General features: G+C 41.1%; 1 protein-coding gene across 1 annotated transcript; it reads right to left on the bottom strand.

Moving 5' to 3' along the window:
• Nucleotides 1–19,417: 19,417 nt before the first annotated feature.
• SRD5A2 (steroid 5 alpha-reductase 2) lies at nucleotides 19,418–67,322 on the bottom strand. The gene is made up of 5 exons (XM_005893013.2): nucleotides 67,042–67,322; nucleotides 37,014–37,177; nucleotides 26,935–27,036; nucleotides 25,281–25,431; nucleotides 19,418–19,484 (listed from the first exon to the last, which is right to left on the bottom strand). Exons 1-5 carry the CDS (start codon nucleotides 67,320–67,322, stop codon nucleotides 19,418–19,420), a joined length of 765 nt encoding a protein of 254 aa, XP_005893075.1.
• Between the last annotated feature and the right edge of the window lie 4,767 nt (nucleotides 67,323–72,089).

The following is a 72,089-nucleotide window of genomic DNA, read 5'->3' as shown; positions in this document are numbered from 1 at the left end:
TAATGTATGATATAAATAAATATATGATATGTAAACACTTTCTTTGAGATTTTTGTATCTATACTTAGGTACAATTTATAATTTTGATAGCAAGGTTACTCTAGCCTCATAAAATGAGATGTATAGCTTTCCATTTGATACAACTTTATGAGATAGAAATAATCTGCAATTTTTTTAAAAGAAAGAGAAAAAAAGAATTCACCTATCCCTTCAAAGTTCAAAAACCTGATTGTTAATCTCTCTGGGTACATTTTGGGTATGGCAATGTTCAACGTGGTCCGTGTGATCAGATTGGCTAGTTGTCTGTGATTGTGGTTTCAGTCTGTCTGCCCTCTGATGCCCTCTCTCAGTGCCTACCATCTTACTTGGGTTTCTCTTACCTCGGACGTGGGGTATCTCTTCACAGCCACTCCAGCAAAGCGCAGCTGCTGCTTCTTACCCTGGACGTGGGGTAACTCCTCTCGGCCGCTGCCCTGATCTTGGACCTGGGGTAGATCCTCTTGGCCGTGCTTGTGCACCATCGCAGCCATGAAAAAGTTGGCTTAAAGCTCAACATTCAGAAAACGAAGATCATGGCATTCGGTCTCATCACTTCATGGGAAATAGATGGGGAAACAGTGAAACAGTGGCTGACTTTATTTTTCTGGGCTCCAAAATCACTGTGGATGGTGATTGCAGCCATGAAATTAAAAGACTCTTGCTCCTTGGAAGGAAAGTTATGGCCAACCTAGACAGCATATTAAAAAGCAGAAACATTATTTCGCCAACAAAGGTCCGTCTAGTCAAGGCTATGATTTTTCCAGTAGTCATGTATGGATGTGAGAGTTGGACTGTGAAGAAAGCTGAGTGCCGAAGAATTGATGCTTTTGAGCTGTGGTGTTGGAGAAGACTCTTGAGAGTCCCTTGGACTGCAAGGAGATCCAACTAGTCCATCCTAAAGGAGATCAGTCCTGGGTGTTCATTGGAAGGACTGATGTTGAAGCTGAAACTCCAATACTTTGGCCACCTGATACAGAGAGGTGACTCATTTGAAAAGACCCTGATGTTGGGAAAGATCGAGGACAGGAGGAGAAGGGGACAACAGAGGATGAGATGGTTGGATGGCATCACCAACACAATGGACATGGGTTTGGGTGGACTCCGGGAGTTGGTGATGGACAGGGAGGCCTGGCATGCTGTAGTTTATGGGGTCGCAAAGAGTCAGACACGGCTGAGAGACTGACCTGAACTGAATGTTCAACTAATAGTTCATTTTTATAATGGTCACTGCTAGTATGTAGACCCTGTATTTCAAGCAATACACCTTCTTAATCACTGAGTTTCAGTTTTATCATCTGTACCTTCTTCTGAAGTTTATTATTCATTTATTCAATCTTCCTTCCTCTTGAGACAATTCAAGTTTATAAAATTTTTAGAAAAAATAAATTATCATACTTTCAGCATATAGACTTATTATCATTTGTTTCATTGATTTTCTATCTGTAATCATGTCCTTCTTGAACTGAATATGAATTGAATTGAATATGCCTTCTTTTATTCCTCACAATCAGTCTTGCTTAAAATTTGTCTAGATTTTCTCTTCAAAGAACTGATTTTAGTATTTTGAACCTATCTAAATTTTGTTTTCAGAATTCATTATTTTTTTATCTTTATTTCCTTGCATCTATGTCTACAGAAGGACTTGTACAAAAATAATAGCATCAGCTTTATATGTAGCAGCCAAAATCTGGAAACAATCCAAATGCCCATCAACAAGGGAAGTGCATTCATTCAATAAAATATTACTCAGTTAAGAGAAAATTCTTGCTACTCACAGCAGCATGGCTATAACCCAAGAGCATCATGCTGACTGAAAAAAGAGTAAATACTTTATGGTTATATTCATATGAAATCTTAGAAAAGACTAAACAATAGTGACAAAAACGCTTCAGTGATCATCAGAAGTTGAGATAAGAGAGGGATCATTATTGACTGGAAAGGGGTATAAGAGTAATGGGAACTATTTTATACACACACACACACACACACATAATATATCTTGGTGGTTGTGGTGATAGTTACATAGATGCATAAATTTTCAAAATTCACAGACTATATACTTAAAACTATATTTTATCATATAGTATATTGTAAATATGTTAAGTTTTTTTTAATACTATGAGATACCACTTCTAACCCACTGGAATGGTTAACATTAAAAAGATTTGCAATAGAAATGTTGTGAGGACATGGAGCAACTACAACTTTTATTAAATTAATAAAAAATTAAAACTCATTTTTGGTGAGTATAAAATGGTCCACTCACTTTGGAAAACTCTCTGGTAGTTTCTAATAAAGATAAACATACACTCACCTTATCCAGACATTCTACTTTTATGTATAGAACTAGCAGAAATGCAAGCATGTCCACAAAAGGTCTTTTCCCAATAGCAGCTTTTTTCACAATAGTCAAAAAATGAGAATAATCCCCATGTCCATCAATAAGTGAAACAAGATAGGTAAAGCAGTATATTCATATGATCAAATAATAACCATTTAAAAAATAATTACTGATACACACAAGAGTATAGGTGAACCTGTATATGTACTTGTATCCCATGTAAATCTGGGTCAGCAAGGTGCAAATGGTCGGTAAGATGCTCGGCAGCCTTGGATATCCCTCTTCTTACCCATCTCTCCTGGGCTTCAGTATTCATTGCCTTGTGAATGATTTTGGCTGGCTTGTAAGATCACTCTGCTGTTTCTTCTTGTTTAGTAATTCCTTAGTCTATCCTCTGAACAGCTGAGAAGTTTGGACACCAAGTAAAAAGGCACAAAGTAACTGACTTGGGTGACCTTTGAAACAGACCTTAGCAGGAAATCCCCTTCCTCCTTTAATCGTTAGTGGACTTCTGCTTGACTTCACTTTTCTTAACCCCTCCTCACTTGGGAAACTGAGAATGGGGAGTAGCCCAGGATGAGGGATTAAAAACCTCCTTACCTGCTTTTGATGTCACCATTAACCAACTGTTTGAGGGGGAAACTGCAATCCTACAGTGTTTTGCCTGGAGTTTTCTTCTCTGCATGGCTCCCTGGAGAGCCTGATCACAGCTAATCTTGGGGGATCCTGGGAGCTGGGAGAAGATCAGTACAGCTGAACAAACAGCTACATAGGAATTAATTCTCATTCCCCAAACTCATGTTCACTTTTACAATGATACAAGCACCATGAGGACAAAGAAGCATGTCAAACATCTGAGTACAATTCAATCTTTTTTCCCAAAGCACTTTCTCTCTTTTGCGCATCCCAGGAGACATCAGCTTAGGCATCGTTTTGCCATTCAGAAGACCCTGAATTGACCCTTTAGAAGAGGATCAATTAGCAAACCAGCATTAAACTATTCTCTTTTATTTCTGGCTGTGCTACACTTTATTCCAGTGTAAGACACTCATTAATAAAATAGAGTTGCATTTAATATCCATCAATAAAATGGATAGAATAAAAGAAAAGACCCAGAGAATAAATTAGCTGTCATATTGATTATTATTATTTTTTGCACAAATTGTAGCCTCTGTTTCTAATAATGAAGACTAACTTAATAGAAAAAAAGGCTGAGATGGATTGCATCAGATTTCCCTTTATTATCTCTCTTGGTTTCAGAAAGCTTTGCTTTCTATCTAAGCTTCAGATGTTTGAAGAAAACCTGTTTACTGGAGAAAACCATCAGTGAGTCACAAAGAGTCCTTTAAACATCAGTTCCCTCCTGGTTACAGTGTTCTAAGCAGACAAAGCAGGTAAGTTACTTGGCACAGAGATAAACTTAAGGGGCAGGAGGTCCAGAAAAATTTTAGGCTCTCCTTGAAGGAGATGAAACAACTGATAGTTTATAGAATAGAGACAGCATGTTAAGAGAACACACACCACCTTACCCACTACTCTATCAGCTACATTCTTGGTCAGATATCTACATTTATAAAGAAGGAAAAGATCTGCTATTTACACTGGTGGGAGGCAGATTGTGACCTGGTCTATAACAGATAACCCTGAGGATTGTTTGCAAGAAAATGTTCATGAACTTGAAAATCCTTGGAGGGAACGCCTCCAAATTCCCAAGAACACAGCAAATCTACAACTTCGTGTGGAATAATCCTTTCAGGATTATACCTGAAAATTGATTGAACAGATCCTCACAAGAAAGGATGAAAAGATATTTTTGAAATGGGTAGGAGATGTAGAGATATGGTCTTGCCAACGTCCTTGGCACATATTTGTATTGTCTAAAGCAACCTACAGATTCAGTGGCATCCCTAACAAAATTCCAATGGCAGATTTCACAGAACTAGAACAAATAATTCTAAAAATTAATGGAATTACAAAAGACCACAAAGAGCCAAAACGACCTTGAGAAAGAAGAAAAAATATGGAGGTATCATTCCCTTGTATCAAACTATATTACAAGCTTATAGAAGACTTCAACAGTATGTGAACAGTAGGCTTCAACGATAGGTGAACTGAGAACTTCCAGATGTTCAAGCTGGATTTGGAGAAGACAGAGGAACCAGAGATCAAATTGCCAACATCCCTTGGATCATAGAAAAAGCAAGAGAGTTCCAGAAAAACATCTATTTCTGCTTTATTGACTATGCCAAAGCCATTGACTGTGTGGATCACAACAAACTGTGGAAAATTCTGAAAGAGATGGGAATACCAGACCACCAGACCTGCCTCCTAAGAAATCTGTAGGCAGGTCAGGAAGCAACAGTTAGAACTGGACATGGAACAACAGAGTGGTTCCAAATTGGGAAAGGAGTACATCAAGGCTATATATTGTCACCCTGCTTGTTTAACTTATATGCAGAGTACATCATGCAAAATGCCGGGCTGGATGAAGCACAAGCCGGAATCAAGATTGCAGGGAGAAATAACCTCAGATATGCAGATCATATTACCCTAATTGCAGAAAGCAAAGAGGAACTGAGGAGCCTCTTGATGAAAGTGAAAAAGGAGAGGGAAAAAGTTGGCTTAAGACTCAACATTCAGGCATTGAAATACGTATAATATCATATATGGAACAAGTTGCCAGTCCAGGTTTGATGCACGATACTGGATGCTTGGGGCTGGTGCACTAGGATGACCCAGAGGGATGATATGGGGGGGGGAGGAGGGTTCAGGATGGGAACACATGTATACCTGTGGTGGATTCATTTCGATACTTGGCAAAACCAATACAATATTGTAAAGTTTAAAAATAAAATAAAATTAAAATAAAAAAAACCCTCAACATTCAAAAAACTAAGATCATAGCATCCAGTCCCATTACTTCATGGCAAATAGATGGGAAAACAATGCAAACAGTGAGAGACTATTTTCTTGGGCTCCAAAATCACTGCAGATGGTGACTGCAGCCATGAAATTAAAAGACACTTGCTCCTTGGAAGAAAAGCTATGACCAACCTAGACAGCATATTAAAAAACAGAGACATTCCTTTGCCAACAAAGGTTTGTCTAGTCAAAGCTATGGTTTTTCCAGTAGTCATGTATCGATATGAGAGTCAGACCATAAAGAAATCTGAGCAGTGAAGAATGGATGCTTTTGAACTGTGGTGTTGGAGAAGACTCTTGAGAGTCCCTGGGACTGCAAGGAGATCAAACCTGTCAATCCTAAAGGAAATCAGTCCTGAATATTCATTGGAAGGACTGATGCGGAAGCTGAAACTCCAATACTTTGGCCACCTGATGCAAAGATCTGACTCATTGGAAAAGACCCTGATGCTGGGAAAGATTGAAGGCAGGAGGAGAAGGGGACAACAGAGGATGAGATGGTTGGATGGTATCACCGACTCAATGGACATGAGTTTGAGCAAGTTCCGGGAGTTGGTGATGGACAAGGAGGCCTGGCATGCTACAATCCATGGGGTTTCAAAGAGTCGCACATGACTAAGTGACTGAACTGAGCTGATGGCACTGATACAAAAACAGACACACTGATCAGTAGGACAGAATTGAGAGCCCTAAATAAACCCATACCTATATAAAATTAATATACGACAAAGAGCAAAGAACATTTAATAAGGAAAGAATAGTCTCTTCAATAAATGGTGTTGAGAAAAACAGACAGCCACATGCAAAAGAATGAAAGAAGGCAGCTATATTACACTCTACACAAGAATCAATTCAAAATGAATACTTAAGCTAAGAGCTGAAACTACAGATGTTTGAAAACTATGTTTTCAAAAGAAAACATAAGCATAGACATCCATCTCTGTGGTATTTTTGACTCCAAAGGCAAGGAAAACAAAAGCACAAATAAACGGAATTATATCAAACTAGAAATTTCTGCACAGAGAAGGAAACCATTGTCAAAAAAAGAAAAGTTAACTTACTGAATGGGAGAAGATATTTGCAAATCATATATCCAATAAGGAGTTCCTATCAAAACATATAAAGAACTCAACTCATATAACTCAACACAAAAACAAACAACCAGATTAAAAAAATGAGTAGAGGATCTAAATAGACATTTCTCCAAAGAAGACATACGTATGGCCAACAGGTATATGAAAAGATGTTCAACATCACTAATTATTAGAAAAATACAAATCAAGACCACAATGATATGTGGCCTCCCACCTGTCAGAGTAGCTATTAGTATTATTGAAAAAACAAGAAATAACAAATGTTGGATAGGATATGGAGACAAGAGAACCCTCATCAACTGCTGTTTGTTCTGTAAATTGTTGTAGCCACTATGGAAAATAGTGTGGAGGCTCCTCAAAAAGTCAAGAAGAGAGCTACCAGCGATTCCACTTCTGAAGAACAGAAATAAATATGTATTTATCTGAAGAACATGAAAACAGTAATTCAAAAAGATACAGGCATACTTACGTCCATTGCTGCATTATTTACAATAGCCACGATATAGATACAACATAGGTGTCCATCAGCAGATGAACGGATAAAGAAAATATGGTATGCATATACAGTGGACTGCTACTCAGTCATAAAAGAAGAATGAAATTCTACCATTTGCAAGAACATGAATGGACCCTTGAAGATACAATGTTTAGAGAAATAAGTCAAACAGAGAAAGACATGTACTTTATGACTTCGTGCATATATGGAATCTAAAACAAACAAATGAATAAACAAAATAAATAAAAACTAAGATAGATAAAGTGAACAGATTCATAGTTACTAGAAGACAAGGGGGGTTAGAGGGGCAAAATGAGTGAAGGGGGTTAACTGTATGGTGACAGATGGTAACTAGATTTGTGGTGGTGATCACTCTGTAGCGTACCCAGATATCAAATTATAATCCTTTTTACCTGAAACTCAGAAAAAGAAAAAGATCAGAGAGTTAAGAGAAGCAGAGTGCATTGAGGGGATTCTGAAGCAGTCTATCACCATAGCAGTTACTGAGACCTGTACAGCTTCACATAGTGCTTTGTGCTAAAAGGATCCTGAAGTGTGAGACACAGGCTCTGGACCTCACAGGGGACAAGACTTGCATCTATTAGACTTGCATCCAATAGACCATCCTAGACAAGACAGAAATCATGACCAAGTTGTGTGGGACCACTGGGGAATGCATGAACAAAAGGCATCAAAGGGAGTGAGTCTGGAGAACTTGAAAGAAGGGAGTGAGACTGGAGCAGGATTTGGAAGAAGAGTTGGGTTAGCTGAGGAGTAGAAACACAGTGGGGGAGGTATTCTTAGTTTGGATGGGAAAGAAATGAAAAGGAACAAAAACTCAAAGAGGTAATTGAGTGCTGAATGTCCATGTGACAAGAGGAGGTAAAGTACAGAAAAAGAGGATAAGGGGTTCATAAGATAAGCTGTTAGAAAATCTTGTAAACTGAGAAGTCTGTTTGATTCCACATTTGGGGAAATACAAAGCCTTGTTAGTAAATAGAAATCTATCAATTCAGCTGCTATTGGTGCTGGGACTGCTGCTGCTGCTGCTGCTAAGTCGCTTCAGTCATGTCCGACTCTGTGCGACCCCATAGACGGCAGCCCACCAGGCTCCCCAGGCCCTGGGATTCTCCAGGCAAAAACATTGGAGTGGGTTGCCATTTCCTTCTCCAATGCATGAAAGTGAAAATTGAAAGTGAAGTCGCTCAGTCGTGTTCGACTCTTTGTGACCCCATGGACTGCAGCCTACCAGGCTCCTCCATCCATGGGATTTCTTAGCAAGAGTACTGGAGTGGGGTGCCATTGGCACTGGGACCAGAGTGAGGCAAATGAAACAGGCACTTGCTTTTCTTTGCAAAATTTAAGAGGGCACGAAAAAACTCAGTAATCAATATAAATGATATGCTAAGGCAGCATTTAAAGAACAAAGCAATGTACAAAACTTTATTGTGAACAAAATATCAAGGTTTTAAACAAAGGCAGAATCAGTGATAGTGGCACACTAAGCCATATTAAAGCTTGAGACAAAAGCAGAAATAAGTAATATCTTGTCCTCTTTTTGAAAACACAGAATATGTATTAACATATTAAAGGCTTTGAAAAATACTGCAGGAAAGAACTCTATTCAACTTTGTTTAATCCTACAGATTCCACATATATTTAACCACACAAACTTTTTGCAAGGAACATCTCTTTTCTCTGTAGAATATTTTTCAGGGCAGACCAGTATAGTCTGACTTTTTAAAAAACTGATAATGAAGCCAAGGCATTGAGAGTCAGCAAGACCTGCCTAGTTAAGTAGGAGTAAAATCAGTCAACATGATTTGAGTTCTTTGAAATTTGAGTTCTTGAAAATGTGTGAGTTCTTTTCTTCATTAACAAGTGTGATATAAGGAATAGTTTTTAATCTTTAACTGTTTTTACAGACCTTAGGTCATTATTATTATTATTAGTTCATTGAGAGCCATCTGTGAAAATGATTGTATAAATTGTGAGTGGTTGGGTTAAACCCATGCTAACTTCAAGGTAAAATACTACCTCTAGTTTCTGCTTACTGTATTGGGAAATGACCTGGAAACCTGCACTTGCTGAAACAAGAGTTGTAAAGTCTGGACAAAATATAAAAACAACCACCTGAGACTCTAGAGATGTAACAAAAGCAGGCAGTTTTTGGAGGAGAGTTGAAATCTGCTGCAAGGAACGCAATGGAAAACAGTAACATCCCCTTTTTTGTGACTTTCTTCTGAAGGCTGTAATTTAAAGATGGATCAATAGAAAGTATACAATCTAAACAACAGGAAAAAATCAACACAGCCTCTTGGATATATGGAACAATTTCAAGAGGTCGATATATGTGTAAATGTAGTAAAGACAAAGAAGGGAGAGAAAAGGGAGCAGAAAAAAGTATTTGAAGAAATAACAATCCAAACTTCCAAAATTTAGTTAATAATTTAAATTCAAAAATTCCGTAGTTTCATGAACCCCAAACAGGATAAAGTTGAAGAGAACCACACCTAGATACATCATTTCTCAAACAGTTGAAAACCAAAGATAAAGAGAAAATCGGGAAGTATGATCTCTGAAAAAAATGACACATAAACACAGCATTCAACAATTATTTGAATGATCACAACTTCTCATCAGGAGAGGTCAATATACAGGGAAAAACATCTTTACAGCACTGAGAGTTTTAAAAAAAAAAAAAACTGCTTACTAAGAATTCTATATACCACAAAAATGCTTTGCAAGAATGAAGATGAAATGAAGATGCTTCCAAATAGTGGAATGGTCCTCATCTCTGCGGATCCGCACAAGCAAATGGTTGAGTCTCGTGACTGCCTTGTGATGCCCAGTGAAGAAACCAACACAGAATGGAGTACATCCTGTATGATTCCATTTAGATAAAATGCAAACGATGAAGAGGTGGACGCAACTCAGCACAGGCAGTCTCAGAAGGATGGGCTCCTTTGCTGTCATCCAACCAGTCTGGTGACTCCAACAGTAAAGAATCTGTCTGCCTGCAAAGCAGGAGACCCGGGTTTGATCCCTAGGTTGGAAAGATACCCAGGAGAAGGAATTGGCAACCCCCTCCAGCGTTCCTGCCTGGAGAATCCCATGGGGAGCCCTCGGAGCTACAGTCTGTGGGGCTACAGAGTTGGACACGACTTAGCGACTAAAGAACAAAATTATGGTGAAGAAAATCACTTTGGTGGTTGTCTGTGACTAGGGTTGGAGGGAAGAGTGGACTACATAGTGGCATAAGGAATCTTTAGGATGAGGAGACATTCTGTATCGTGATTGGAGTTGTAGTTTCACTGAAGTATAGCAAACTCATCATACGTATACTCAAAACAGAGGCAGTTTTTTTGTAAATAAATGATTCTTTATCGAGTTGATAAGGAAAAGACATCTCTAATACCATTTTGCTTTCTTACGATCTTCTTTCTCCTAAAAATGTATGAAAAAGAAAAATTTGTCTAATAAAGTGATTAACATAATCAAGTCACCCATATTTTTCTTAGAGTTGCTTCTCCTCTATCACAGTTTCTCCATCTTCTTTTCTCCACTAGTTCCTTTAAATTCAAGTAGTGCAAGTGTTTGGGAGCACTAACCTCACTTCTGTAGGCAGAACTTCTGTAGCTGTTGCCCAGAATCTGGTGCTCCAGAGATAAGGCTCTCCCTGGAATTGAGGTAAACTGCTTGAGCCCTGCATTTTCCCATCCGCTCACATCCAGGTGTTAGACTCAAAGCCCAGTGCAACTGAATTATTGATGCCTTGAGAGCTACTAGGTGGGACTAGATTGATTTCTTATGGTACCAGTTGGAACCTTAGGCTAGGCTAGCCCAGCAAAATTTGTCAACCAGGAATTTTGTCTTCAATGCCTAGCACTTCAGAGAAGGCAATGGCAACCCACTCCAGTACTGGAAAATCCCATGGGTGGAGGACCCTGGTAGGATACAGTCCATAGGTCGCTAAGAGTCGGACACAACTGAGCTACTTCATTTTTACTTTTCATTTTCATGCCTTGGAGAAGGAAATGGTGACCCACTCCAGTGTTCTTTCCTGGAGAATCCCAGGGATGGGGAGCCTGGTGGGCTGCCGTCTATGGGGTTGCATGGAGTCGGACACGACTGAAGCGACTTAGCAGCAGCAGCAGCAGCAGCAGCAGCCTAGCACTTAGAGTCGTAAACTTTGAAGAGGGCTTAGAGAACATTAGCTGAAACCCTAGCTTCAATTCAACATCAGTTCAGTTCAGTTCAGTCGCTCAGTTGTGTCCGACTCTTTGCGACTCCATGAATCGCAGCACACCAGGCATCCCTGTCCATCGCCAACTCCCAGAGTTCACTCAGACTCATGTCCATTGAGTCAGTGATGCCATCCAGTCATCTCATCCTCTGTTGTCCCCTTCTCCTCCTGCCCCCAATCCCTCCCAGCATCAGTCTTTTCCAATGAGTCAACTCTTTGCATGAGATGGCCAAAGTACTGGAATTTCAGCTTCAGCATCATTCCCTCCAAAGAAATCCCAGGACTGATCTCCTTTAGGATGGACTGGTTGGATCTCCTTGCAGTCCAAGGGACTCTCAAGAGTCTTCTCCAACACCACACTTCAAAAGCATCAATTTTTCGGTGCTCAGCTTTCTTCACAATCCAACTCTCACATCCATACATGACCACTGGAAAAACCATAGCCTTGACTAGATGGACCTTAATTGGCAAAGTAATGTCTCTGCTTTGTAATATGCTATCTAGGTTGGTCATAACTTTTCTTCCAAGGAATAAGCGTCTTTTAATTTCATGGCTGCAGTCACCATCTGCAGTGATTTTGGAGCCCCCCCCCCAAATAAAGTCAGCCACTGTTTCCACTGTTTCCCCATCTATTTCCCATGAAGTGATGGGACCAGATGCCATGATCTTGTTTTCAATTCAACCTGACCTTCCCCAAATTATCTTCCATTCTCCTGTTGAACACTCCAGCGATGGGGAACTCACAGCCAGGTTCTTTGTCTTCCTATAGCTAGTCAAATCTCTCTCCCTTAAGATTTACCCCTTGCTTTTTTTCTGGCCTCTCTCCCCAGTCCATGGGGTGCCCTAATTCTCATCCCAGTCCCCAGGTGCCCACAGCACCTACTGCACTTCTAAACAGTACCCACCAGAGGGCACTCCAGACACTGCTGAGTCTTTCCTCTCTTCGGGTTCCTCCTCTACAACCTTGTGTAAAGGATTCAGTCAAACTAATTCTTGCCAAGAGGTATTTAATCAGTTGTCTTTGCGGGTTACTTGCTGCTTTAACCCAACTAAAAGAAGGTAAATACCTAAGAGTAGAATTACTGACTTATTGGGTAACCTATCTTTAACATTTTCAGGAACATTTCAGGAACCACCGAACTGTTTTCCAAAGACGCTGCACCATTTTATCTTCCCACCAGCAAATGTTTAAGGGCTCTGATTTCTTCACATCCTCATCAACCCTCGTTATTACCTTTTTTATTATCATCGTTTTAGTGGGTGTGAAAAGCATCTAATTGTGATTGTGATTGCATTTCCCTAATGACTAATAATGTTGAGCTTCTCTTTATGTCCTTTTTGGGCATTTGTATATCTTTTCTAAAGAAATGTCTTTTGAAATCCTTGTCCATTTTTAACTGGGTTATCTGTCCTTTTATTATTGAATTGTAAGAGGTTTTTATATTCTGGATATAAGCACGTTATCAGATACACGACTGACAAATATTTTCCCCCAGTCTGTGGGTTGCCTTTTTACTTTTTGGTGGTGTTCTTTGAAAGAAAAGCTGAGTGCCAAAGAATTGATGCTTTTGAACTGTGGTGTTGGAGAAGACTCTTGAGAGTCCCTTAGACAGCAAGGAGATCCAACCAGTCCATCCTAAAGGAAATCAGTCCTGAATATTCATTGGAAGGAGTGATGCTGAAGCTGAAACTCCAATACTTTGGCCACCTGATGCGAAGAACTGACTCATTGGAAAAGACCCTGATGCTGGGAATGATTGAAGGCAGGAGGAGAAGGGGACAACAGAGGATGAGATGGTTGGATGGCATCACTGACTCAATGGACGTGAGCTTGAGTAAGCTCCGAGAGTTGGTGATGGACAGGGAGGCCTGGCATGCTGCAGTCTATGGGGTCCCAAAGAGTCAGACACGACTGAGTGACTGAATTGAACTTTGAGGTACAAAAGATTTTGATTCTGATGAAGTTCAGGTGCCAATCTTCTTTATTATTCCTTGTGCCTTTGGCATCGTATCAAAGAAATCACTGCCTAATCCAACACTATAAAGATTTATTCCTGTGTTTGCTTCTATGGGTTTTATAATTTAATCTCTTACATTTAGCTTTATGATTCACTTTGAGTTAATTTTTGTTTGTTGTACAAGGTAAGGATTCAAATCCCTTCTCCTGCATATAGATATCCAGTTTTCTCAGTATAAATTTGCTTAATGAATGAAAAATTTGCTATGATGTGTCTTCAGCAATCACCAGGCATCTGGGTTTTCCCTACAGTTCTTACAGGCTAAAAAGCAAGATAATGACTCTATCAAGGCAGATTTGTTACAGGGCAGAACAAATCTGCTTTTACCTAACATATTTGTATGGCTTTTAGGATGGAGGAGAGTGCATTAGAACAGTTGACAAAGTGTGGTGGTGTTTCAGCTACTTTAGGCTCTGCCGGTAATCCTGCTAGTTGCCAAGTTGGAGGGTGGAGAGTTAGAGCATTCCCAGCACCTACAAATTTCAGAATAGGAATGCATCATATGTCAGCGAAGAGTAGACTTCAGTTGCACTTAAGAAGACCAGATAAGGATTAGGTAGAGCCCCTAGAGTCCAAATGACTACTGTATAGAAGGCTACAGGACTTGTTTTCTTCTTTTACATTTTTCTATCTCAAATTTTCAATAAAATATGTTGAGAGTTTTGCCTATATTTAAAGTTCATCTCTAGTTTCATAATGGACATAGTGAGGGCTCAGTTGATGTGACAGCCCCTCCGAACCCTTCTCAGGCTCCCTGCAAATACCATCTCACTATCTGCTATTTTTCCCTTCTGTTTTTTTTTTTTCCTTTGTTTTCATTTTTTCTACTTTTCCTGCGTTATTTGGGGATTAAGGATTAACTGTTTTTTGTGATTGCTTTTCATTTTTCTATTAGTTTATTATTTATATCTCTTTGTTAAATTGTTGCCCTAGAGTTTGTACAATATGTATCTTTAACTTAACACAGTTTACACTTATGTCTATACCTCTATAGTGTAAGAATCTTACATTAAAGAATTAATTAACAAAATGAATTAATGGATTAATAAAATTTAATTGATTTTTATGGTACTTGCTTTCTAGTCAGTGCTGAAAAATGCACCACAAAAGGATCGTGTTCTTCGGGGCCTCTGAAGTAAAGGAAAACAAAGACGGTGCAGAAGGAAAACCTGCCCACTCTCGTTCCTCTGGCTGCTGTCCTCTCCCCACACTGGCCTCCCAGAACTTGGATGCTGCCACGCGCTTCTCGGAACAGTTCCTTCACCTCTTTCTGACAAGTGACACTGCTCCGCTGACTTAAAACCATCTTTATGAGGTGAGCGGACAGAAATACAATTAAACTATTTATCTCGAGGCACAGCCATATGGCTTATGTTTTAAGAAACTCAGCTTCTTCCCTTATAAAAAAGGAGCTCTGAGAAGGGCTTGCTTTCTCTCTCAGAGGGAATTTTTTTCCCCCTGGGAGGATAAGGCAAGGATCTGGCTTAGAAAGACCTGGACACCAGGGAAAGGAAGAAGCCATTCTGTCAGGAGAAGGCCCTGCTCCCAAGGCCATTTACCTCACTTCCCTGCCAAGCATCCCCCATTTCCACCTCACTCCTCACGAAACCCTACCTTGCCCCCGCTTTCTCTCTCTGTTCTCCCCTCCTCCCAGCCAGCCTGTCAGGTGGAGAGGATAACGGAAATCCTTCACCTGGACTCTGACTACACTGAGCAAAGCCAAGCCACGTACCCACAAAGGTTAGGACGAAAGGCATTAAGACGGTATAGTACATACTCTGACCTTTCCCCAGAGAGTATTTCACTCATCCAGACCCTAAGCTGTGGTTAATGGGGAGAAAGAGGACACGATACAAATGACACAGAACCTTTTAAGATCACAGCCCAGTGGACTTATAGAGAAAAAGAGCGAATCTCTTGTTTAGAAATTAAATCCACTCAATGGCTATTAAATCACCCAAGCACCTACATGACTGTCTGGCACCATGCCTCTTTTATCATGGGAGAGTATAGATGCTATAAAACAATCAGCAGCCTTTTCTAGAAGGTTTTACTTTACATGTATTGTTACCCTGCGTATTTGCCATGCCTGGACCTCAGCCCACAGCCTAGTAGATAATCACAAAGCTGGGCAAGAAGGGAAATGACTCCTCACAAATCCATCCCTTCACAAGCCCAGTTTTCTCCCTTGCTTCTTGGCGAGTTGTCATGAGGTTACCACAAAAAGTCAAGACAGTTATTGCAAAACCGTGGGACAGTAAAATCATAGGTTTATTAATTGGTTTTTGAAAGAGTTTAAACCACCTAAATCACTATTTAATCGCAAACTTCTCATTAGCAGTCTTTTCTCCTTCTGAACAGGGCAGAACCGATATTGCTCCTTGTGAAGGTAAGTGTTAGGGAGGGGGAAAGTTGTGACATTTACTGAACACACGTTTCCTCTCTCCTGCACCTTCATTTTATCAAATAGGTTCAAGATAAGGGCAGCAGCTGGATCCTCCCCACAGAGTGAGGGGAACAGGTTCCCCCAAAGCCCGTAACAATCTGTGCATCTGAACTGTGGCACTGCAATTAAGCTCTGGCTAGTTTTCTCCTGCCGTAACTCTTCTGAAATCCAAATGGCAGCCCGTAAAGGGCAAGAATCATGTCAAATTCAACACTATGTCCCCACCCCTCACCATTTTCACATCTAAGTATCAATAAGCGATTGCCAACTGTGTTCAGGCCTTAAATCCACACCTATCTAGGAAGGCTCTACTGGATCTCTCTTATAAAAGCCTGCTGTGCTTAACGAAGAAAAAAAGACTTCTGACCCTTAAACAGACAAGATAAGACCAGCTGTGCAACACCTTGGAAGGCATTTAACACTGGGTTTTAGCGTCTCCATCTGTAACACGAAGGGGTGGAACTAGCTGATGTCCTAAATGTGCTTTATCTCCTTAACTCAGAAAGCAAACAAAACATTACAACACCTCCTACAGGTCAGTAGGAAAACATTGCCTCCATGAACATTTCAGCAAGAGCAAGAGAGTAGCTGGTTAACTAAGCCAGTCATATTTTAGCTCTGATTTGAAAAGAAAAAACACTCCACCTAAAATAACCATATTTTTGTTGCACTTCAGTGTTAGAAGAAAAGGGAAATATGTTTAGGGATGAGCATACCTTCAGACTTTTACTGTATTCCTTCTGCTTGCATATCCTAGACCTAAACAGAGAAACTGAGTTGAAAACAATAGCCCTAGAGCACTGAGAATACCTCGGTTATCAAGAGAATATTTAAAATTACATGAAGTTGGGACTTCCCTGGGGGTCCAGTGATTAAGACTTCACCTCCCAATGCGGGGGGTGCTAGTTTAAGTCCTGGTCAGGGAGCTAAGAGCCAACATGCCTTGTAGCCAAAAAAATCAAAGCATGAGAAACAGTGACAACTGCAACAACAAAACCAAAGCATAAACTGCTGCTGCTGCTGCTAAGTTGCTTCAGTCGTGTCCGACTCTGTGCGACCCCAGAGAGGGCAGCCCACCAAGCTCCCCCGTCCCTGGGATTCTCCAGGCAAGAACACTGGAGTGGGTTGCCATTTCCTTCTCCAATGCATGAAAGTGAAAAGTGAAAGTGCAGTCGCTCAGTCGTGTCCGACTCTTAGCGACCCCATGGACTGCAGCCCACCAGGCTCCTCTGTCCATGGGACTCTCCAGGCAAGAGTACTGGAGTGGGGTGCCATTAATATTGTAATAAATTCAATAAAGACTTTAAAAATGGTCCACATCAAAAGAAAATCTAAAAACAAAATTATATGAAGTTTATTCTACCCTATATTTAAATTAAGAAATCATGATAAATTGTAATTATAAGAGTTCCTTAAATTTCAAACATGTGAGTTAGACCTAAGTATAATAAATCAGAGTTGTCCTAAATAAAATTCTAAAGAACACCCTCTAGTGGCAAGAACATGAAACTGCAGTTTTGTCCTGAGATTGCACACACTGAGCAAATAATAGTTATCATTTATTGAGCATTTATTACAAATCAAGGGCTGGTCTGGGTATTATATATAGTAATATGATAAAGGATCTCATAAAAGCAGTTTTAAGTGTCACAGAGAGAACCAGAAGTCATTTCACAGAGGCCAACCTACACCTTAAGGTTGATTTCACCGAGTGTGGTTTCCCTACTCCTCTGTGTATTCCTGAACACTTGGAGGGGCATCCAGCCTTAGTACATTCTCCTGCACCTTTATTGCACCTGCTTGGAGTTCTAAGCTGTGGTTGACAAGCTCTATAAGTCATATTTCTCTTTTATTTTCAGCTCAGGACCCTGAATTTCAAATTGGCAAAATAGAGAAGGAAAAAAAGGAAGCAACACTCAGGGGGAAAAAAACCCCCACAGAATAAAAGGGAACAAACACAGCTCAACACTTAATGAAAATATTTATAAGTTTGGGGGCCTTTTAATTTTAAAAATTACTTATCCATAATTCAAGAGTCATTTAAACAGCAAAACATGTATATACATGATTATAACATGTATTTTTCAGTCATATACATCTTCAGATCTTTTGAGTGTATTTTGTCTAGTGAATTTCTGCACTTAGCACTACATCTGATGAAACTGGTGCTGACTTCTCAAAGAGATTTGCTAAAGATTACCAATTCTGGACACAAACCTAGACCTACAGAGACATCATCATGCATTCTGATTAGGAGGGTTCAGTCCCTTCCTTAGAGAGCCCAAAGTTTCAGCATCCACTTGAAGGTGACCCCTTCCACTGAGGTTGCAAATTCTTATGTCTACCAGCTGACCAGTCCCAGTCCTTGGCAGGCTCCATAGGCCCAGATTCTCCAATGTTCTAAAAGAAACTGGAAAATGAAGAAACCTCCTAATTTTTAAATTTTCAAGACTTTTAATGTAAAAAGAAAAAGAAAACCAAACTATGTGTAAAACACTGTTGGGGCCAAACAAAGCAGGTTGTCTGCCTAGAGGTGTCCCTCTGGTTGTGAATTCCAGCCTCGTCTCCCAGGACTTCTAAGGACTGAAGTTCAAGGCACCTCTTGGGGATTCCTTCTTGAATAGATCCTGGGGACTGTGGTGCAGAAACTCCAGAAGGGAAGAGATGCTGGGTGCTTCTGAGATGCTTCACCATCACTGTACACGTCTGGTCAGGGGAAACAGCGTGCACTCTAATTCGGTACTTTCCATTGTCTGACACTCATTATTTGGCTATTTCCACCAGTTTCCAGGGCTTCTCTGGTGGCTCAGATAAAGAATCTGCCTGCAATGCAGGAGACCTGGGTTCAGTTCCTGGGTTAGGAAGATCCCCTGGAGAAGGGTATGGCAACCCACTCCAGTATTCTTGCCTGAAGAATCTCCATGGACAGAGTCTGGAGGGCTGTAGTTCATGGGGTCACAAAGAGACACGACTGAGCAACTAAGCACATACACACACCAGTTTCCAAAAACATGAGAGTTTGCAGTCTATATGTAAAATACTTTCTCTCTCCCTCTGTGGTCAACCAGAGTCATCTCTTCTTCTTTGCAGTCATTAAAACCTGACCTTTGATAAAATCCACACCAGTTATCTGTTAGCCTATGTATGATATTTCTAATGGGAACTGTGAAATCTTCAGGAAGACAGAGGCACTAAGACAACACACAAATTTGAAATGGGGTCAATGTATTATTGCATTTTCAGCAGAATGAAGAGAGGGCTCCTCTGCTCAAAGTCTACTTAATCATTTCACATCTTTCATAGTTAACTAAGGAAAAGGGAGAGGTGAGTAGGTTTTCATTTGGGAGGAGAATTGCTCTGGGTCTGTGCAGCTTCAGAATTTAAATTGCTGCTAATTTGTATAGGAGTCAAATGTGTACCTTTAATAAATTCTATAAGCAATGCCCTCAACTCAAAGCGTTCTCGACTGCAGAAAGTCTTAACACTGATATAGAGTAGGTATAAAGCCACATGTACTTGGGTCAGTCAAAGAAAAAAACACATAGGAAAGTTTGTACTTTCTAGGAGGAAGAGCTAAGAAGCAGATATCTCTGCATTGAAAGGTGGGGCCTTATTCTTCAACAGGAGAGCAGCACAGAGACCCCCAGGGGGTTGGGAGGAGACACTAGGGGGCCCATGCAGACTCCTCAGGCCAGCTGCCAGGACACCATGCTACTATTACACATACACAGTAGGACTTTAAAAGTTACAGGTTCAGCAGCTTGATGATTTTCAACAGGATCGTGGGAGCTTTGTTCCCTTGTTCTTTGGTTTCTTTAAAAGATGAATGGAATGAGGGCTCTTCGAGACTTGGGGTAGTCATCAAACATCTTGAGGTAGAATCTAAAAGACAAGAGAGGAATGATTATAAATACAATCAAGCAGCGGTCACTGGTTGAGGTTTGATCTGTTTGAAGTCCCTGTTACAAATCAGCCTGCAATTATTTGGGGCCTGACTTTTCCAGGTGGCCATCTGTCTATTTTCTTCCTCCCTCCAGCATCCTATCTCTTGCAAATGTTGAAGCTTCTCATGTTGGGAAATAAAAAACAATAGCCAGAGACCAGCAGTAGTGGCTGTACCACATGATGAGCGTACCTGATGCCACTGAGTTATATATTTAATATGGTTAAAATGGGAAATTTTGTTATGTATATTTTACCCAGTAAAGAATATATAATAGCCAGAAATAAGTACTCGATGGATTCAACTGAGGCATACAGGAACCAGAGGTCACAAAGAGAGCATGGTCAAGGTTAACTGTAGAGAACTGGTCAGGTTTCCAGGTAAAATATCCCTTCAAAAGGCCTGGGGGAATGCCAAAAGAAAAAAGAAATGTTACTTTGTATTGTCTATTGAATTGTGTGTCCCCTAAAACATAGGCTGAAGTTCTAACTTCCAGTACCTGAGAAGGTGACCTTATTTTGAAAATAGGGTCATTGCAGATATAATTTGTTAAGATAAGGTCGTACTGGAGCAGGGTGGGCCCTTAATCCAATATGACTGGTGTTCTCACGAGAAGGTGAGAAGACACACAGAGACAGACACACGGGGGGGGGAAAGCCTTGTGAAGACAGAGGCAGGGATGATGGGGATGCAGCTACAAGCCACGAACACCAAGGAATGCCGGCCACTGCCAGAAGCTAGGAAGAGACAAGGAAGGATTCTTCCCTTGAGCCTTCAGAGAGAGTGTAGTCCTCCCACACCTTGATTTCCGACTTCTGCCTCCAGAACTGCTAGAGAATACATTTCTGTTCTTTAAGCCACTCAGTTAGTTCCTCTTTGGGCAGTCAAGGGAGACTAATACATCTTGTAAAAACGGCTTTCTCTTTAAGTGACCAGGCTGCTCTCTTAACTAGTTGAAGCTGGTAGCTCTTAAGCTATAATTAAACTGATACACTCTGTTCAAGTATCATAGTTTGAAATGGCAGACAGTGTTGATATGTCACAGGAGGTGGCTGGTTTTCCATGCAGTGATGTGGGGTCTGCTGAGCTGCCTTTCACAAACCCCAATTAGCCTTATAAAAATGACGCCCTCCAGCCTTCCCTCTGAAGCAGTCAACACAGCAGGACAGGGCTTCAGTTTGGATTTTGTTGTTGCACTAGCTAGAACCCTCTGGCAGAACTGTGGCCTCCCCTGACCAGGCCCAGCACAGTCCATACTCATCAGTCTTCTACTGACTGCTGCCCTGTCCTTACAGGATGGGCAACAGGCCTACCTGAATGGGGCAGAATTATTTCACTGACCCCCTTCCAGGCTGGGGACCCCACCGGTGCCCTTCTCTACCAAGCCCAGGAGGGGGTAGAAATAAGTCATGAGGAGAGTTGCTGTTTCATTCATTTCTAGACGGTCTCTGCATAAATCCCATTCCAAGGAAAAGAACCCATTCTTAGTTAAGCCTTCAAGACTATGAAATTGATCATTAGCTGGACTAAAATGCCTATACAGGAGCCTAAGTGTTTCCTTCAGGATCCTGATTCCAAGCCTGTTCTCCCTTTGGGCATCCTCCCCACTCCCCACCCCACTATGTGTCCAGGAACAACAGGCTTTCTCTTTCCTCTAGCCCCATTTCAGAAAAGGGATCTGAAACTTGTCTTTAAAGCCTGATAGCAATTTAGTGTGTATTCCTTTCACTTTCAGTGATACTTAACTTTTTTTCCCCACCCTATTGCAGGTGCATGGATTCGGAGGGAGGTGGAAGCTGGTAAAGCTTTAGGCTAGACCAGTAGGTGAATGCTAAGTCTCTTCAGTCATGTCCAATTCTTTGTGACCCTATGAACTATAGCCTGCCAGGCTCCTCTGTCCACTGTCTCCTGCAGTTCCCAGAATTCCCCAGCAGAGTGTAGTCCTCCAGCAGATGACACAGTCCTGAAAGTGTCCCACACAGGTATCACACTGAATGGATGACCCTATCTTCCCAGGAGAAATAAACACAGAAAGAATGAAGAGAAAGAGCTAAAGCAAAAACACCACCCAGTTGTGGATGTGACTGGTGATGGAAGTAAAGTCCAATGCTGTAAAGAACAACATTGCATAGGAACCTGGAATGTTAGGTCCATGAATCAAGGTAAATTGGAAGTGGTCAAACAGGAGATGGCAAGAGTGAACATTGACAGTTTAGGAATCAGTGAACTAAAATGGACTGGAATGGGTGAATTTAATTCAGATGACCATTATATCTACTACTGTGAGCAAGTATCCCTTAGAAGAAATGGAGTAGCCATCATAGACAACAAAAGAGCCCGAAATGCAGTTCTTGGGTACAGTCTCAAAAACGACAGAATGATCTCTGTTAATTTCCAAGGCAAACCATTCAATACCACAGTAATCCAAGTCTATGCTCCAACAAGCAATGCTGAAGAAGTTGAAGTTGAACGGTTCTATGAAGACCTAAAAGACCTTCTAGAACTAACACCCCAAAAAAGATGTCCTTTTCATTATAGGGGACTGGAATGCAAAAGTAGGAAGTCAAAAAATACCTGGAGTAATAGGCAAATTTGGCCTTGGATTATGGAATGAAGCAGGGCAAAGGCTAACAGAGTTTTGCAACTGAACGCACTGGTCATAGCAAACCCTCTGTTCCAACAGCACAAGAGAAAACTCTACATGTGAACATCACCAGATGGTCAACACCGAAATCAGATTGATTATATTCTTTTCAGCCAAAGATGGAGAAGCTCTATACAGTCAGCAAAAACAAGACCCGGAGCTCACTGTGGCTCAGATCATGAACTCCTTACTGAAAAATTCAGACTTAAATTGAAGAAAGTAGGGAAAACCACTAGACCATTCAGGAATGACCTCAGTCAAATTCCTTATGATTATACAGTAGACGTGACAAATAGATTCAAGGGATTAGATCTGATAGAGTGCCTGAAGAACTACGGGTGGAGGTTTGCGACATTGTACAAAAGGCAGGGATCAAGACCATCCCCAAGAAAAAGAAATGCAAAAAGGCAAAATGATTGTCTGAGGAGGGCTTACAAATAGCTGAGAAAAGAAAAGAAACTAAAGGCAAAGGAGAAAAGGAAAGATATACCCATCTGAATGCAGAGTTCCAAAGAATAGCAAGGAGAGATTAAAAAAAGCCTTCCTCGGTGATCAGAGGAAAACATCAGAAGGGGAATGACCAAAGATCTCTTCAAGAAAATTAGAGATACCAAGGGGACATTTCTTGCAAAGATGGGCACAATAAAGGACGGAAATTGTATGGACCTAACAGAAGCAGAAGATATTAAGAAGAGGTGGCAAGAATACACAGAAGAACTATACAAAAAAGATCTTCATGACCCAGATAACCACGATGGTATGATCACTCACCTAGAGCCAAACATCCTGGAATGTGAAGTCAAGTGGGCCTTAGGAAGCATCACTATGAACAAAGCTAGTGGAGGTGATGGAATTCCAATTGAGCTCTTTCAAATCCTGAAAGATGATACTGTGAAAGTGTTGTACTCAACATGCCAGCAAATTTGGAAAACTCAGCAATGGCCACAGGACTGGAAAAGGTCAGTTTTCATTCCAATCCCAAAGAAAGGCAATGTCAAAGAATGCTCAAACTACCACACAATTGCACTCATGTCACACAATAGCAAAATAATGCCCCAAATTCTTCAAGATAGGCTTCAACAGTACATTAACTGTGAGCTTCCAGATGTTCAAGCTGGATTCCGAAGTGGCAGAGGAACCAGAAATCAAATTGCCAACATCCGTTGGATCATCAAAAAAGCAAGAGAGTTCCAGAAAAACATCTACTTCTGCTTTATTGACTATGCCAAAGCCTTTGACTGTGTGGATCACAACAAACTGTGGAAAATTCTCCAAGAGATGGGAACACCAGACCACCTTACCTGCCTCCTGAGAAATCTGTATGCAGGTCAAGAGGCAACAGTTAGAACTGGACATGGAACAACAGACTGGTTCCAAATCAGGAAAGAAGTACATATATTGTCACCCTGCTTATTTAACTTATATGCAGACTACACCATGTGAAATGTCAGGCTGGACAAGGCACAAGCTGGAATCAAGATTGCCAGGAGAAATATCAATAACCTCAGATACTCAGATGACACCACACTTAGATAGAAAGAGAACTAAAGAGGCTCTTGATGAAAGTGAAAGAGGAGAATTAAAAAGTTGGCTTAAAACTCAACATTCAGAAAACTAAGATCATGGCTTATGGTCCCATCACTTCCTGGCAAATAGATGGGGAAACAATGGAAAACAGTGACAGACTTTATTTTCTTGGGCTCCAAAATCACTGCAGATGATGACTGTAGCCATAAAATTAAAAGACGCTTGCTCCTTGGAAGAAAAGGTATGACCAACCTAGACAGCATATTAAAAAACAGAGACATTATTTTGCCAACAAAGGTTCTTCTAGTCAAAGCTATGGTTTTTCCAGTAGTCATGTATGGATGTGAAAGTTGGACTATAAAGAAAACTGAGCACCAAAGAATTGATGGTTTTGAACTGTGGTGTTGGAGAAGACTCTTGAGAGTCCCTTGGACTACAAGGAGATCCAACCAGTCAATCCTAAAATTCTGAATATTCATTGGAAGGACTGATGCTGAAGATGAACTCCAATACTTTGGCCTGATAGGAAGAACTGACTCATTGGAAAAGACCTGATGCTGGGAAAGATTGAAGGCAGGAGGAGAAGGGGAGAACAGAGGATGAGATGGTTAGATGGCATCACTGACTCGATGGACGTGAGTTTGAGCAAGCTCCGGGAGCTGGTGATAGACAGGGAAGCTGGTGTGCGGCAGTTCATTGGGTCGCAGAGTGGGACACGACTGAGCAACTGAACTGAACTGCACTGATCTTCCCAGGAAGCCAGCAATGACCTGGGTTATGATCTATAGAAGGTGGGGGCACGGGAAGGAGGAATAAATCCTGGTATTATGTAGACTCCAAGAAAAGAATTCTGGAGTTTCCAGGGCTCTGTGATTACCTGAACTGTTAGCACCAAACCTAGAAAACTAATACAATTATGTAAAGTTTAAAAATAAAATAAAATTTAAAAAATAAAATAAAATAAAAGGCTCCCAGCTGGAAAAAAAAAAAAAATAGCAGCCACACTAGGTTCAGAGCTAGTGCTTTTCCCCACTGACTCTCCATCCAAACTGTGCCTCAGAACTGCCTGGGAAGCTCTGGAAAGTGCGACCTGGGGTCCCAGCCATGGAACACACTTAGAGAGTGTGGCCGAGGTGAACTGAAGCACCCCTTGTACCTCCTGACTCTTACCTGTAGCCCACAGCCAAACAGCAGCCATTGCCAGATAAGCCTGATAGGCGGGCACAGGGCCCGGTCAACTACCTCACGTGGAAACCAAGTGCTCCTCTCTGGAAAGCCTTCTTCAACAGGCACGTGGCTTCGCGAGTCCCCTCAGTGCCCCTGTCTATGTGGAATTGTGTTTGCTCCTAGGAAGGTAAAAAGTGTCGCTGATGCTGCCACCCAGCTAAATTCCAACTTCAGTGAAAATCTGAGACATCAGAATTGGCCCATCTGGGTTACTGTGTCAACCTTACCTTGTTAAAAATAAATCTTTTAGGTTTCTAAATCTGAGTCTGTGTTTTAAGAAGAGCCTGTTTGGAGAAGAAAGCCATGTGGATGCTGCCACCTTAATTGAAAAGTTTACCTATGATGATGAAAAGCTCGCAGCCCAAGGAAACAAAGTGAGAAAAATGCAAATGCAAGTGCTGGGAGGGACCAAGAGGCCAGGGCATAGCCGATCCATTCAATGATCTCACCGAGGAAATTGGCTCCAGAAACATACGTGAACAAGCCACCTGCGTGCGGAAGAATCGACAAGTCAGTCCCCTGCGCTCCATTATTGCCATGTGAGAACCCTTCTGCTTTGTTCCAAAACACATAAGGGCACCTAGGTCAAATGCGGGGCTGGAGACCGCCTTCAGAGTCGGGGGAGTTTGGTGCAATCCTCTTGGGGAGCAGGGAAAACAGTGTCGGCCTCCTGTGGCCCTCAGAACATCCTGCTTATATGTCAACCTCACACCCTGGTTACTTGGGAATAGTTAGAACTTCAAATATTCTGCACCTTTATCTCTGAAAATGCACTTGTACTGGTAAGGCTTCCCATCCTAAGTTTTGATGAAGTAAATATGGTTCTCTACATCTTTAAGAACACACAAGTGGCAGGAAATAAACAAATGCTACCCCCTGACTACTCACTAGTTAAGTCTAGTGAGACTTCTTGAAGAGGACGCATGTGTTGGTTGTGCATGATATGGCTTTATTCGCTAACCTAGGAAGGATCAGCACTCTACATACAAATGATTGTTAATTTCCTGTGTGTCATCTTGACTGGGCCATGTCGTGCCCAGATTCTTGATTGATCGTTATTTCTGGGTATGTCCGTGACAGTGTCTGGATCAAATTAACAGTTGAGTCAACAGACTGAGTAAAGCAGATCGTCTCCCCACCCCACGCCCAGCCCCCAGATTGAGAAGAGTCAATCCTCTGGAGGCTTGAACAAAACAAAAATTGGCCGAGGGAGAATTCGTTCTCTGGTTTTGAGCTGAACATTGGTTTCCTGCACTCAGACTGGAACTTACACAGAAGCTCTCCTAGTTCTCAGGCCTTGAGAACTAGAAATTACACCACCTATTCTCTGGGGACTCCACCTTGTAGATGGCAGATTCTGGGATTTCTTAACCTCCACAGTCCTGTGAGCCAATTCCTCATAATAAATCTCTTTATTGATCAGTTGTGTGTGTGTGTGTATTTTCAGTCATGTCCGACTCTTTTGCAACCCCATGACTATAGCCCACCACGGTCCTCTGTCCGTGAGATTTTTCCAGGCAAGAATACTGGAGTAGGTTGCCATTGCCTCGTCAAGGAGGTTGCCATTTCCTCCTTCCAGGCCCAGGGATCAAACCCCTGTCCTCCTGTGTCTCCTGCACTGGCAGGTGGGTTCTTTATCAGTGAGCCACCTGGGAAGCCTAATTCAATCGGTTCTGCTTCTCTGGAGAGCCTCATACAGCACATGATAAACTGCAACAAGTGACAGTCTACTTCCTCCTGACCCCAACCCCTCACTCCCCACACTGAGGGTGTCGCGATTGCGAACCTGCCTGGGGGCTCTTCTCTCGCTCTTTCAGGTTCAGACCAGGAACACAAATGTATCGTGGGGCAGGATGAGACATGGAGGAGAAGCCAGGGACCTGCTGGGATAGACTGCATCATCTGTGCCCTCTCTTTTGTTACTCATAGTGAAACTCCTGGGACAGGCTCTCAAGGCAGAGTGAGAATCTGGAGGGCAGGGGAGACGTTACCTTGTGGAATCCTATAGATGATTTCTCCAGGCTTCCTGAGCTGGCGCAATATATAGTCACTGTGAATGTTGATTCCCATTCCCAAAATGAATAAGAAGATACCTTGGCAAAGAAGAGAGGGAGAAGTTAACAATGTGTGCTGTTTTTGGTGTTTTCTCACAATCAAAGTGTTTTGTGGTTTGTTTTTTTTTGTTTGTTTGTTTAGTTTGGTTGTTTTCTAAAAAATGAAGGGAACGGCATTTGACCTCAAATTCTAAGAATGCTACTAAAGCAAGAAAGGAGGGAGGGAGCAACGTATCCTGGTCCCAAATTTGAATGAAAGAGCTATGCTGTTTCACAGGCCAAAAGACTGAAAATGCACAGTGTCAGGTGATAGAGATGAGTGAGAGAGGAGAGGGAGCCCTCACCATCATCTGACATTTAAATAAATAAGTACATAAGCAAGTAAATGAATGAATAAATAGCAAGCCTTCAGCTCATTCAAAAACAATCAAACCATGGTCAGCAAACTTAACCACCAATTAAAATCCCTCCTCCTTGACCACCCCCACTCTAGAGGCTAGAAGGCTGAGAAGAGGTCTTGTGACCTAGTTCTGCTGAGACGGTGTAAAGGAAAGCTTTCTAGAGGTTTCCTTGGAACTCTTTTGGTTTTCTGATAAAGGGGGCAGGTGGGTTCAGTGCCTCTAGTGCCTCCCTCTTCCTTCGTTGCAGGTGTGATGCCTGGAGCTACAGGAAATGTCTTGCAACCATGTGGTGACTGTCACGAGGACATAAGATAAATATGTTCAGAACAGTGGAGCAGAAAGTGCCTGAGATCTTAGTGACACCAGGAAGCAGCTGAAGGAATGCAGAAACCACCTACCTATGGACAATCTTGTTATGTGAGAAATATAAATTCTTAATTATTTAAATTACTAAGAGTTGGTTTAAAGCTCAACATTCAGAAAACTAAGATCATGGCATCCGGTCCCATCATTTCATGGAAAATAGATGGGAAAACAGAGGAAACAGTGGCTGACTTTATTTTGGGGGGCTCCAAAATCACTGCAGATGGTGATTGCAGCCATGAAGTTAAAAGACGCTTAATCCTTGGAAGGAAAGTTATGGACAACCTAGACAGCATATTAAAAAGCAGAGACATTACTTTGCTGACAAAGGTCATCTAGTCAAGACTATGGTTTTTCCAGTAGTCATGTATGGATGTGAGAGTTAGACTATAAAGAAAGCTGAACACCAAAGAATTGATGCTTTTGAACTGTGGTGTTGGAGAAGACTCTTGAGAGTCCCTTGGACTGCACGGAGATCCAACCAGTCCATCCTAAAGGAGATCAGTCCTGGGTGTTCATTGGAAGGACTGATGTTGAAGCTGAAACTCTAATCCTTTGGCCACCTGATGTGAAGAACTGACTCATTTGAAAAGACCTTGATGCTGGGAAAGATTGAGGGCAGGAGGAGAAGAGGACGACAGAGGATGAGATAGTTGGATGGCATCACCGACTCAATGGACATGAGTCTGGGTAAACTCCAGGAGTTGGTGATGGACAGGGAAGCCTAGCGTGCTGCAGTTCATGATGTCAGAAAGAGTCTGACATGACTGAGCGACTGAACTGAACCGAACTGAAGAGTTTTCTGTGACTTATTGCTCAGAGCAGGACTGACTGATATATCTACTCTTGTGGAAGTAGTTAGAGAGCTTGGCACCTAGCAAACCAATTTTCACACTGCACACTCCTCTTCCACATTCACAGGCACAGAAAAGTCTGAGATGAGGAGAGCCAGGACTCTGTATGCTAGGTCTTATGCCATAGATGCCCAAGCCCAGCTCTCAGCCAAGTGTATGTGTGCTGATCAAATTACAACAGGCAAAAAGCAAGAACAGTTGAATTAAAAGCAGTCACGTCTACTCTCACCTCATTTGCTATGATATGAAGCAATCATTTTTAATCTTGTCTAGTCAAAAGATTATTATCCTGGAGGGAAGGGACACCAGTGGAGGGAGCACCAGGGAATGGGAGAGGGGCGGAATAGCACACACAGCAATGAGAATGCAGGCACCTTCGATGTGATGTCTGTGTGTCCCTGGACAAGTCACTTAACTTCTCTGAGCCTCAGTTTTCTTATCTGTAAAACGTAGAATCTAACAGCACCTATCTTACAAGTATAATATGAGATTCATTCACGTGTTTACTCTTTCATTCATTTATTCAAATAACATTTGCTGAGGTCTTACTATGTACCAAGCACTGTCTTAAACACCAGGGATGTAGTAGTGAGAAAAGCAGTCAAGGTGTCTGTTCTCATAGAGATTACATTTCAGTGGAGAAACACATAAATGAATTAAAATAATGAAAAAATTTAAATCACATATCATTACAAAGCAGAAAATCAAAGTAGGATGATGAAACAGAGAGTGAATTGGGGTGGAGAGGAGGTGTCTCTACTTTAGATGAGGTCAGTAGGAAAGCTTTTCTGAAGATTTGGCATCTGCCCTATGATTTGAATAATGAGAATACAAAGATCGGTATTTGCGGGGAGAGCTTTCTGGTAGAGGAACTAACAGATGCAAAGGTCCTAAGGATAGTATAGGTTTAGTATGTCTAAGAAACAGAAGGAAGGTGCTGCAGTTAATGCTTTAAGATAGATGGCAGGAGGTGGGGGATAAGGAGATGAGAATAGGCTGATAATTTCAAAATTTCATTGGGCTCTATGGGCCATGGTGAGAAGTTCGGATTTTTAAGAGCAACAGGAAGCCACTGGCAGGTTTTAAGCAGGGGAGAATAGGATCTGATGTCAGTTTATTACAAAAGAAGTACATATGTCTGTGGAAGATGAAATGCTTATTAGCAAAAATAAGAAAAACAAGACACTTTGTTCCTACCGCCAATAAACACTCTTAGTGCATATCCTTGAGATCTTCATGTTATGTAATACCTCGGCATATTCAGTTTCCTCAATATTCCCAGAACTCTGCTTCTAGCTGGTTTGTGTAAACCAAAGTCCCAAACAGGCACACATTTAACATCTGGTCATTACATCCTTTAAGGACATTTATATCTAGCCCAGATCCCTACCTTTTATTTTTTTTCAGGACACTGACTTCTTGAAAAGATTGAACAGTTCATATCATTTCAGTCACTTAGTCCTGCCGATTCTTTACGACCCCATAGACTGCAGCATGCCAGGCTCGCCTGTCCATCACAAGGTCCCAGAGCTTGCCCAAACTCAGGTCCATTGAATCGGTGATGCCATCCAACCATCTCATCCTCTGTCATCCCCTTCTCCTCCTGCCTTCAATCTTTCCCAGCATCAGGGTATTCTCCAAGGAGTCAGCTCTTCGCATCAGGTGGCCAAAGTATTGGAGTTTCAGCTTCACCATCAGTCCTTCCAATGAATATTCAGGACTGATTTCCTTTAGGAAGGACTGGTTGGATCTCCTTGTAGTCCAAGGGACACTCAAGAGTCTTCTCCAACACCACAGTTCAAAACCATCAATTCTTTAGTGCTTAACTTTATAATCCAACTCTCACATCCATACATGACTACAGGAAAAAACCCTAGATTTGACTAGATGAACATTTGTCAGCAAAGTAATGTCTCTGCTTTTTAATATGCTGTCTAGGTTGGTCATACCTTTTCTTCCAAGGAAAAAGCATCTTTTAATTTTATGGCTACAGTCACCATCTGCAGTGATTTTGGAGCCCAAGAAAGTAAAATCTCTCACTATTTTCCATTGTTTCCCCATCTATATGCCATGAAGTGATGGGACCATATGCCATGATCTTAGTTTTCTGAATGCTGAGTTTTAAGCCAACTTTTTCACTCTCCTCTTTCACTTTCATCAAGAGGCTATTTAGTTCTTCTTCTCTTTCTGACATAAGGGTGGTGTCGTCTATCTGAGGTTATTGATATTTCTCCTGGCAATCTTGATTCCAGCTTGTGCCTTGTCCAGCCTGACATTTCACATGATGTACTCTGCATAAGTTAAATAAGCAGGGTGACAATATACATACTTCTTTGCTGATTTGGAACCAGTCTGCTGTTCCATGTCCAGTTCTAACTGTTGCTTCTTGACCTGCATACAGATTTCTCAGGAGGCAGGTAAGGTGGTCTGGTGTTCCCATCTCTTGAAGAATTTTTCACAGTTTGTTGTAATCCACACAGTCAAAGGCTTTGGCATAATCAATAAAGCAGATGTTCTTCTGGAACTCTCTTGCTTTTTCAATGATCCAATGGATGTTGGCAATTTGATCTCTGGTTCCTCTGACATTTCTAAATCCAGCTTGAACACCTGGAAGTTCACGGTTCACATACTGTTGAAGCCTGGCTTGAGAATTTTGAGCATTACTTTGCTAGCGTGTGACATGAGTGCAATTGTGTGGTAGTTTGAACACTCTTTGGCATTGCCTTTCTTTGGGATTGGAATGAAAACTGACCTTTTCCAGTCCTGTGGCCACTGCTGAGTTTTCCAAATTTGCTGACATATTCAGTGAAGCACTTTCACAGCATCATCTTTTAGGATTTAAAATAGCTCAACTGGAATTCCATCACGTCCACTAGCTTTGTTCATAGTGATGCTTCCTAAGGCCCTTTTGACTTCACTTTCCAGAATATCTGGCTCTAGGTGAGTGATCACACCATCGTGGTTATCTGGGTCATGAAGATCTTTTTTGTATAGTTCTTCTGTGTATTCTTGCCACCTCTTTTTATTTTATTTTATTTTTTTTTTTAATTTTTTTTTTTTTGCAGTAAAGAAAGCACAATGTTTATTGCAGGGTTCCAAGCAAGGGAATGGGAGACAGGTCTCTGTCTCACGGACACTCTAAATTGGTCTTTGATTTAGGGGACTTTTTATTTTATTTTTTATTTTATTTTATTTTTTTTGATATCTCGACTTCGGAGACATTTTGTCTGTTCCACAGTTTAAAGCACATGATAATACTTTGGTCTCTTCTATAGAACTTTCAAAACATTTTTTGTTTACAAAAGTTAACAAGGCAATAGAATGTGAGTTAGGGAATACAGGTCATGGTGGAGCCTTAGAGAATCGCTGATGGGACTAGATGAGTCCACGGTGTAGCCTGTGTGTGTGTGTGTGTGTGTGTGTGTGTGTGGAGGGGGTGAGGTCATGCCTTGGGGTGTCAAGTCCCTGCAGGGAACTTCATTCCAGACAGGAAGAAACAGGCAGAACAGTGAAGCCGACTGCTGGGGCTTCTGGCTTCTCTCAGAGGATGTCCAGGTTCATACTCTTCCTCTCATCCCTGGTGTGGGATCATAGGAGGAGCTTTTTTTTTTTTTTTTTTTCTCTTGAGAGTATATTCCATGCACCTAAGTTAACACCAGGTTTCCCAGGCGTCTCAGTGGTAAAGAATCCATCTGCCAAAACAAGAGATGCAGGTTCAATCCCTAAGTCAGGAAGATCCCCTGGAGGAGGAAATGGCTACCCACTCCAGTATTCTTGCCTGAGAAATTCCATGGACAGAGGAGCCTGGTGGGCTACAGTCCATAGGGTCCCAAAGAGTTGGACACAAACTGAGTGATTAAACAATGATAAGTTAGCACTAATTTCCCATGCGCCTCGGGCATGGGACTTTGCTCTCCAAGAATACTAGGATTTTATTTTTTTTTTTTTATTTTTTTTTTGACAGCTTTAATTTTTCAGCACTTTATTATTTTTTTTTTGATAAATTTAACGCCTTTTATTGCCATACCTCATTTTACTCTGCTTTGCTTTAGTGAGCTTTATAGATACATGTTTTTTTTTTTTTTCCTTGTTAATTTTCTGTTTAGTTGATCTATCCATAAGTGTGAGTGGGGTATTAAAGTCTCCCACTATTATTGTGTTATTGTTAATTTCTCCTTTCATACTTGTTAGGATTTGTCTTACATACTGTGGTGCTCCCATGTTGGGTGGATATATATTTATAATTGTTATATCTTCTTCTTGGATTGATCCTTTGATCATTATGTAGTGACCTTCTTTGTCTCTTTTCACAGCCTTTGTTTTAAAGTCTAATTTATCTGATACGAGTATTGTGACTCCTGCTTTCTTTTGGTCCCAATTTGCATGGAAATTCACAGCCTTTGTTTTAAAGTCTAATTTATCTGATACGAGTATTGTGACTCCTGCTTTCTTTTGGTCCCAATTTGCATGCCACCTCTTTTTAATATCTTCTGCTTCTGTTAGGTCCATACCATTTCTGTCCTTTATTGTGCCCATCTTTTCATGAAATATCCCCTTGGTATATTTAATTTTCTTGAACAGATCTCTGGTCTTTCCCATTCTATTGTTTTCCTCTATTTCTTTGCAGTGATCACTGAGGAAGGCTTTCTTATCTCTCCTTGCTATTCTTTGGAATTCTACATTCAGATGGGTATATCTTTCCTTTTCTCCTTTGCCTTTAGTTTCTTTTCTTTTCTCAGCTATTTGTAAGGCCTCCTCAGACAACCATTTTGCCTTCTTGCATTTCTTTTTCTTGGGAATGGTCTTGATCCCTGCCTCTTGTACAATGTCACAAACCTCCATCCATAGTTCTTCAGGCAGTCTATCAGACCTAATCCCTTGAATCTATCTGTCACATCCACTGTATAATAAGGTTATGTCTGAATGATCTAGTGGTTTTCCCTACTTTCTTCAATTTAAGTCTGAATTTTTCAGTAAGGAGTTCATGATCTGAGCCACAGTCAGCTCCAGGTCTTGTTTTGCTGACTGTATAGAGCTTCTCCATCTTTGGCTGCAAAGAATATAATCAATTTGATGTTGGCATTGACCATCTGGTGATGTTCACATGTAGAGTTTTCTCTTGTGCTGTTGGAAGAGGATGTTTGCTATGACCAGTGCGTTCAGTTGCAAAACTCTGTTAGCCTTTGCCCTGCTTCATTTTGTAGTCCAAGGCCAAATTTGCCTATTACTCCAGGTATTTTTTGACTTCCTACTTTTGCATTCCAGTCCCCTATGATGAAAAGGATACTTTTTGGGTGTTAGTTCTAGAAGGTCTTTTAGGTCTTCATAGAACCATTCAACTTCAACTTCTTCAGCATTGCTTATTGGGGCATAGACTTGGATTACTGTGATATTGAATGGTTTGCCTTGGAAACAGAGACATTCTGTCATTTTGAGATTGTATCCAAGAACTGCATTTTGGGCTCTTTTGTCGACTATGATGGCTAGTCCATTTCTTCTAAGGGATTCTTCACAATAGTAGATATAATGGTCAACTGAGTTAAATTCACCCATTCCAGTCCATTTTAGTTCACTGATTCCTAAAATGTCGACATTCACTCTTGCCATCTCCTGTTTGACCACTTCCAATATACCTTGATTCATAGACGTAACATTCCAGGTTCCTATGCAATATTGTTCTTTACAGCATCGGACTTTATTTCCCAACACCAGTCACATCCATAACTGGGCTTTTTTTTTTTTTCACTTTGGCTCCATCTCTTCATTCTTTCTGAAGTTATTTCTCCACTCTTCTCCAGTAGCATACTGGGCACCTACCAACTTGGGGAGTTCATCTTTCAGTGTCCTATCTTTTTACCTTTTTCATACTGTTCATGCAGTTCTCAAGGCAAGAATACTGAAGTGGTTTCCGATTCCCTTCTCCAGTGGGCCACATTTTGTCAGAACTCTCCACCATGACCCATCCATCTTGGGTGACCTTGTAGGGCATGGCTCATAGTTTCATTGAGTTAGACAGGGCTGTTGTCCATGTGATCAGTTTGACTAGTTTTCTGTGATATTGGTCTTCATTCTGACTGCCCTCTAATCGATAAGGATAAGATACTTATGGAAGCTTCCTGATGGGAGAGACTGACTGTGGGGGAAACTGGGTCTCATTCTGATGGGCAGGGCCATGCTCAGTAAATGTTTAATCCAATTTTCCGTTGATGGGTGGGACTCTGTTCCCTACCTGTTGTTTGACCTGAGACCAAACCATGGTGGAGGTAATGGAGATAATGGTGATCTCCTTCAAAAGGTCCCATGCAAGCACTGCCACACTCAGTGCCCCTGATGCTGCAGCAGGCCACCGCTGACCCACATCTCTGCCGGAGATTCCTGGACACTCATGGGCAAGTCTGGGTCAGTCTCTTGTGGGGTCACTGCTCCTTTCTCCTGGGTCCTGGTGCACACAAGGTTTTGTTTGTGCCCTACAAGAGTCTGTTTCCCCAGTCCTGTGGAAGTTCTGGAGGCTCTATGGTGGGGTTAATGGCGACCTCCTCCAAGAGGGCTTACGCCACACCCAAGTCTGCTGGCACCCAGAGCACCTGCCCCTGCAGCAGGCCACTGCTGACCCATACCTGCCTTTCAAAACCCTGAAAGGCAAGCCTGGCTCGGTCTCTGTGTGGTGTCCTGGTGCACACAAGGTTTTGTTTGAGCCCTCCAAGCATCTCTGGTGGCATGGGGTTTGATTCTAAACATGATTTCACCCCTCCTACCATCTTACTGGGGCTTCTCCTTTGCCCTTGGACGTGGGGTATCTTTTTTTGGTGGGATCCAACATTCTCCTGTCCATGGTTGTTCAGCCAGGAGTTTTAATTTTAGAGTTCTCATAGGAGAAGATGAGTGCATGTCCTTCTACTCTGCCATCTTGAATAAACTCCTCAAAGACTGGACAGTGGTCCCTTAAATGTCCCCCTTTCTAGATAAGACTAGCTTATTTCCTCATGGTGGCATTTAACTTATTTCTTTATTCTCTATATTTCCTATAAATTGGCATAAATCATTTTCCTGTGTGGTTATGGTACCAGTTTAAAATACAGTTAGGTACATTTATTTATTTGTTCTCAACGTTGAGGAACTTTATGTGGATTTTTAATTAAGCTATGAAGTTTCATGATTTAAAGGACAAAGCTATCTTAAAAGAAGATTTCTGCCCACCATCCCATTTTCTTTACTCTAAACCCTAGAGATACTCTTTTTAAAAAATAGTTTCTTTTTTTTTTTATCAATCCAATATTTCCTCTTCCACTTTTAAATACGCACAGTGTCCTATTTCTACACAAAAAGCAGCATGGTGTATACACTATGCACACTTTATTTTTACTTAACCATGTGTTCTAGAGATGTCTTCACATGAAAAAGAGACATTCTTTGCTTTTGTTTTGCTTTGGTTGTTTTTATGAGGCTTCAGAATATTCCATTGTGTGTATGTACCAGTATTCATGCAACTAATACTCTGGCTATTTGAGTGTTCAAATGTTCGTCCTGACTGCTGTGTGAAGAAGGGGCTACTGAAGGCCAGGACTTGAAGTAGGAAGGTTAACTTAAAGGTCACTGTGGCGGTCCAGGCAAGAGGTCATCCTGGTTCAGACCAGAATGAAGTTAGTGTGGTTATGGAGAACTGAGCTCAGTTGGCACATGTTTTAGAACTAGAGGGAGCTATTCTAAGCTGATGGAGAGAAGATGTGTAATGTAAAGAGAGGGACTAAGGATAATCTCTGCCTTTTTTCCTTTGAGCAAGAATAATGCACAGTTGAACCTTTACTTTATTTTAAAAAAAATTTAATTCCTTTTGCAGATAATGAAAAATATTCAAAGATCATTGTTTTCTACTATTTTAGATAGGTGGTCAAGAAGTCTCAGTGAGGAGATGTGAACTGACAGAGACCTAAATAAAAGGAGAGACCAGCTCCCCGAGTATATAGGGGTTGAGCATTCCAGACAGAGGGTGTAGTCTATACAGCAGCTCTGAGACAGGACAAACCTGACCATTTCAGGTCCAACAGGAAGGCCACTGAGGCTACAGGACAGTAAACAAGATGGATGGAGACAGGAAGCGAAGTCAGGACAGGACCAAGAACACTGGGTTTCACAGGCAGTGGTAAGGAATTTGTATTTTATCTTGAGAGTAACAGAAATGCGTTGGAGGATTTTGAGATGGGGAATACCATAGTGTTTTTAAAAGATCTCTCTGGCTGCTATACAGAGAAAAGACCAGTGTGGAGATGGTCATGGTAGGGGAAGGGGAATGGAATCCTTGAGTTTTTATTATAATAGGGTGGGGAGAGGTGATGGCGATATAGCCTGTAGAAAGAGGCGTTAACTAGGGTGTGGGTTAGAAGCAGTCAGGTTTACTTACCCAGGCTAAACCGTATGTCTGTGTACCACTCAGCAGGGTATTCAGCACAGTAAACCAGATAGTAGCCTTGGAGGAGTCCATTTCCCATGCAGAAGACAAAGCCTCTGAAAAGGAATACAACTGGAAACGGCCTCCCTCTAGTGAGCAGTGAATAAACAAATGTCCTGGGGTATACGGGGGAGAAAGGTCAGGATCCATTGTTAAAAAAATATCAAGTAATGAGATGAAACAACAGGCAATCGCATTAAACCCATTTTTAAAAACCATTTCCCTTAAATGTATGCAATGAGAGACATTATTATTAATATCTAGTTCTGTGTGTGTTAGTAGCTCAGACGTGTCCAACTTTTTGTGATCGTATAGACTGTAGCCCACGAGGCTCCTCAGTCCATGGATTTCTCCAGGCAAGAATACTGGACTGGTTGCCATTCCCTTTTCCAAGGGATCTTCCCAACCAGGGATGGAACCCAAGTCTTGCACACTGCAGGCAGATTCTTTACCATGTAAGCCACCAGGACTTGTAATAGCTGGTTCTAGAGCAATCATCTATGCTATGATTTGTCTTGTTTCATTAAAATTCATAGTAGCCATCATTACAACAGCTTTGAAAGGCAAATTTCATCCTTATAAATTAATAAATTCAATCCTGTAAACCCAGGACTGGAAATCATCTTTGTATAGATCTGGAAGTGAAATCCAGATTGTATTGGAGGAGGATAGAGCCAGGCTTATCCCATGCAGCAGTGCAATGGAATTTTTATAGCAGCCATACAATCATATGTCTTTTCATATGTCTTTCTAGTATGATTTAACTCCTGGTATTATAGCATTCCCCAGAAAGTGATTATATTCTTTGCAGCCAAAGATGGAGAAGCTCTATACAGTCAACAAAAACAAGACCAGGAGCTGACTGTGGCTCAGATCATGAACTCCTTATTACCAAATTCAGACTTAAATTGAAGTAGGGAAAACCACTAGACCATTCAGGTATGACCTAAATCAAATCCCTTATGATTATACAGTGGATGTGAGAAATAGATTTAAAGGCCTAGATCTGATAGATAGAGTGCCTGATGAACTACGGAATGAGGTTCGTGACATTGTACAGGAGACAGGGATCAAGACCATCCCCATGGAAAAAAAATGCAAAAAAAGCAAAATGGCTGTCTGGAGAGGCCTTACAAATAGCTGTGAAAAGAAGAGAAGTGAAAAGCAAAGGAGAAAAGGAAATATATAAGCATCTGAACGCAGAGTTCCAAAGAATAGCAAGAAGAGATAAGAAAGCCTTCCTCAGTGATCAATGCAGAGAAATAGAGGAAAACAACAGAATGGTAAAGACTAGAGATCTCTTCAAGAAAATTAGAGATACCAAGGGGACATTTCTTGCAAAGATGGGCTCGATAAAGGACAGAAATGGTATGGACCTAACAGAAGCAGAAGATATTAAGAAGAGGTGGCAAGAATACACAGAAGAACTATACAAAAAAGATCTTCATGACCCAGATAATCACGATGGTATGATCACTGACCTAGAGCCAGACATCCTGGAATGTGAAGTCAAGTGGGCCTTAGAAAGCATCTCTACAAACAAAGCTAGTGGAGGTGATGGAATTCCAGTGCAGCTATTTCAAATCCTGAAAGATGATGCTGTGAAAGTGGTTCACTCAATATGCCAGCAAATTTGGAAAACTCAGCAGTGGCCACAGGACTGGAAAAGGGCAGTTTTCATTCCAATCCCAAAGAAAGGCAATGCCAAAGAATGCTCAAACTACCACACAATTGCACTCATCTCAAGTGCTAGTAAAGTAATGCTCAAAATTCTCCAAGCCAGGCTTCAGCAATACGTGAACTGTGAACTTCCTGATGTTCAAGCTGGTTTTAGAAAAGGCAGAGGAACCAGAGATCAAATTGCCAACATCCGCTGGATCATGGAAAAAGCAAGAGAGTTCCAGAAAAACATCTATTTCTGCTTTATTGACTATGCCAAAGCCTTTGACTGTGTGGATCACAATAAACTGTGGAAAATTCTGAAAGAGATGGGAATACCAGATCACCTGACCTGCCTCTTGAGAAATTTGTATGCAGGTCAAGAAGCAAAAGTTAGAACTGGACATGGAACAACAGACTGGTTCCAAATAGGAAAAGGAGTCCATCAAGGCTGTATATTGTCACCCTGCTTATTTAACTTATGCAGAGTACATCATGAGAAACGCTGGACTGGAAGAAACACAAGCTGGAATCAAGATTGCCGGGAGAAATATCAATCACCTCAGATATGCAGATGACACCACCCTTATGGCAGAAAGTGAAGAGGAACTAAAGAGCCTCTTGATGAAAGTGAAAGAGGAGAGTGAAAAAGTTGGCTTAAAGCTCAACATTCAGAAAACAAAGATCATGGCATCTGGTCCCATCACTTCATGGGAAATAGATGGGGAAACAGTAGAAACAATGTCAGACTTTATTTTTGGGAGTTCCAAAATCACTGCAGATGGTGACTGCAGCCATGAAATGAAAAGATGCTTACTCCTTGGAAGAAAAGTTATGACCAACCTAGATAGCATATTACACAGCAGAGACATTACTTTGCCAACAAAGGTCCGTCTAGTCAAGGCTATGGTTTTCCTGTGGTCATGTATGGATGTGAGAGTTGGACTGTGAAGAAGGCTGAGAGCCGAAGAATTGATGTTTTTGAACTGTGGTGTTGGAGAAGACTCTTGAGAGTCCCTTGGACTGCAAGGAGATCCAACCAGTCCATTCTGAAGCAGATCAGCCCTGGGATTTCTTTGGAGGGAATGATGCTAAAGCTGAAACTCCAGAACTTTGGCCACCTCATGCGAAGAGTTGACTCATTGGAAAAGACTCTGATGCTGGGAGGGATTGAGGGCAGGAGGAGAAGGGGACAACAGAGGATGAGATGGCTGGATGGTATCACTGACTCGATGGACGTGAGTCTGAGTGAACTCTGGGAGTTGGTGATGGACAGGGAGGCCTGGCATGCTGCGATTCATGGGGTCGTGAAGAGTCGGACACGACTGAGCATCCGACCTGAACTGAACTGAACTGAGTATGATTTAACTCCTGGTATTATAGCATTCCCCAGAAAGTGGGCTGCAGATCCCCTCGAAAAAAATAAATAAGAGATTCCTCTAAATGTTAGGAACTGGGAATATAAGGGAATCCAGGAGGACATTAAAAAATAAAAATAACTTCAAAATAAGAATTTGCCCAAGATATAATGCTAAATGGCAAACATCAAACTACATCATGCTTTTTATTTTTCTCCCTTGATGGTGCAATATAACCATCATACAGGAAAGTCTGTAAACCTATATTAATAGATCAATGAATTACTATCAAATATATACCCATAAAGTCATTAACCAAGACTTGACTTAACCAAGTCAAGAAATGGAACATGGCCATCCCCCAGAAGCCTCCTATAGGTCCTTCCTGTTAACAGTACCACCATCACACAAGAGGTAACCACCACCCTGATTCCTGTAATAATCATGTCCTTTTGCTTCTTTACAATTTTGCCTCATTTGCATGCACCCCTAAAAATATAGTTTGCTCACATTTAATTCCATATGAAAGGAAACACATCATTACGTTTCTAAGACTCAAGCATGTCATTGTGTGTAGCTATAGTTCATTAATTTTCATTGTTATATATTATTGTCATGTGTGAATATATCACATGTGCTTATCTATTTTACTTTGATGCATATGTGGGTTGCTTGCATAGTGTTTTATGTATTCAAAGATTATTTTCCCATTATTTTAATGATTTTTCATTTTATGTTTAAACCTTTGGAATTTATTTTGTTGCAAGAAGTTAAATAAGAATCAAATGTAATTCTTTTCCTCTAATGCTAGTGAATATACTAAATATCTCTTTCTCACTGACACACGTTGCCATTGGTTGTGACACACATTGCCATTGGTTGTTATTGTTGTTCAGTCGCTAAATTGTGTCTGACTCTTTGTGACCCAATAGACTGCAGCACACCAGGCTTGCCTGTCCTTCACTATCTCCCAGAGTTTGCAAAACTCATGTCCATTCTGTCGATGATACCATCCAACCATCTCATCCTCTGTCACCCCCATCTCCTCACGCTCTCCATCTTTCCTAGCATCAAGGTCTTTTCCAGTGAGTCAATTCTTTGCATCAGGTGACCAAAGTACTGCAGTTTCAGCTTCAGCATTAGTCCTTCCAATGAATATTCAGGGTTGATTTCCTTTAGGATTGACTGGTTTGATATCCTTCTTGTCCAAGGGACTTTCAGGAGTCTTCTCCAGCACAACAGTTCAAAAGCATCAATTCTTTAGTGCTCAGCTTTCTTTATGATCCAGCATGCACATCCGAACATGACTACTGGAAAAACCGTAGCTTTGACTATTATGGACTTTTATCAGCAAGGTGATATCTCTTCTTTTTATTATGCTGTCAAGGTTTGTCATAACTTTTCTTCCAAGGAACAAGCATCTTTTAATTTCATGGCTGCAGTCACTGTTTGCTGTGATTTTGGAGCTTAAGAAAATATATTCTGCCTCTGTTCCCATTTTCCCCATCTATCTGCCATGAAGTGATGTCCCATCACTGGGGAAACAGTGTCAGACTTTATTTTTCTGGGCTCCAAAATCACTGTAGATGGTGACTGCTGCCATGAAATTAAAAGACGCTTACTCCTTGGAAGGAAAGTTATGACCAACCTAGACAGCATATTAAAAAGCAGACATTACTTTGCCAACAAAAGTCGCTTTAGTCAAAGCTATCGTTTTTCCAGTAGTCATGTATGAATGTGAGAGTTGGATTATAAAGAAAGCTGAGCACCAAAGAATTGATGATTTTGAATTGTGGTGTTGGAGAAGACTCTTGAGAGTCCTTTGGACTACAAGGAGACCCAACCAGTCCATCCTAAAGGAAATCAGTCCTGAGTGTTCACTGGAAGGACTGATGCTGAAGCTGAAACGCCAACATTTTGGCCACCTGATGCAAAGAGCTGACTCACTGGAAAAGACCCTGATGCTGGGAAAGATTGAGGGCAGGAGGAGGAGATTACAGAGGATGAGATGGTTGGATGGCATCACCGACTCAATGGACATGAGTTTGAGTGAACTCTGGGAGTTGGTGATGGACAGGGTGGCCTGGCGTGCTGCATTGCATGGGGTCACAAAGAGTCAGACACTACTGAGCGACTGAACTGAATGGAACTGAACTGATGGGACTGGATGCCATGATCTTAGTTTTCTGAATGCTGAGTTTTAATTCAGCTTTTTCACTCTCCTCTTCTATCTTCATCAAGAGGCTCTTTAGTTCCTCTTTGCTTCCTGCCATTAGGGTAATATCATCTGCATATCTGAGGTTACTGATATTTCTCCTGGTAATCTTGATTCCAACTTGTGATTCATCTAGCCTGGCATTTCACATGCTGTACTCTACATAGAAGTTTAATAAACAGGGTGACAATATACAGACTTGATGTACTCCTTTCCCAATTTGGAATCAGTCCATTGTTCTATGTCCAGTTCTAACTGTTGCTTCTTGACCTGCATACAGATTTCTCAGGAGGCAGGTAAGGTGGTCTGGTGTTCCCATCTCTTGAAGAATTTTCCACAGTTTGTTGTGATCCACACAGTAAAAGGCTTTAGTGTAGTCAGTAAAGCAGAAATAGATGTTTTCTGAAATTCTCTTGATTTCTCTATGACCCCACAGATATTGGCAATTTGATCTCTGGTTCCTCTGACTTTTCTAAATCCAGCTTAAACATCTGGAAGTTCTCAATTCACATACTGTTGAAGCCTGGCTTGAAGAATTTTGAGCATTACTTTGCTAGCATGTGAAATGAGTACAATTGTGTGGTAGTTTGAACATTCTTTGGCATTGTCTTTCTTTGAGATTGGAATGAAAACCAACCTCTTCCAGTCCTGTGGCCACTGCTGAGTTTTCCAAATTTTTTGGCATATTGAGTGCAGCACTTTAAGAGAATCATCTTTTAGGCTTTGAAATAGCTCAACTGGAATTCCATCACCTCCACTAGCTTTGTTTGTAGAGATGCTTTCTAAGGCCCACTTGACTTCACATTCCAGGATGTCTGGCTCTAAGTGAGTGACCACGACGTCATGGTTACTTGGGTCATTAAGACCTTTTTCATACTATTCTTCTGTGTATTCTTACCACCTTTTCTTAATATCTTCTGCTTCTGTTAGGTCCATACCATTTCTGTCCTGTATTGAGCCCATCTTTGCATGAAATATTCCCTTGGTCTCTAGTTTTCTTGAAGGGATCTCTGGTCTTTCCCATTCTATTGTTTTGCTCTATTTATTTGCTTTGTTCACTTAAGAAGGCTTTCTTTTCTCTCCTTGCTCTTTTCTGGAACACTGCATCCAGTTGGGTATATCTTTCCCTTTCTCCTTTGCCTTTCACTTCTCTTCTTTTCTCAGGTATTTGTAAGGCTTCATCAGACTACAATTTTGCCTTCTTGCATTTCTTTTCCTTTGAGATGATTTTGGTCACCACCTCCTGTACAATGTTAACTTTTTTCCTAATGCTAGTAAATATACTAAATATCTCTTTCTCATGGACACACACTGCCATTGGTACTATACATGAATTTATCATACACATTGGTCCCTCTTCTAGACTCATGTTTCTGTTCCATTGATTTATCTATAGCCAGTACTACACTCGGAGAAGGCATTGGCACCCCACTCCAGTCCTCTTGCCTGGAAAATCCCATGGACAGAGGAGCCTGGTGGGCTGCAGTCCATGGGGTTGCTGAGGGTCGGACACCACTGAGTGACTTCACTTTCACTTTTCACTTTCATGCATTGGAGAAGGAAATGGCAACCCACTCCAGTGTTCTTGCCTGGAGAATCCCAGGGACGGGGGAGCCTGGTGGGCTGCCGTCTATGGGGTCGCACAGAGTCGGACATGACTGAAGCGACTCAGCAGCAGCAGCAGCAGTACTACACTTTTAATAATTGTACTTTTAAAATTTGTCTTGGACTTGCCTTGTGGTTTTGTGGTTAAGAATCCACCTGCCAATGCAGGGGAAAGTGAAAGTCAAAGTGTTAGTTCCTCCGTCAAGTCCAACTCTTTGTGATCCCACAGACAATATGGACAGTAGCCCACCAGACTTCTCTGTCCATGGAATTCTCCAGGCAAGAACACTGGAGTGGGGAGCCATTCCCTTCTCCAGCAGATCTTCCCAACTCAAGGATGGAACCTGGGTCTTCTGCATTGCAGGCAGATTCTTTACCATCTGAGGCACCAGGAAAGCCCATCAATTCAGGGGACACAGGTTCAATCCTTGGTCTGAGAAGATCCCACACATGCCAAAGAGCAACTAAGCCTGTGTGCCACAATTACTGAAGCCCATGCACCTAGAGCCCATGCTCCATGACAAGACAAGCCACCACAATGAGAAGGGCACACACCACAGCGAAGAGTAGCCCCTGCTGGCCGCAAGTAGAGAAAGCCTGTATGCAGCAGCAAAGACCCAGTGCGGCCACAAATACATAAATAAATAAATCTTTTTTAAAACAAAATATGTTTTAATACTAGCTGGGGCTATTCTTATATCATTACTCTTCCTAATGATTTTTAAGATGCCCTTCATTGTTCATTCTTCATGTGAACTTTAAAACCAACTTGTTAAACACACACTCCCAAATGTTAGAAATACTGTTGACCTTTGAACAATGGGGGTGGGAACTGCCTGGGTCAACTCACCTACAAATTTTTTTCACTAGAAATACTACAGTACCACACTATGTAAAGTTGGTTGAATTCATGGATGCAGTACCTCAGATAAGGAGGAAGGGCATGTACTGGGGAACCATGGACATGGAGGACTGCCTATGAGTTATGCATGGATTTTCAATTGCTTGGAGGATCAGTGCCCCTAACAGCCACACTGTTCAAGAGCTCTGGGTACCAACCAAGGCTTGCAGCAACACAGGGAGCATTTGAGTAAGAAAAAGATTGAATCTCAGGAAGGATAACAAGCTTTGTGGTATTTTTAACTGACCTTAATCCCATCTTCCCCTTTCCAGCTCTGCACAGCCTTGAAAAGTAACAGCATCCATTCCTGGGTTTGGAGGCAGCAAAACAGGGCTTGAGGTCTTTCAGAGCCTCACTTCCAAAGAGAAGTCATTATCTTACTTGTTTGGTGGTTCCCTTGTGATGATTCCACTCAAAAGACTTATTTTTAGTCCCCCTCACTCAGACTTACCCAGTGCTAAAAGTTTCTGGGTTTGGGGAGTGTTTTTTAAAATATTTTAGCACCACAGTGGCCTGCAGCAGTGGATAACAGATGGGACAATATTAGACTAATCAAAAAGCGTAAAAAGAAAGACTGAGAAATGAGATGCCCATAGGAGCTTTCATAATATCATACATTATCATGCATATGCTTAAAAGAAGACTTGAGGTTTCCCTGATGGTTCAGTGGTTGAGAATCCAACTGCCAATGCAGAGGAAACTGGTTCGATCCCTGATTAGGGAAGATTCTACATGCCACGTGGCAATGAAGCCTACAACTACTGAGCCCATGCTCTGCAACAAGAGAAGCCACTGCAAGTAACCCTTGCTCCCTGCAACTCGAGAGGGCCCACGTGCAGCAGTGAAGACCCCGCATAGCCATGGATAACTAAATAAATATTTTTTAAAAGACCTGAAAATTTCCTAAGCTCTCACTTCTGATTGACTTTGAGGCCTGAGCAAGTAGTAAGTGAAGCCAAAGCAGAATTGTAAACTACATGGGTGGTTGTTAAAGGACTTCTCTAAGATGCACACAGAGGATCTTGGCAAAGACTGGGAGACTTTGGTTTCAGGTATTTTAGAAAATCATTAACTAGTCACTGATCATTAACTAGTCACTAAGAAAACCAAGTAGTGACTTCAGCCACATCAAGGAGGACAAAGGCTTCAAAGAATAAGTTCAGAAAAGCTACTAGGCAAACAGTAACAACAAAAAACCTTAGGAGGCAGAGAGAATTTGATTACCAGAGTAGTTACATAGTATTATAGTTTTCAACAATAAACTACAGAACATTCAAAGAAACAAGAAACTATGAGCCATTCATTGGGGAAAATGCAACCAACTAACATTGTCTCTGAGAAGACCAGACACTGGATTTACTAGGCAAAATTTTTAAATTAATTATTTTAAATATGTTCAAAGAGCTAAAAGAAACCATGTCTAAAGACTTAAATGAATTTATAAGAATGAGAGACTATCAAATAGAGAATACCAATAGAGTTAGAAATTATAAAATGGAACCAAATGAAAATCTGAAGTTGAAAAGTATAACAACGGAAATGAAAAATTCACTAGAGGGACTTAGCAGTAGACTTGAGCAGGCAGAAGAAAGAATCAATGAAGTTGAAGACAGTTTAATTGAATTATTCCAGTTTGAGGAATAGAGAAAAATAAACAGAGGTTCAGAAATCTGTAGGACACAGAGAGAACAATGACAAAGGGGCAGAAAGAATATTTGAAGAAGTAATGTCCAAAAACTTTTAAATTTGATGACAAACACTAATCAACACATCCAAGTTCAGTGAATGCCACATGGATAGACTTACAGATACCAAAGTTTATGTATATCATGGTTAAACTGATGAAAGCCAAAGAGAGAATCTTGAAAACAGCAATAGACAAGAAACTCATCGCGTTCAATAGAATAATCATGAAGGCAAGCAGGCAATGGAAAGAAATATTCAATAGTCTGACAAAAAAAAAACAACAACAACAACTGTCAAACAATTTTTTACCAGGGAAAATGATCCTTCAAAAGCCAAGAAGGAAAAAAATAGATGTATTGGACTTCATCAAAACTATAATGATACATGTGTATGTATAGTGGTTCTAAAGGCTATTAAAAGAAAAAGTTGTTGGCCTCCCAATGTGGCACTGTAAGTGCCATCAATACCCCCAAAACAGGCCCAAAGGCAAAGTCCTTGCCTTTTGAAAACCCAGGACATAGTGCACACAGCCATTTTCCAAGTTAAACCATGCATCCACTCTTTAAACCACGTATGACCCCTTCTGAACTTTCTAAGAATCTAAACAAAAAGTCAATACTCAATCACATTTCATCCAAAGGAGTACATATTACTCAGGACAGGCTCACTACTATAAGAAACAACTCCCAAGAGGTTCCACATATTAAAAGCTCATTCCTTGCTTGTGTCATAGCACAGTGCTGTTTACAATACTCTGCTCCATAATCATTGAGGATCCAGGCTCTTTCAAGGCATCTTCTTCCTCTGGCCAGCAGACAGAAACAGCATGGAGAATTGTGTAAAGGTTTTCTTAAGGGCCAGGCTGCAGACTAGAAGTAGCATATATTAATCCCACTTTCATTCCTTTGGCACCACCCAGCTGCAACAGTGACTGGTAAATGCAGCCTAGCCGCACGGGCAAAAAGCTCTGGAAACCCAGGAGTCCTGGAGAACAAATCAAATCATTCTGATTGGAAAAACTTTGCTCTTGGAAAGCTGGAAGCAGTCTAAAATGAGAGTTTCAGTGCAGAATGTGCTAAGAACAACGAAGAGAGGAGGAGAGAACACCCAGGAGGCTGAGCATTAGTGCTGTGGAGGTTTGCAGGGGAGTTTTACCTTCAGATCCTGGCATGACCTGAGACTCAGTTTCCCTGGGGTTTGGAACCTCTTCACTTTAATTCCCTCCTACACTTTTTATTGTAAATTTTCATTCCTCTGTGTTTGTTCTGAATCAAAGTCTGATAAGCACTATGTAAATATAAAGTTTTCTATCACTGCTAAGCAAATATTCATTTGGGGGGATGCTTATTGGAAAGGGTTAACTGCAACTGCACATTCAAATTAAACTAAAGAAAAAACTTTAAAATTATACATCTTGCATAGACCATCTCATATTTAACTAAGTCTTCTTCAAACATAAGTGCTATTGCTGAGATTATCAAGCCTATTGAAGACTTTTCACTTATGAAATTTTAGATTTCATTGTCAATCAAAATGAATTCAAATTCTATATATAAAATACAAGGCTTCCATGTATATATGTACTGTTATGTACAGCAATAACTCCATCCTCAACTCCATCTCCCCCTTTATCCACTACCCCATTTTCCTGCTTTCTTTTACAGCAAAACTCCTCAAAAGAGTTGTCTATACTTGCCATCTCTATGTCTGTTCCTCCTTTTGTCCTTCCTCTCCCCAACAGAAACTGATCTTGGTGAGACCTCCAGAGACCTCCATATTTTCAATTCTAAGAGCCAATTTTCAGCTGTTTTATTTGACAAGTTGATCACTCTATCCTTCTGGAAACACTGTCTTCATTCAGCTTCCAGCACACCACTTTCTCTGGATTCTTCTCCTACCTCACTGACTTCTCTTCATTTTCTTTTGCTGGTTTCTCTTCATTCCCTTGTCTTTTAATTAGTGGAGTGGCCCAGGGCTAAAGACTCTTTCTGTCTTTATTTATAGCCCTGTAGATATGATCACTGGAGAAGGCAATGGCACCCCACTCCAGTACTCTTGCCTGGAAAATCCCATGGATGGAGGAGCCTGGAAGGCTGCAGTCCATGGGGTCGCTGAGGGTCGGACTCGACTGAGCGACTTCACTTTCACTTTTCACTTTCATGCATTGGAGAAGGAAATGGCAACCCACTCCAGTGTTCTTGCCTGGAGAATCCCAGGGACGAGGGAGCCTGGTGGGCTGCTGTCTATGGGGTCACACAGAGTCAGACACGACTGAAGTGACTTAGCAGTAGCAGTAGTAGCAGATATGATCACATCTAGACTCATACCTTTGATTAATATTATCATCTATAACATGACAATTCCCAAATGTATGCCTCCAGGCTGGATGTCTGCAGTCCTTAAACTCAGATTCATATAGCCAACTCCCTACTAGACATTTAGTTGAAAAGATTTCATAAATTTAATACACCCAAACCCCTGATTCCCCACTCATCCCAAAACCTGCACACCCCTGAACCTGCCCCATCTCAGTTCATTCTTCCACTTGCTTGGACTGAAGGCACTGAATCATCATTGACTTCTTCCCCTTCTCTCTCTCTTTTTCTCTCTCATAATCTACATAGAATCTTTTAGCAAATCCTATTAACTCTACCTCAAAATATTTCCAGAATCTGGCCACATCTCACCAGTGCTCACAGAAAATTTTGTAGTACTAAATACATACAATGGAAAATAGGAAAGGTCTCAAAACCCCTACTTTAAAATCCTAGAAAAAAAGAGCATGATAAATCCCAAGGAAGGTAATAATAAAGATAAGAGCAAAAAATCAATAAAATTCAAAATATTAAAACAGCAATAAAATGAATTCTTTGAAAATATGAATAAAATTTACCTTTAATGAGACTAATAAAGAGAAAAGAAACATAATCAGGAAAGAAACAGAACCTGCAAACATCAAAAGGATATTAATGAAATACTATAAATAACTATGTGAAAGTGAAAGCTCCTCAGTCTTGTCTGACTCTTTGCAACCCCATAGACTATTCAGTCCATGCAATTCTCCAGGCCAGAATACTGGAGCAGGCAGCCTTTCCCTTCTCCAGGGGATCTTCCTAACCCAGGGATTGAAGCCAGGTCTTCCACATTACAGGCTGATTCTTCACCAGCTGAGCACAGGGGAAGCCCAAGAATACTGGAGTGGGTAGCCTATTCCTTCTCCAGCGGATCTTCCTGATCCAGGAATCAAACCAAGGTCTCCTGCATTGCAGGCAGATTATTTACCAACTGAGCTATCAGGAAAGCCATGATACATGCATAAATTCGACAGTTTAGATGAAATGGATTAAATCCTTGACAGACACAAGCTATCATAACTTGCCCTAATGAAATAGACCATTTGACTAGCCTTATAGCTATTAAGGAAATTTAATTCATAACTTTAAAACTCCTCAAAAAAAAAAAAAAACAATCCAGGTCCAGATGGTTTCACTAGAGAATTCTACCAAACATTTAAAAATAATTTAATGATAATTCTGCTCAATCTTCTCACTTTATAAGGCTAATGTTACTCTAACACAAAAACCAGACAAACACAGTACAAAGAAAAAAGTATTACAAGCTACTAAAACCCATGATTACAGACACGAAAATTTTTAAGAAACTATTAAGAAATAGAATTCAACAATATATAAAAATAATTATACAACATGATCAAGCAAGTAAGATTTATTCCAGGGATGCAAGACTGGTTCAATATTCAAAATCAATCAATTCAATTCAACTTTTTAACAGAAAAATAAAAGGAATATTATGATCATACCAATCATTGTAAAAAAAAGTTGATGAAATTCAACCCTCATTAATGATAAAAACACTGAGAAATAGGAATAAAGGGAAACTTTCTGAACTTGATAAAGTTCATCTACAGCTAACATTATACTTAATGATCAATGACTAAATGTTTTCCCTCTGCGATCATAAAGAAGACAAGATGTCTTATCTCTCTACTCCCATTTAACAAAGTGCTGGAAATTCTAATCAGAGCAATAAGGCAAGAAAAAAAAAACCATACAGATCAGAAGGGAAGAAATAAAATTGTTCTTGTTTGAAAATGACATGATTGTCTCTATCAGTTCAGTTCAGTTCAGTTGCTCATTCGTGTCTGACTCTTTGCAGCACCATGAATCGCAGCACGCCAGGCCTCCCTGTCCATCACCAACTCCCAGAGTTCACTCAAACTCATGTCCATCGATTGTCTCTATAGAACATCCCAAAGAATTATCCATAAAAGTAAAAATTCATAAACTGGACTTCACCAAAAAGTTTTGAAGTTTTGGTTTTCATAAGACCCTATTAAGAGAATGAAAAGACAAATTACACAATTGGGGGAAATATCTGCAAACCACATATCCTACAAAGAACTAGAATTTAGAATACATAAAGAACTCTTGCTTAACCATCTCTTTGGTACCAACTTTTCAAGGAAGTCACATCAAAAAAATTTAGAGATATATTTTTTTAACTACCACAATGATCTTGGCAACTTAACTCCTCTGAACCTCAGTTTCCCATTTATAAAAGGAGGCTAATAACAACCAGCCTCAGAAGGTTGTTGAAAGAAACAGTACGATTAATGTAACTGGCACATATTAGAACTTAATGGCTAAGTGTTTCTTTCCAAACCAAGGAAATATATCATTAGAGTGTCTCTGTATAAAGCCAAGGGCCAGCCTAAGACCAATGTAAAAATGATCTTTGAGCCCTAGTCTTTGCTCATAGCATATCCCCTGTGGGTCCCTCTCCTGCTGCTTCCCCTTTTCTCCTCCATTCTCAGGATTCCAGACACGCATGACACAGACATACATGGCCATATCCCAAAAGATTTATTTTTCCTGCAAATTCCCCAGTCTCAAATCTTTTCTTTCCAGTTCTTTTCTTGACACCTCCCATTCTTTTGTCCCACTCTCTCAGGGTGCTCTACTTCCTATTTTCTTCTAAATGACACCTAAAACCTATGGGCAATAATCTCTCAGAAGTGGGAGTTAGCACCTGTTATGAGTACATTTGGAGAAGGCAATGGCACCCCACTCCAGTACTCTTGCCTGGAAAATCCCATGGATGGAAGAGCCTGGTAGGCTGCAGTCCATGGGGTCGCGAAGAGTCGGACACGACTGAGCGACTGCACTTTCACTTTTCACTTTCATGCATTGGAGAAGGAAATGGCAACCCACTCCAGTGTTCTTGCCTGGAGAATCCCAGGGGCAGGGCGCCTGGTGGGCTTCCGTCTATGGGTCGCACAGAGTCAGACATGACTGAAGCGACTTAGCAGCATGAGTACATTTGCAACTGACTCTAGGTGACTAGGAAAAAGACCCAAGTATCCTTCTCAAGAACTCTTATACCAAAATAGAAGATGAAATATCAATATTATCCCCGAAAGAAAGTTGAGCCTGTCCCTCATTCATGCTTTGCATAAACACTTTAACAAATAGTAATCAGATGCCACTCACCCTACCTCACATCAGCTCCAGTGTGAAAATGAGAATTGTAATTATGGAGAAGAGAGGTCATTTCACAACCTGAGACACTTGGGGGAAGGAGAATTCTAGATAGAGCTTTTCAATGTGGAGGTTCCCTATGGCATTGGGTATCCCTAGAGAACATGAAGGCCCTGCCTGAGTGAAAGGAGAAACAGTGAGACAAGAATCCTAAAATAGATGTGGAAGGACAGAGAAAGCATATTTCTCAAGGTCTTAATGATTGCCTTGCAAGTGGTAACAAAAATCATCTCACAGGTGGCTTTCTCTGGCTCATCTGCTCTAATATGGCAGATAAAGAGCAGTCAGTGACACAAGATTTCCTGTTACCTTTCCTTGGAATTTTTGAAAATTGCTTGGAATTCTTTACCTAGCTCTCTGGAGATACACTGCTTTAAACCAAAGAAAATACTTGAATGGTAGGATTTCAGACATATTTCAAGGCCACAGAAAGAATTACTGGGGCAGATGTTTTTTTGATACTAATCAGATTGTGTTCAGGTAGGCTTATTCTGTTAATGCACCCTGATGTCCTGAGAAGAAGGCATTTATTCTGAGTGTGCATGTGTGTGTGTGTGTGTGTGTGTGTGTTACTACTGCTAGGCCAGTGAAGAATACGAAGTTCACAGAGGTGTGGTAGTTTTCCTAAGGCCACACAGTTACAAAGGAACAGCAGAGATGAGATTTAAAAGAGGGTCTTCTGCTTCAAAACAACTCACTCATTTCTAACTGGAAAGGAAAATTAAGATCAAAATATCCAATTGGAAAGAAATTCCACATGCCCTTCAAAAGAATCCTTGTTTGGTTTTTCAGTCGTTTTAGTCCAAGGATCTTGTTGCATCTCTGGTAGTCATTTGTTGCATCTGCCACCCAACATTCATTCTTCCTCCTTAGGTAACTACCCTGGTTCTCCACCAGGGACCCACTTCCTTCCCATCTTACTCTGTGAAAAGGTCAATTCTCAGCCAATCAGAACAAGGATAACCCTATTACACTGGCTATTTCAGAGATGGGCATATAAACTCCAAAAAGGTTTTGCTTATGATTTTTCTAAAACTCTTCTTTTCCATATGCCCTGGATCTGAGTCGCTCAGTCATGGCCAACTCTTTGCGACCCCATGGAGGATATACACTCTTAGGTGCTGCAGTTGTCTTGCTACCACCAAATGACAGCCTTTCTGAAAACAGAGCCAGTAAAAGAAGTAGAGCCAACAGCTACAGAGAGAAACCAGATCTTGATGGTATCTTTGGAACCACTAAATCAATCTGGACCTGAAGTTAGAATTTTCCAGTCATGAAAGGTAACTAATTCAGATTTTACTTAAACCTACTTGAATTTCCTGTCACTTGAAACTGAAGGAGCCCTGATTAATGCAACACCACACTGTTCTCTTGTAAAATGAGCATCAAACTTTTCCAGATTTAAAACCAGAATTGGTGAAGGTTTTGAGTTGCATTTGATCATAAAACAGAGTTTCCCCAAAATTATTTTCTTGGAGCAGAACTCACCAAGAGGCCTTTCCTTGTAGGAGCCTTTCTGAATGCCAAAGAGCATAGGCCAACCAGTCCTCTGAGCCCTTGGCCTACTTCCCCAAGTGCTTCCCAAGAAATGATGAACAGTCACTTGTCTATAGACTCAGATGACACCTGTCAATGTGAGTAATGGTTTTGGACATCTTAGAGAGTGGGAAGTACAGGTCAAGTGCAAAAGTGACTAAATACAGAATGAGCCCATGGTGCATGCCATCCAAGCTTATGTTTAATTATGGACCTTGTGCTGTGGTTTGAATGCTGGCCCCCAAAATATGTTTATGCCCTAATCCCCAGAACTTGTGACTATTACTTCATTATAGCAAAAGAGTGAATATTCTTATATGGCAAACGATGAGATTAAATTAAGGATCTTGAGAAGATGAAGCTATCCTGGATAATCTGAATAGATGCTAAATGCCATCATACATATCCTTACACAAGGAGCAGAAGAAGAGAAGAAAGATACCCAGAGAAAAAGGCACTGTGAAGACAGAACATAGATAACCCAAGAAATGTAGGCAGCTGCTGAAGCTGAACAAGGCAAGGAAGGATCTCCCTTTAGAGATTCCACAGGGAACCCAGCTGATGCCTTCTGGCCTCCAAAAGGACAGGAGAAAAAAATTTCAGACTTCTGGCCTCCAGAGTGATGACAGAAAAAATTTCTGTTGTTTTAAGGCAGCCAGTTTGTGGTAATTTATTATAGCAACTACAGGGAACTAGTCACCTTGTTAGAGTAATATTAGGTCACTGAAGTTAATTTCAGTTCAGACATCCTGTAAGGGAACTGCCAGCAAAGAACCACATACAACTAATATTTATACAGTGCTTACTATGCTCCAGGTACTGTTCTAAGTACTTTGCACATATTAACTCATTTAATCTTTACAGCAACCCTAGGAGATAGGTAGTGTTGTAATTATCCTCATTGTGCAGATGAGGAAACTAAGGCACGGTGAGATTAAACTAGCCCCAGTTGGTACAGCTATGATATATCACAGTTGAGATCCAAGTCCAGATGGAACTATTTCCAGAGTTTATGTTCTTGAGCACTTTGCTCTATTGCATTCACTGTATGAAAAAAAAATGCCAGTTTCACGGGAATTTGTCTACATTGGAGGCTGTCACCTCTGGTTGCATATTCAAATCACCCAATGCTAAAGGTAAAGAGGCACACTGAAGATAAATAACAGAATCAAGGGCATAGGATTGGGAGCCTTGGCAGCACTTGAGAGTCGCCCCCAGATGACTCCAATGTGTAGCCAGGGTTAAAAACCACTGACTTCATAACCTCCAATAGCAAATTTAACAAACTTTTCAAATTGGCAGTGACCAGATGTTTTGGTTTCTCCAAATGTACACACAGAGAAATTAGACTGCAAAATCTAGTATTTTTTAAGGGGCTCAATTCAATAAAACTACTTTTTCCCCCCTGCGGTAGAATGGTTGATCATTTTTCATAAGGGTTGTACCATGGGAAAAATTCCAGAACAGATAGGCCCCATTGTCAACCCCTTGCAAATGTCATCTGGTGTGAATTATCTGATGGTCATGATCCAATAGATATATTAAAATTATGAAAAACGTTGAGATGACCAGCTCATGAAGACCTAAAACACAGTATACCATTTTTAAGTTTCCTGTTTATATTGTCTTTTAATATTTTTGTCCTGGTAGTATTGAGAGAACTTGGAATTGCTCATTCATTCAATTTTCCTCTTTCTTTCTGCCTCTACATCAAAATAGAAGTTCAGTCTGAATAGCCAATTAATTACCAAAGTTTTAAGAAACTGAGGGTTCTTCTGAGTGATAGAAAGAGTAATCATCATTGAGGTTCAACCTCCTAAAAGACACAGGCTACAGACCACTGACCCTATTCATTTATATGTTTGTTTGTTCCTAAGATCAAGATTTTAGTATACTAATAGACGCAAATGGATCTCTTGACCTGCTAATCAGTTAATTTGAATAACTAGTTTATCTCTTCTTTTTAAGTTGACAGGTTTGGTGTGTGTTTTGGCATTGTGTAAACACACCTGCTCAGCCACTCATGATAAATGAACATGACCAAAATAACAAATTGTAAATTGTGACATTGGGTGGTTTTCATCTCGAAGTACAAAGTTGAGCAAGCTTACTAAGTTAAGCTAAGGACAAGACATGTTCACTGTTGGACACAAATACATCATTTCTCTAAGCTACAATTTTGTATCCTTTATTTCTCATTGTTTGCAAAAACAAAACTGTGGTTTTCTAATTCTAGCTGTTTGACTTTATACCGTAGCCCAGGTTTATAGGGATTCTGATGTCATTCACAATGGTCCAGGAATAGAGCCCATTACCACCAGCCAGAATGAAAAACTTGTAATACATGGGACGCTGGGTAGAGTACTCAAAAAGGCCTTGGATCAGAGGAGAGAATTAATTAGCCCTTGTACTAGCACTCTTCTAGAAGTACCTAGAAAATCAGATCAAGATCTGAAAGGGCCAAATTACTTCCAAGTAACTTAACTGCAACCCAGAACCAAGCTCAAGAATATTTATAGGAATACAAAAATATGCAATAGCCAGCAAGTTCCAATGTGCCGAGCTTACTTAGTTGCTCAGTCATGTTTGGCTCTTTCTGACCCCAGGCACCAAGTTCCTCTGTCCAGATTACCAGAAATGCAAAGAAGCAGGAAAACACAGATGTTAGAATTACCCGACAATAACATTAAAGCAGCTATTATAATTGTATTTCATATGTATGTAAAATTAGGTAGAGACATAGAAAATAGCAAAAAGGGCCAAAATCGAATTTCTAGACATGGAAACTGTAATGTCTGAGATTGGAAACAGGATTAATAATACATAAGATATCACAGAATAAAAGACTGTAAACTTGAAGACACAGCAACAGAAACTATCCAAAAGAAACACACTGAAAAAAAATCTTAAAAAATGATAAAAGCATCAGTGATTTGTAAGACAGTTTCATAAAAGAGGAAAAAGATAAGGAAAAAGACAGGTTTCTTTTTGGAAATGATGTAAGCAAGATAACAGTGGAGCGACATATTTAAAGTACTGAAAGTAAATAGCTGCAATCTAAAATGTTATATCTAGAATTATATACCTTCAGAAACAAAGGAGATATAAAGACATTTTCAGATATTCAAAATATGAAAAAAACTGTCCTAAAAAATTAAATTCTTCAGGCAAAAGAAAAAATAAGATAGAAATATAGATCAACGTTCAAAAGTAAAGAACATCAGAAATGGCAAATACATGATTTTATCATTTAAATCCTTTAAAAGATAATTGACTGTTTAAACAAAAATAACAGCAATATGTTGAAGCTTCTTATGGCATGTATAGGAGTAAAACAAATACAATAGCATAAAGGTCCACAGGGGAGAAATGGAAGGATATTATTTCATATTCCTATACATGAAGTGGTAGAATATCACTTGAAAGTAAATGGTGATATAAAATGGAATAAAATAACACTCATTTCAAAAGATGGAAGATAGAGGGAAAATATGAACAAATAACAGCAAGACAAATAGAAACAAATAGCAATATGATAGATTTCAACCAAACGTCAAAAATCTCTGCTTTTAATTGGAAGGACTGATGCTGAAGTTGAAGCTTCAATACTTTGGCCACCTGATGTGAAGAGCTGACTCATTAGAAAAGACCTGATGCTGGGAAAGACTGAAGGCAGGAGGAGAAGGGGACAACAGAGGATGAGATGGTTGGATGGCATCACCAACTCATTGGATATAAGTTTCAGCAAGCTCCGGGAGACAGTAAAGGACAGGGAAGCCTGGTGTGCTGCGGTCCATGGGGTCACAAAGAGTCAGACACAATTGAGCGACTGAGCAATAGAACAACAACTTTAAACACAACTGCATTTTAAGGAATCTTCAATACCCTAACTCAAAGGGTCAAAATGAAAGATGACAATTTCAGAAGTTAGTGATGTCCTAGTGGCTTAGTAGGGGAGATCATGTAGTGGTGACCTTCCCCTCAAAGCAATGCTTATTTGTAGAAAGAGCTTTCCTTTTAATTTATCATTTTATTGAAGTATAGTTGATTTACAGTGTTGTGTTAATTTCTGCTGTACCACAAAGTGACTCAGTTATACACATATATATTCTTTTTTATATTTTTTCCATTATGGTTTATCACACCATATTGCTTATATCAATAGTTCCTTGTGCTATACAGTAGGACCTTGTGTTTATCCATTCTTGTAGAAATGTCTTGATCTCTACTGGCATTTAATTATATAGCTAGCAAGGTAACTTAAAATCTCATAATGTCAGTATTATTCCTTCTATTAGGTATAGTAAGAGTTATACAATTAAACACTTTGAAAATATTACATGCAAATCTATAAACCAAAATTATCAGCTATTCACATCACTTTAATTAATATATTAATTCATAAGTGTTGACAGGTATTTCTCAGAGCATATTCATTTTGCGCTATTTCTTCACTAAATGATCTTATACATTATACTTATTTTCATCACAGACACAGATCCAAGAAGCTAATATTTTTGAAGTATACATAATATTCAATCATATTAGTTACAATCAGCCCTTGGTAGTAGAGCATTTAAGTAACTTTCAGTATTCTACAGCTGTGAACCGTAACACCATAATTTTATGTAAATTGTTTCTTTCTTTTGGACTATTTCCCTTGAGTATCCTCCCCAAGTGAAATTCCTGGGGGAAGAAAGTGAACAGCTATTCAGCTACTGTTAAACATCGCCTCACAGAAAGTCTAAACAATTGTCAGTGACACAAGGCCACACATACACACAGTTTTTTCTTAGGTCTACCTATAGGTTTTTTAATCTTCATTGAAATATAATTAACAATCAACTGCACATATTTAAAGCATGCAGTTTGATAAATTTTAAAACTGTCATGACATCAAAACAATGAACATATCCATCTCCACCAAAATTTTGTTCATACTCCTCATAATCTCATCCTTCTGTCTCTCCCTCTGTCCCCAGGAAATCACTGATGCACTTCATGTTCCATAGATGAGTTTGGGTTTCACAGAGTTGTATACTAATGGAGTCATAAAGCATGCTCTCTTCTTTTTGCTTGGCTTCTTTACCCAGAACAATTATTCTGAGCTTCATCCTTGTAGCTCACATCAATAGTTCATTCATTTTTACGGTGGAGTAATATTAGATTATTTGGCTATACCAGTTTATTTACTCATTTACTTTTTGATGGACATTTGGGTGGTTTCCAGTTTTGGGCTACTACAAATAAAGCTGCTAGAAACATGTGTATACAAGTCTTTGTGTCAACATATGCTTTTATGTTGCTTGGAAAAAGAGCTAGCAATGGAATGGGCAGGTCACATGGTATGTTTATGTTTAACTGTTTAAGAGACTTCAAAATGTTTTCCAAAGAGACTGCCATTTTACATTCCTATCAACAATGTATAAGTGTTCTAGTCTTCTGCATTCCTCAGTAGCACTTGGTACATTCAGTCTTTTTAATGTAGCCATTCTAATGGAAACATACTGGTATCCCATTGTAGTTTGATTCGCATTTCCCTAATGACTAATGACTCATTGGAAAAGACTCTGACGCTGGGAGGGATAGGGGGCAGGAGGAAAAGGGGACAACAGAGGATGAGATGGCTGGATGGCATCACCGACTCGATGGACGTGAGTTTGAGTGAACTCCAGGAGATGGTGATGGACAGGGAGGCCTGGCGTGCTACGATTCATGGGGTTGCAAAGAGTCGGACACGACTGAGCGACTGAACTGAACTGAACTGAATGACTAATGTGATGTGAGATCACATTACGTGATGTGAGATGTGAGATTGTATGTGTATGTATGTGTGTATGGATGTGAGAGTTGGACTATAAAGAAAGCTGAGCACTGAAGAATTGATGCTTTTGAACTGTGGTGTCAGAGAAGACTCTGGAGAGTCCCTTGGACTGCAAGGAGATCCAACCAGTCCATCCTAAAGGAAATCAGTCCTGAACATTCATTGGAAGGACTGATGCTAGAGCTGAAACTCCAATATTTTGGCCACCTGATGCAAAGAACTGAATCACTGGAAAAGACTCTGATGCTGGGAAAAATTGAAGGCAGGAGGAAAAGGGGACCACAGAGGACAAGATGGGTGGATGGCATTACCAACTCAAAGGACATGAGTTTGAGTAAACTCCGGGAGCTAGCAATGGACAGGGAGGCCTGGTGTGCCGCAGTCCATGGGGTTGCAAACAATCGGACACGACTGAGTGACTGAACTGAACTGAACTGAATGACTAATGATGTTGAGCATCTTTCCCTGTTTTTATTTGCCATTCATATGTTTTCTTTAGTAAAGTATCTGTTCATATCATGAGGTGCAGGAGCAATTTCATTAGAGAAAGAAAAGTATTTTTAACAACTGGTACTGGAACAATGGGCTATCCATATGTAAAAGAAAGAATTTTGATCCATATTTCTAACCCTATCTAAAAATTAACTCAAAATAGGTCATAGACAAAAATGTAGAACCTGAAGCAATAAATATTTTATAAGAAAATAAGAGAAAATCTATGTGACCTTAGACTAGATAAAGGTTTCTTAGATCTAATTGCATGAAAAGAAATAGAAAAACTGGACTTCATCAAAATTAAAAACCTCTGTTTTTCAAAAGATACAGTTAAGAGAATGAAAAAAGATAACTCATGCAGACCAGGAGAAACTAATTGCAAAGCACATATTTGGTAAAGAACTTGTATCTAGGATATATAAGAATTTTCAAAATTCAATAACAAGAAAACAAAGGACCTAACACACTAGTATTTAGATTTGTTTATCAGATAGGGAACTTTTAGTAAGTAAAGAACACTCACTGGGAGACTGAAGTGAGACCAAGCGCTGTTGTTGAAAGAGGACAGATAGAGGCAGCAGCGAGAAACAAAGAATGCACGCAGAAAAGGATTTGGGATTTTTCATTGTCAAATAGGAAAACTGTCAAAAGCAAATGGCCTTACTTTCTTCACAGTAACTTTTAGGATCAGCCTTGACAACATGAAGTAAGTATAACGGGAGAATCTTGAAAATGGTCAAGAACTGATTTAAGGCTTGGATAGTAGGATCAGATATTATGGCATGATAAAAGAGAGATTTGATATTAAAAAGAGGAGAAGTATTCTAAGATGGAGCACACATGGCGCATAGGGCAATTTTAAGTCCTAGGCTACCAAACAGCCCCCTTTCCCTGACTGAACGCCTCATTCCCACTCACAAAGCTGGGAATAGACCATCATTTGAGGACCAGCTAAGTGCTTGCTCATCACTCCCCTTCACTCCCACCAATCACCACAATCAGGCAGAGCGCAGTTATTTGTGAAACCACATTAATAACAGCAATTGTTTCAAGGACAAAATGAGATAACTGATATAAAACACACAACATAATTCTAGGAACACCCGGAGCTCAATAAATGTTGGTTTCTCCCTCCTTTATCCCCCTTCCATAACCAAAGGGAAGGCAAATTGCACTGCTGGCCCCAGTTCAGAGGGTTTTAAACTTTAGAGCTCCTATGCTAAGCTGAGTCTCCTCAAAGGCTGTTGGGTTGAGTGCAGCAACTTTTTCAACATCTTGAATCCAGCCTTTGATATCCCCATTGCCACATGTGGCAAGGAGTCAAAAAGCAAAATGGGAAGTGCTCCAGATTCCAGGACCAAGTTGCCAGGCTCTGGCAAAAATCAATAGGTAGACAATTTTCATGGTCTATCTGGTAACAGAAAACATTCTTGTTCCCCTCGTGCTTACTGAGAGCCCTTCAGTTGAGTATCCCTCCTGGCCTTTCCACTCCCCCTCACGTATTTCCCCTCAGGAAAGGAGGAATAAATGATAAATTTGAAAGCAGGACCTCTCAAGGAACGTTTGCAGCTCAGGCCTTCTCTCAATCTGCTGTCTTTCCAGAACAGGCAGTACTGCGTAAGGCCTGTGGTATTCAGCCATCGTTGTTGCTGAGTGTTTCTGAGGGGCAGTGTTAGGATCCAAAATGAAAACTATGTTGCCCCAAACCAGCTTTACCACTAATAAGGGTGGTAATTTGTCTCTAGTTGCCTCATTCCTGGGTCTCTTAGTTGATTATGAACTTGGGTGGGGAAGAGGGGTGTCATTATTTATCGGGCTTCCTCAAAACCCACTCACCCATCTGCACACTCAGACAGGCACCAGAGACCTCAGCACATTCAGTAGCGTGACCATGGTCCACATGTCGCTTAATTTGCGTTTTCCCACCTGTCCTGGACCTCTCACACTGACATTGCTACCACCAAGCTTTCACACCAGATGGAGCGTCAGACACACCATGATGCGTTTTCCGGCCTTCCTCCTGGAGGGCAAGGACCAGCTATTGTACTTCTTTTGTGTGTTCTCCCTAGGGCCTAGCACAGTTCTGAGCACGTGGAACTCTGATAAAGAATTGGGAGACCCAAGTTCAAGCCCCACTCTGCCCCTTCCTCACCATGTAACTTCATACACATCACTTCACCAACAGGGATCACCGTTTCCTTATCATGATTGTTCTTTTTAAGTGACATTAAGTTAGACTTTAAATGAGTAAGGAGTTGGTCCCTTCTTCAATGTGGTAAAAGTGGTCAAGATCTCTAAAACTTGTTTACATCTCTGGCAAACATAGCTGTGTATGTTTCAGATGTGCTTATGAGGTCATCCCATTTAGAATGTAAACTCCAAGACTCTTACTATTTCCCACAAAGGTTCAAATAAAGGACTCGGAACCCAGAAATCCTCAGAAAATGAGATTTACTACCAAATTCCTATCAAAAGGTAGCAGAATTTTCCTAGACCATGTCCACTGCTTTTATACAGGATTTAACACAATTTTATGATAGACTTTAACAGAGAACTAAATGTAAAGCTATGCTACTCATGGTTTTCTTAAGGAAGGACTGGCAAAATATGACCCACAGCCCAAATACAGCCCACTACCTGTTTTTGTAAATAAAGTTTTACTAGAACATTACCACACTCACTTCTCTACATACTGTCTGTGTTTTCATGCTACAATCGCAGAGTTGAGTACCTACTGTAGCAGAGATTGTATGACTGCAAAGCCTAAAATAGCTACTCTCTAGCTTTTATACAGAAAAAGCTTGCTTTTAAAGATCCCCCATTTTAAAGAATCTCTCAGTTAATCTTAATTGATCCAAATTATGCCTCATGAATGTCCTTAACACATGATTAATTGACCACAAGAATTCAGTTTATTCCATGCGGGCCTTTCTGCTCAGTGTGTAAGAAGAGAGATTTGTTAAGATGATTTCCAATGTCCACATTAATCATCGTTCTGATTTCAGCCAATAACTAATTTCCTTCACAAGGTTTGATTACTTCTGAATACTTGAGACCTGTGCAGGTCATGAGATTGGAGAAGCACTGACAGGGCACAGGAGACTCAAGTTCCAGTCCCTTCTTTGCCCCTAATTGACTAAACTCTGTGGTGGTCTGCTTCTACAAAATGAGGAGCCTGGACAGATGTGACATTTCTTTAAAACAGAGAATTATGATCAAGTGTGTGAAGTGCCTCATGGAAGGCCACCCTGGCTGCTATGAAAGCCCAAGGAATGGTACCACATCTTGATTTACAAAAGGAGAAAGGACTCAGAGAAGGCTTCTTGGAGGAAGTGATGATCTGAGTCTTGAAGGATGGAGGATTCATGCTCTGGAGGATGAACTGAGCAATCAAGCAAAAAGACCTCTTACTGAAGCCATCGTTGTACTTGGCTGAATAGAAAACATCATTAGTTTCAGCATCTAAACTACAGAAAAGTTCTCTCCAAATTCAAATAGATTCTAATGTGTGCATTACCCTCTGCTTCTGGATGTGCCTCATGGAAGGTCAAACTGCCATCAACTTTTTACAAAATGGTCACCTTTTTTTGAAAAGAGATTTTTCTTTTTCATCTAAGCACCAAGGTCACACCCAAGTCTTGAAAAAACTTGAGCTTCCCCCAGGCTTAGGTGGTGTGATGACTATTGCATGAAACACCATGGCAAGTTGAGAAAATGATCAATCAGGGAGTAGGGGTAAAGTATCGTTCCAGGCTACAATCAAGGTCAACAAGAGGTGAGAAAATTCTGACTTTAAACAACTTTAGACATGGGATTAGGCAACATGCTTACACAGCAGTCATTTCCACGTAGCTAAACCATCCAAATATCTACAACAATAGATTGTGAAGGGAAGAGAATGATCTGAGTTGACCTAGCCATGCAATCTCAGCAATGATTCCTAAGTAATTGCTTGCTCTCCCACATTTCTGACTGCCTTTACTGATGTCAGAAGAAGAGTTCATTCACGCATTCAACAAATTTTAGTGAGTACCAGCTATGTACTGGCACTTTCTACACCAAGACACAACCTAAACAAATGAGACAAACACCTATGCCCTTGTGAAATTCACATTCTAGTATGTCATCCTTGTATGGAGAAATGTACAAAGAGTTTCACCTTCTATCCTATGGGACATATTGCTTTCTGAATAGTCCCCAAAGGACATTTTGCAGAAGAGTCTAAGCCACAGATAAACCAGCCTTCTTGTGAACACTTCTCCCTCCATCATATTCTCTGTGTCATAGCTAGGTACAGGACAGGATAAAACCAAGGCAGTCTGGAGCTTTTTTTTTTTTTTAATGTGCCCTCACTATCAACCCAAATGACTTCTAAAACTTAAAGCCAAAATGCTCATATCTTTGAACCACTTCTGGGAATCCTGGCTAAGAGAATGGTCCTGACTTCTGAAAAAATATTAGATGCAAAAATGTACATCATAGCCTTATTTAGCCTAGGCTAGGCAAAAAGACAAATTGTCCCATTTAATAAAAAAAATTATTTAAATTATTTCAAAAACTATAAATTAATGGATAGGTAAATTATTGTTTTTAGGATAAGTGAAATAACAAGCAACCACTAAGATGATATTTACAAAGATTCTATGATAATGTGGGAAATTTTTATTATGAACAGTACTCAGGTAGAACTAAAATCTATATATATTCAATATAGCAAGCATGTGTAAAAATCTACCAATAAAAATTAAAGCCTTGATGGAAATGTCCCAAAACATTAACAATTAATGTACTCAGGTGCTGAAATTATCGCAATTTTTCTACTTTTGTACTTTCCATAATTTCTATAGTAAACATTCATTATTTTTATAACTTAAAAAATAACTTTAAACCTAAACATAGTTTTTTAAAGGGCAAGAACAAGACAGCAAGAACAAATATAAAACAGTTTATCGTGGTAGCTAAGAGCCTGAGATCTGGATTCAAACTCCATGGATCTAAATCCTAGGTCCCTGGTTACTGTGTGACCTTGGGCAAGTTATTTAATCATTTTTTTGGCCCCAGTTTCCCACCTGGAAAATGGAGGTGATAATAGAACTTCCTTAATGGGCTGGTATGAGGATTATAGATAACTCAAATAGTGTTTGGAGTAACCCCTTGTAAGCACTCAAAATGATAACAGATTCAATAGTCCAGCAGACTCAAACAAAGAGTTCACACAAGGGGAATGATGTACAAAACATCACATCTTCATTCCTTAGGGACAACTCATTCACCCAAAGTTGTGTTTTCAGTGGGAATTTTCCTGCAGGCAGACTTAGTCCCCAGATCCTTTACTTACATTTTAAATTTCCCCTGAATAAGATGAACAGTATGTCGATATTCATTTTATGTGTAATTACTTCCTTGGTTCTTTTAATGTACTTGTCATAATTTATTAAGGAAAAGTACTTTTTGGCTTTAAAAACAAGTCTAAAATTCTTTGTTAAAAGGATTGTCAGAAAACACTAATCTTTACTGCAAGATGAAATGAACTCATAAAAATATTGTTTATGGTGCTAAAAGTAACTTTCTGATAAAAATCACATTTTTTCTGTTAAATATGCTTTCAGAAAACAAGCGAAATCAAAAGCTGGTCTCTAACCTTCTGCATCTAATGTCTTTCTTTCTGTGTAAATTAAACAACTCAAATCTGGGTAAAATAAAATCCAGAAAGGACAACCATTTATAAAATGGTTGCTTGGCAATAATTATTAAAAGAGTGAGAATTCAGTTAAAATTGCATAAATATCAAATCTTAACCAATAAAAAAGATCCAGAGGATAAGAAGAGGTTATAAGAAAAGACAGTTTAAAACTTGTTATTCGACACTTCCTTTTCCCAAAATGAGGCATCACTTTCCCCTCATGATCCATTATGAGAGAGGATGATGCCTTTCAGCTTTGAGACAAATTGTTTACCCTAATGCCTAGATTTCCTTGATTTCCTTGATTTTTTGATCCCATAAATTCTCTATTCAAAAAAGGCTGTGCTTCTGTTCCAGTTCTTGGTTTGGTTTGGCAACTTTTCTCTGTCTATGAATTCTGTTTTCTCCTTGCAGAGTATCTACCCGTTTAACATGGTGGGAAGGTCTTGAGCCACGGAGTTTCGCAGGCTTAGATTTTAATTTGGCTGGGCACTAGCTGTATCATCTTCATTCAGCCACTTAACCTTAAACAGCCTCAGTTCCTTTGTCTATAAAATGGGCACAGTAAATGCATATCTCACAAGGTTACGACTGGGCTAAATGGGACTGCAGGTGGCAAATGACTAGGCATGGTGGGCAACTGAATCAAGCGCTTGTTCCTTCCCTTATGAGTCTCTTTTGAGCAGTCTTTCTCCAAATTCTGAAATCCCTTGGTTTCTTTCCTTCTTTCCGTCTCAGACCAGAAGGCAAATTTCTCCTGAACTTGGGATTTTTTTCATTCAGAAGAGCATTTGGGCTCTAAGTTAACTTCAACTCATTAACACTTATGTACCAGGGGAACATGAAACGAGTTGGTGGTGAGCGTGGTCCCTTTTCCGTGGGCCAGGAGAAGTGGGACTCTTCCTCAGGCCCGGGGGTTCCCATTGCATTCTCTTTCCCATCATTTAAGTTTGGCTCTGCCCATCTCCCTGCCGAGATAAGTTGATCCAGAGCCTCTGAGCTACATGCCAATACTTGGGCTCCCTCAAGACCTCAAAACCAGCCCGCCCCGCACCCTGTGAAGAAAAGGTGAAGAGGGAATGAGAAGGGGAGATGGGCAAGACGCCACAGGTGACACAGGATCGCGCGGAATCGGAGACGTTACCGCTGGGCCAACAGCTTTCCAGTCGCCTCCCGCCCCGCTCTTCCCCCAGCGAAGTCAAAGGATTCGAAGCAGACCTGAGAAGCGCTCGGAGCCGTGGAGAGCGCAGGCGGCGTCTGCCCGCGATCGCTTCTCCACTAGTCTGCGTCCCGCCCGCAGCCCCGGCGCTGTCAGATGCTCCCCTGGCCCCGCACTCCACGCTCCTTACAGCCGCCCGCACCTCCCCTCTGCGATCCTCCAGGCGCCCCGCGCGCTGCGCTCCTGGACGCCGGGAGCCTGGAGGTGCGCTCCACTCCGCGCCCTCAAAGGAAAACGCTACCTGTGAAAGTAATGTGCGCAGAAGAGGCCCAGAAGCACAGTCGCAGGCGGACCCAGGAGAGAGCTGGGCTGCCCGGCGAGTATCCCCGCGGGCACCGCGAAGGAGGGCAGCTCCTGCAGGAACCAGGCGGCGCGGGCGGGCAGACGGATAGCCACCGGCATCAAGTTCTCCGAGTACTTCCCGTAGCCGGAGGGCTCCGCGAGGTACAGGACCAGTGCCCCCAGGGCGGCCAAAGTGGCACTGCCTGCAAGCACCGGACTCTGCTGGCAGCGAACAGACATTGCGCCGTGTTCCCTGCCGGTGGCCGCTAGCAGCGCAGAAGAGAGCGAGGCCCCCACGGTCCCTTTATGGAGAGCTAGACGCCACCCCGCGTCCGCCCCTTCGGCCTTGACTCCCGCCCCTGCATCCTACCTCCCATCCCGGTGCGGTCAGCCCTGGCTAGGCTCGCAGCGATGCCCCTTTCGCAAGGCTGGCACTTTGGAAGCAGCCAGACGGAGAATGGACGAAGGCTTTCGTGGAGCCAACGTCGTGTCCCGGGCCCTTCCATTAGCCCATATTAGCGCCTTCGCCCGCGCGCGCTCCCTCTCCATCGCCTGCCACCCTTCTCAGCGCCCTTCGAAGATTTGTTCTTCACCCATCGACCTCTCAAGTTGCAACTTCTGAGACTAGGAAATAAGAGAAAAGCACAGGTACGATTTAGCCAGGGTGATTCTGCGGCCGTAACACACTGTGTGGTCGCCACGCAACCCCCACCCACTGACCATCAGCACCAGGGTCTCCCCAGCCCGTCCTGTTCCGTGTGCTCCTTCGCTCTTCTCCTGCTTCCACTCAGCCCTGCATCCTTCCTTCGACTCTGGGCCCAGCATCCGGGCACTTCCTGCATCCCCCAGGCTTTCTGAATCCCGGAGCCGCGTTCCTTGGTTAGTGACCCTTCCGCACCGTCTTGCCCCCGGCGAGTTACCAGCCTCTCCCCATCCCTACTGCCTCCGCGGTCTTTCTGCATGAAAGAGGCTAGTCTCTCATCTAACATGGATGAATCGAGTTCCACATAATGTTCCCATTCTAAGGGCAACTGCGCTCTGAACTCCTAAGACGCATTTCTTTCCCTATCTCCCTTCTGTTTGCCGCGCTTCTCTCATCCTTCACCCTTTCCTTCATTATCTGTTTCTTCTTCCCTTCTCTGAGAATTTCCTGGGGGTCCAGTGGTTAGGACTGTGCAGTTGCATTGCAGGGGGCAAGACTTTGATCCCTGGTTGGGAAACTAAATCCAGCATGCCACTGGGCATGGTCAAAAAATAAAAATATATCTTTTTCCCATCTCTGATTCCATACCCAGGCTTCCTTGACTGCATTCTTCATCTGCTTTGTGCCCCTTTTTTCCTCTTCTTTCTTTAACCCAGTTTCCTCCACCCAGGGTGGCCTCCTCTTCCCACCTACTGTTTATCTTCTTGTCTTCTTGTCCCACCTGCCTTGATTGCTTCATCCCTATTAATTTTCTCCTCTTGTCCCTACTTCAGGCTCCACCCCAATCTTTCCTTTTCCCTCTATCCACTTTCTTGGGTGCTTTCTTAATCCTTCTCCCTTTGCGCCCACTAACTGCCTTTCAGGAGCCCCATTCATATTTCTCCATCCACTCCTGCCATTTCCTACCAGGTATTCCAGTGAAAGGTACACAGTGTTTCAACTGCTCAGTTTGAGGCTGTTTCCTGATTCCTGGTGTATGGTAATGCTTTAATGTGACAAGGAGCCCTCTACTTGCTGAAGAGGTGTTTATCACTTTCCTGTTAGGTTAAAAATTAAATTGTAAATATGCTGCAGTTTCAGTTGATCACCATGTAGGTGATTATACCTGAAGCACCTATTATACCTGAAGCACTCTCCATGGAGTGACCAGACGTCAGCTCTCACAGCTACCTAGAGTTGTGTCTGCATTGGCTTTCCAGATCCAGTTCCAGATTCCTCATTTACTACCTTCTAGTTTAGAAGACTCAAACCTAGATCTCCAGCAAAGACTGGAGCTTCTCATCTGCATTTCCTCCTTGCTGGACAACTCCACTTGGACTTCCTTCAGAGACCTCAAATTCCACCCTACCCGAAAATAAACTCATTTATCTTCCCCTCCACTCTCCTCCATCCACACCCAGATCCTCCCTGTGTGTTCTCAGTTTCCTCTTGTCTGTTCAGTATAGCCGGAGCCTCCCTGGAGGCTGGCTTGCAGACTGGGAAACTAGATTTCTTGGTACCATACCATATCAGGATAATAGGTAATGTGACATTTCAAACCCAATTGGATGGAATACTTTTTTTTTTTAATGAAATTTCTCCTGTCTCAATTCTCCCTCTTACAGCTTTGCCCAATTTTGGTCCTCATCATCTTTTTCCACTACTGTATCAGTCAGCTTCTGCTGCATAACAAACTGTTGTAAGAAGTCAATTATCTTCAGATCATGCATGTGGGAGTCCGATGGAGGTCAGGTGTTCTAGGCTAAGCTAGGCTGATCTTAACTATGCTCACTCATTCATCTGTGTTGCAACTGAGAGAGGCCTGCTCCAGGCTGGGTTTGGATGGAGAACCTTAGCTGAGACAGCTCTGTTCCACATGGCTCTCGTCCTAGCATGAGTGAGCTAGCCCCATCACATCTATACAATCTCAATAACAGAAGCATAAAACGACAAGAAACACACAAGACCTCTTGAGGCTCAGGCCAAAAGCTAGTACACTCTTACTTTCTACTTGTTCTATTGTCCAGATCAAGTCACATGATGGATTCCAAGGTCAGAGTAGGAGAGTATTGCAGTTACACTGCAAAGGACAGGGATATGGGGAGAGGCAGAGTGGAACCAATGATGTAACTGCTCCATATTACATGCATAAAGTGCCTAAATTAGAAATAGACAACTTGATTGATTTGCACAACCTGAATACATTCTTGCAACCAGCACCTAAATCAGGAAATTGATTACTAGCATAGCAGAAGCTCCCCTCAGGCCTCCTCACGTCCCCCCTCAGAATAACCACCACCCTGACTTGTAACACCATAATTATTTATGCCAGCTTTTGAAACTTACATAGTCATACAGCATTTACTTTTTGTGTGTTTTAGTGGTACTGAAGATTTCTTTTAACCCAGCAGACACGGAAATGACCATCATGAAGGAAGTTTATACTCACAGACCCCTAGAATTGGGAGACACAGCAAGCCACACAACACCACACAGGGGAGAATCAGGATCAGTCAGGAGGCAGAGGGAGTGAGAGGAAAATGTGGACAAGATCTTTTATTGTGGTTTCTGCAGGAAGGAAAGGACAGGGTTAGGTAAGTAGGTTTAGGATTGGCTAGTTTGAATATTTTCCATGTGCTCTTGATTGGAGGGGCTAATTCTAGTTGTCTGGTACCTGGCACTGGGGTGATTAGGACAGGGGAATAATGGTCCAGAGTATGAGAGCTTGATGTAAGAGGCAATTGGGGTATGGCTGGTGTGTGTGTCAGAGAAAGAAAGAGAAATCACCTGGAAAATTCAGCAGTGATCCCAGAAGGTCATGCTTTAGTGATAGAATTAATTTATTTTTAAAGTGAAGACCACATTCCTAACAAAATGTTAAATCACTTCCCCAAAAAGATCAAGATGAGTCACAAGTAATTTAACAAGGTCCAACAGACGCTTACTCCTTGGAAGAAAAGTTATGACCAACCTAGATAGCATATTGAAAAGCAGAGACATTACTTTGCCAACAAAGGTCCATCTAGTCAAGGCTATGGTTTTTCCAGTAGTCATGTATGGCTGAGAGAGTTGGACTGTGAAGAAAGCTGAGTGTTGAAGAATTGATGCTTTTGACCTGTGGTGTTGGAGAAGACTCTTGAGAGTCCCTTGGACTGCAAGGAGATCCAGCCAGTCCATTCTGAAGGAGATCAGCCCTGGGTGTTCTTTGGAAGGAATGATCCTAAAGCTGAAACTCCAGTACTTTGTCCACCTCATGCGAACAGTTGACTCATTGGAAAAGACTCTGATGCTGGGAGGGATTGGGGGCAGGAGGAAAAGGGGACGACAGAGGATGAGATGGCTGGATGGCATCACCGACTCAATGGACATGAGTTTGAGTGAACTCCAGGAGATGGTGATGGACAGGGAGGCCTGGCATGCAGCAATTCATGGGGTCGCAAAGAGTCGGACACGACTGAGCAACTGAACTGAACTGAACCCTCTTTAAAGGAAGATAGTTAAAACAGACAGGTAACAGTGTAGACTTCACAATGTTCAGCATCCCCCAAGTTGCTAGACATGTTGTGTTGACTTCCAACTCCAGCTACTCAAGTTGAGCCAAACTTCATAGGTTTAGGACACAGTCCTCCACAAGACTGCCCTCACTTCAGACACAAGTAAGTTCAGGGGTCTTCAGACCACAATACTTCTGAACAACTCACCACAAATATGAGGGTTCCCACTAATCCTTCAGGTTTAATAATTCACTAGAGCAACTCACAGAACTCAGGAAAGCACTATATTGATGATTACAGCTTTACTATAGCCAGAAGACATAAATCAGAACCAGTCAAAAGAAGAGATTATGTCAGGGGGAGGGGGTCTCAACATGAAGTTTTCTTGTCCTCTCCCCATGGAGTCAGGATCTACTGCCTTCTCAGTACAGCAGTGTGTAACAATATGCAGTGTCTTGCCTACCAAGAAAGCTCATCCAAGCTTTGGTGTCCATATTTTTTATTAAGGTTTCATTCACAATCAGTTGAATCATTGGCCAGGTGACTGGACTCAATTTGCAGCCTCCTTCGCTCCTCAGGGGTCAGGCTGATATGTGGCTCAAAATGCTAACCCTCTAATCACACTGTTGGTCATTCTGGCATAGCCAGCCCTCATTCTGAGTCATCTACTTAGTATAAACTATTAGGGCCTCCATTAATAGCAAAGATACTCCTATTACTCAGGAAACTCCAAGGATTTAGAGGCCACTTTCCAAAACGGGGAAAGACCAACCAAATTCTTCATCCCAAGGGTTTAGAGGTTATCCACAAGTGGCTAGCATAAAGACTCGA

The sequence above is a fragment of the Bos mutus genome, chromosome 11 (genome assembly GCF_027580195.1).
Source record: "Bos mutus isolate GX-2022 chromosome 11, NWIPB_WYAK_1.1, whole genome shotgun sequence".
Classification (NCBI taxonomy): Eukaryota; Metazoa; Chordata; class Mammalia; order Artiodactyla; family Bovidae; genus Bos; species Bos mutus.
The sequence above is the reverse complement of the archived record's forward strand: the minus strand, read 5'-3'. Positions and strand labels throughout refer to the sequence as shown.

Coding starts and splice junctions, on each gene's coding strand:
- SRD5A2 (XM_005893013.2), bottom strand. CDS start 67,322: ATGTCTGTTCGCTGCCAGCAGAGTCCGGTGCTTGCAGGCAGTGCCACT. Junction 25,432..26,934: donor CATCTATAGGATTCCACAAG/GTAACGTCTCCC, acceptor TTCCGCACGCAG/GTGGCTTGTTCACGTATGTT. Junction 19,485..25,280: donor CGAGCTTTTCATCATCATAG/GTAAACTTTTCA, acceptor CTTGTCTTTTAG/ATTCTACCTCAAGATGTTTG.